The 71,414-nt window shown below is 42.3% G+C and overlaps 3 protein-coding genes across 9 annotated transcripts; 1 reads left to right on the top strand and 2 right to left on the bottom strand.

Annotated features, from left to right (window-relative positions):
* Positions 1 to 12,190: 12,190 nt before the first annotated feature.
* On the top strand, positions 12,191 to 16,721 carry LOC133969766 (LIM/homeobox protein Lhx1-like). The gene is made up of 5 exons (XM_062406456.1): positions 12,191 to 12,733; positions 13,495 to 13,715; positions 13,988 to 14,262; positions 14,990 to 15,146; positions 15,431 to 16,721. The coding sequence occupies exons 1-5, from the start codon at positions 12,564 to 12,566 to the stop codon at positions 15,829 to 15,831; spliced, it is 1,224 nt and encodes a 407-aa protein (XP_062262440.1). The 5' UTR covers positions 12,191 to 12,563; the 3' UTR covers positions 15,832 to 16,721.
* A 12,855-nt stretch (positions 16,722 to 29,576) lies between these two features.
* acaca (acetyl-CoA carboxylase alpha) lies at positions 29,577 to 62,815 on the bottom strand. 7 transcript variants are annotated; one of them, XM_062405750.1, is made up of 54 exons: positions 62,664 to 62,815; positions 61,068 to 61,332; positions 59,168 to 59,300; positions 58,638 to 58,776; positions 58,162 to 58,353; positions 57,960 to 58,058; positions 57,574 to 57,680; positions 57,358 to 57,468; positions 56,984 to 57,193; positions 56,715 to 56,885; positions 55,568 to 55,729; positions 55,202 to 55,365; positions 54,930 to 55,080; positions 54,591 to 54,694; positions 54,278 to 54,505; positions 54,032 to 54,182; positions 53,797 to 53,931; positions 52,930 to 53,076; positions 52,644 to 52,832; positions 51,806 to 51,906; positions 51,482 to 51,570; positions 50,807 to 50,931; positions 50,326 to 50,439; positions 49,549 to 49,662; positions 49,363 to 49,452; positions 49,127 to 49,245; positions 47,908 to 47,931; positions 47,449 to 47,598; positions 47,012 to 47,155; positions 46,814 to 46,916; positions 46,138 to 46,245; positions 45,982 to 46,038; positions 45,667 to 45,711; positions 44,486 to 44,527; positions 43,624 to 43,839; positions 43,028 to 43,183; positions 42,721 to 42,945; positions 41,866 to 42,021; positions 41,601 to 41,747; positions 40,828 to 41,097; positions 40,207 to 40,304; positions 39,893 to 40,013; positions 39,664 to 39,774; positions 37,396 to 37,539; positions 37,161 to 37,281; positions 36,164 to 36,260; positions 35,477 to 35,573; positions 35,256 to 35,391; positions 34,999 to 35,176; positions 34,800 to 34,912; positions 34,084 to 34,238; positions 33,321 to 33,491; positions 31,424 to 31,560; positions 29,577 to 31,310 (listed from the first exon to the last, which is right to left on the bottom strand). In XM_062405750.1, exons 2-54 carry the CDS (start codon positions 61,301 to 61,303, stop codon positions 31,181 to 31,183), a joined length of 7,233 nt encoding a protein of 2,410 aa, XP_062261734.1. In that variant the 5' UTR covers positions 61,304 to 61,332; positions 62,664 to 62,815; the 3' UTR covers positions 29,577 to 31,180. The 7 variants fall into 7 exon arrangements, with proteins under 7 accessions (XP_062261734.1, XP_062261736.1, XP_062261737.1 ...); XM_062405752.1 differs by lacking the exon at positions 45,667 to 45,711; XM_062405753.1 differs by lacking the exon at positions 47,449 to 47,598.
* Positions 62,816 to 66,398: 3,583 nt separating this feature from the next.
* On the bottom strand, positions 66,399 to 71,129 carry LOC133969763 (T-box transcription factor TBX2b-like). Its single transcript, XM_062406452.1, is given in 7 exon segments — positions 66,399 to 67,620; positions 68,147 to 68,688; positions 68,936 to 69,099; positions 69,173 to 69,249; positions 69,507 to 69,653; positions 69,820 to 70,087; positions 70,607 to 71,129. Coding segments are annotated over 7 exon segments (1,920 nt in total). The 5' UTR covers positions 70,936 to 71,129; the 3' UTR covers positions 66,399 to 67,227.
* Between the last annotated feature and the right edge of the window lie 285 nt (positions 71,130 to 71,414).

The following is a 71,414-nucleotide window of genomic DNA, read 5'->3' as shown; positions in this document are numbered from 1 at the left end:
ACCAGCAAACCCCCCTGCTGAGGCTACGTTGGTACCTACGGAGTAGCTTTGACGCAGATGTTTGGTAAGAGCTAACCAAACATACCTTTAAATAGCGGCCATTTTTGTTGTTGTTTTTGCTGCATGGTCATTGCAGAAAGCAACGATGGCCATGCGTGAAGTAAGCTGTGTTCGCCATTGTTTCCTAAATTATCATTATTATTATGTACACAGAGATTTTCCGTAAATGTTTTACTTTGGCATCCGTAAAACTATTCTATTTACTTAAATGCCCAAACGGAAAGGAAAAAGTTTGTTACAAAAATATCTGCATTAGTGTGGAAACGGGGTCGGGGAAATTTATTCCATTGCATAATCCTGCTGCCAAATAGAAGAACAGCAATGAAAACATGATCTCCCTGGTGGTGTTTCAGAGACAGAGGGTTGAGCAGCCATGAGGGGATGATTTGCCTCCTCTCTGTCAGAACGAGCCCACATTCTCTGAGACACGGAGCATAGAGAAGAAATCGATACAGACCACAACACCTGGGATCCGGCACGAGACCGACTCTTCTGTGACCATGAAATGACCATAGAGCGTTATTGTTCTCCCATCGCCAATGAGAGGTTGAGGCGCACACAGAATTGATTGTGCTTCCACAAACTGGAGATAGACATTGATTTTTCCCCCTCTTCTGAAAGAAGAAAAAAAAAACAGGAAAGCTTTGTTAAGCTGACAAATACGTCTTCCTTCTCTCCTAAGGTTGAGGTTGCCCACCAGCTTTCTGGGTAAGCAGAATGCAGTGATGTGTTTGATCGCCTGTCTTATGCATGGGCAGGGAACCCACAACATCTCCACTGCTACCGTGCTTGGGGAAGAACGCAGAATAACGGACATAGCTTTCTACCATGCCTGTATTTTTCCGAGACGGGTTTTATCTACAGAGACTTTTCTTTCTCATGAGAGTTGATGCTGATCTCTGACAACTCCTGACAAGGGAGGGAACTGTGCCGTGGTTCATCTGACCTCTCACTATCTCTACCGAGAGGAGCCGAGAGGTGCTGCAGCACACTGAAGGGCTGATCACAGGCCCTGTGGTGTTATCTCAGGTCACATGTGAAGAATCAGCGACTTCTCTCTTTCTCCAATGAAGAGGTTACAACAGATACATTACCTGCAAAAAGCTTTATTGACATGACAACTGCACTGCTACTGGTGAAGCTGTTTGGACAAAAAAATGGCATGGCAGTGATAATGAAGTAGATTTGATCTCGCTACTGTCTTATAAGAAACCTATATATGTCAAATTGTGGTGAATTTGATACTTTCGGATAAACCTAAGAATTACATTATCACAGTTGAGAGAACCCCAAATGCAGATTGGCAGGATTAGATCCAAATTCTGGATCTTTAATATGATATGGTGAGTAAACAAAAAGTCAGAAGCTCTTTTCAGACTTGAGCTAAGGAGGAGATCCGCTATGGTACTTTACAAATGTGATCATGTAATTGAAGATAACTAACAAGATCAGCAAGGACATTAAAAAGACCCAAAACATGGGACAATTATTAAATAAATAGTGCAATATGTTAATTATATAAATAGTTTTTTCTGAGAACTTTAATATATGGATTATCTGTATCTTTTTACTGTGTTCCAGGTCTCGATAGAGCCCTCTCCCATCTCTCAGTTATAGGTGTTTTAGTGGCAGGACAAAGTGTGTGGTGTGTTTATGGGTGTGAGCCTGGAGACTGTCACAAAGTGTTTTGTTGCGAGCATATATCTTAGAGTCAGGAAGCCTTGCGGCTTGATAGGTGCTCAGAGCTGTGATCATCTGGTCTGCTGTGTCAATCAATTAGCACCTTCCTGCTCCCCTAACTCCCCCAGCCATTGCCCCACTGTCCCCATCACTCTGCGAGCTCAGAGGGGTCACATGTCATATCAATAAAATACTATTATCATCCATATCATATATACAAGATACATCTGCCCGAGTTACAAGTTGTCACCTGATTGATTTCTGGGTTTGATATAACTGTATCCGCCAGTATAAAGCTTACATAAAGTTTAAAGGACTGCATCTTTTGGTTATTTAGCATTCCTGCTATGGCGTGACCAATTAATCAAAGAGATTTTGTGGATGTGTAAAGCCTCAGACCATGCTGGAAGAAAACAGATTAGCACATTGTATAGGGGCTAAATGAAGACCTCTGGCTCCGCCTCAGGCCCTGCTGGACTATTAAAGCAACTGCTGCTCATTGGCGTCACCAGGCAACGTCTCCTTTTACAGGAAAAAAATGTTTTTTTTGTCAGCAGGGTTGCGAAATAGCTGATTCCCACAAAACCAGTAAAAAGACGAGACCGGACCCAGTAAGGTAGATTCTGACAAAGGGAAGGATGCAGGGTTTTTCTCTTCCTTTAAAATAACAGTTTTACCAAATATCCAGGGAATAATTGATGGTTCTTGATTTAAAATCTGGAATTTTCAGAGGCGTGAAAGGACACCACTTTAGCGGACCAATATCGAATAAAACTATCCTTTCACACTACATGGTTTCACAGTATTCTCAACAACTTCATTCCAGAATTGTACGAATTAACAGAGAGCTCTGTCGCCCCCCCCCCATCTCTGCCCTCTGGGGCCTCTATGCAGCCACAAATGAAAACGCACAAACACACACCATTTCTTTAAAGCAGTCGTCTCTTTCTCTCCAGGGATATTGACCCTGCCGGTTAAGTTTCTGGTTGGCTGTGCACAGCAGAGATGTTGGGACTGTCAGAGGAAATATACGGCGCTTGTCAGGGGAACCCAGGTGTGCTGAGGCAAACTGTTAAATTTGGTCATTACTCTTGTAATAGTGCTTTTATGGTTTGTTCTCAAGGGTCGTGTGTGCGACCGCTGCAGCAGGTCTCCTGTTGAAAGGTCTGCAGACAGAGGCGCAGGCATCAGTTGTCAGCAGGATCACATTATAGCAGCTTCCTATATGTCAGTGTACAAGGGTATGGATGAATGTCAGGCATTGCAGAGCTAGAACATTTCAATGGTTTACATTTTAAAGCAAAAGATCATTGTCACCGGCAAATCATTGCTTAATCTATATCTTTTTTGCACATGTGTGTCTTCACTAGTACACAGCAACGCAAGCATGTATGTTTTGGTTTGATTGTGCCAACAGGGCCGGAAGCAGAGCCGGGGGGGGGGGGGGGGGGGGGAGACCACACCTCCTAATGGTTTCTTGATGTGGATAAATGGTTTACAGATGGTCCACTCAATATATTCAAATAAGACATAAAGAATAGGGGAGGGGCTATCAATACAGGGACGGTCCCAGCTGATCAGTCGACTGACCAGACATGATTTAAGATTTGAGAAGCCATTTGAATATCTAGAAACGATTTGGGAAACGTAGCTTGGAAGTGCTCCAGAACTTCAACAAATTAATTTTCCTACTTAAATAAAATCAAAAGTCAAATCAAGTTCATCAATATCAATTAATGACTTATGTCATGTCTGTGATTTCTGAATTATAAAATTGAAAAAGTGAATATTATATTTCAGTATAATATCTATTTGCAATACCGTGTTTATTAAAAAAAACAAGGCATATTATCAGGCTACATATATTAATTTATTTGATATGCATTTATTTATTGACTGAGCATGAACATCTTACAACAACGATAATCCTGACATCCTGGTTTGTAGATCTGCACTGCTTGGAATAGACACAAAACAAATAATAATAGTCTTTATTTGAGCTGTGAGTGGGTACTTTATGTTGACAATTACAGTGCAAGAGATCAATACAAAAACACAAATTTATAAGATATAAAACCAATACAATAACACAGGATAATGTGAGGATATCCACAACCAAAAACAGCCTCAGGTGCTGGTATTACAACTCTCGAAGTTTATGACTGAGGAGATAATCCGCCTCATTCAGCCGGCTCAGTCTGCAGACAAACTCCCGGAGGTGACACATTCCATACCATAATATTCCACCGGTATAAATTGTATTTACCCACATGCCACCTTTAACACTTGGCCAGAGACGGTGCCAGCACACGATTATGCACGTGAAGAATTAATCCGGGGATGAGCACGGGGTAATGTATGGTAATTATCCAACAGGATATTCTTACATAGTGATTAGCATATCTGGGAGGCCAGACAGGGACGGGAGGAAGGAAAGGACACAGCTGCTGATAAGGAGCCCGGTTTGTGGTTTTTCTCCTCTTCTTCTTCATGTTGAGGAAAAATGCAGTAAGTCCGGCTACAGGCATGTACTCACTCCCCTCTCTCTGGTCCACTCTACATCACGTGCACACACACACACACACACAGGAACACACAGGCTGGAGACCTCACTCGCACTATGTAGATATGTAAATGTATTTTATTATTATAATGATATAATGATATAAGAAAATTCCACAAAAAACTTCCAAAATAGTAGCACATTAAACTATTTAATGTGCTGTTTAAACTGGAAAAATATCATTAGACGTATAAGGACTTGAGTCGGAAAAGGCTCTGTAACATGTAATGAGGAATATAAATGGAATATTCTGCCTGTAAACAACATCATCTAAATAAAATCTTATTCTGACTAAGATCCAAAGTTAAAGTAGTGTCCATGTGAACATAGAAAATTAAATTAAAAATCGCTGTGGTATTATAACTTGTGACCACTAGGCATTGATTGAGTGACTAAAGAGTTTGTTGAGGACTCTGAACCAATCAAAACCAGTAGCTGATCCTGTATTTTCTTGGATTTAGATGTTATTAAAGGTCTTATGTCTGCAAGATGATTACAGGTTTAAGCTTTAAATTTGGTATTTGTTGTTTGATTTTAGGCAGCCAACTCTCCACCTGTCCGCGACGACAGATGAGAATTAGCCTCTTGGCTAACTTTAATATGCATCCAGATATATAGTTTGCATGTTCCATGTATCTGGATCATAGTGGGAGGAAGTGGAAACACATCATCCATCATAATTTATGGTCAATATGGGCAAAGTATGTCCCGGTTGAAAGACATGTAATTCCTGTGTAATCGACACAAAAAAAACAAAACAGAAATCCACAATTTTTTTAGTATTTTTAAGCAAATATCACATTATTGACACACAATTATCTTAAAGCAAATCAAATATTGCATTGTCTGTGTGTTGTACCTTTATTCACAAATCTGTGACTTATTGTGCGTCTTCCAGCAGCTCCTAAACCCCAACAAGTCTCTGAAGTGATTGTTGCCAGCAATACAAATAGGTGTCAGACTGCATTATCTTTTTTTGTTTGTGTTTTCTCTCCCCACTCTGCGACCCCGCTGCACAACGTGACCACGAGCCACTGTATCATTTCAGGGTTCGGTATTTAGGTGTAATCAGCCATGTAGGACACCAGCTTGCCAAGAAGCCAGGCCCTTTGTGAGACGCCCATCTGTTTAGTGCATTGGGACGTGCCCGGTCCCAAAGAGCTGCTGGAATGAAAGGGGCGAGCATGAGAAGGCCCAGCTGAAAGAACAAGGGTGGGCGGCAGCATCAGGACGCAGTCTGTCTGCGGCGCTCCCGCAGTCCACTCTTATTCTAATGCAGCGGCTCCGTCTCTCCCTGTCTGCATACGACTCAGAGATCAGAGAGCGACAGATGCACCAGGGGGAAGCAGACTGGGACACGTCCATCCTTTCATGCATATACGGCCTCTTGTTCGCCTCTCTTCTGCTAAGCTGTTTGGCTAATATTTTCATATTGACTCGCCAATGTACACATTAACCAGCCGCGGCGACCTCTTAGCGGGATGTGCAAATCTGTGTGAGCGCAAATCAATTCATATACAGTGGGCTACCCCATCCTTATTGTCAGTGTTGTGAGCCTGGCAGAGTGGGAGCAGGTGATAAGCTGCTGTAGGACCGGCGAACCATTCCAGGCAGAGTCGTGACCCTACTGCAGCAGGGCTGATTATATCCTCAGCCGGGGCTGCGGGGTCTGAGCGCCTCAAGCCTCCACGCTGCAGCCCGGAGCAGATCACCCCTGACTGAGATCACAGCAGCCACACAGGAGATGATAATAATCAGACAGCAAACAGTGGGAGCAAACATATCGAGCCTTTGTGTTTCTTTTTTTTCCGTCTGCATTAACATTTGCTTTGGAAATTTGTTTCATTTCGGTGTCTTAAAATGTATTTTTCCCTTCCCCCTATTTTACTAAACAGTAAATGTATTTAAACAAAAGATAAATACTCGTCTTCTGGGTTAGGGTTATATCACCTCCGCCGAGGAGGTTATATTTCACCCCTGTCCCACTGAGATACAGTCTAGATCTTATATTGTCCTTTAATACCATAAACTGGCAAATTTACAGAAATGTGAAATATGTAGTAGCTTTAGCGATGAGTATCAAAGCTGTAACATGAAAACAGTCCGAGCCTCCAACAAAGACTGACCGGATACAAGTGCTGTGACTGATGTTCAAACCTTAGAGAGGTTTCACTTTTCACGAAATGTACGGATTGTCCAATTCTTTCAGAGTTGGGAAAATGGATTGTGTATGTGTCCGAATTCAAGAGATGTTACTGATCTAACAGTATGTATTTCCATCAGTACATTGTGTGTGGGATAACATTAGGCAAACTATGTTTTTCACATGCACAGCAGCTGTTGAACACAATGCATGTTTTGAAGTTTTGTTCCTAATTGTGAAATAAGTCAAGTCCATCACGTTCGGAACACTTTCAAACGTCTGTTCTGAGCGGCCTCATGGTGTGAAACGCTGGCCAGGTGACCGGCTTGTGAGAAACTGGGCATGTGTTGCGTGGAGAAGGGCCCTTTTTCCTCGGGTAAGAGGACCATATGCCCCCAAGCTCCACCAACCGCCCCCCCCCCCCTCCGTCCCCTTACTCCTCCGCTTCCCCCAAATGTACACACAGGCACGTTCCTTTCTGTCAACGCCGCCTGCATGCGCCCCCCCACCCCCTTCCCCCGGCCACTCCTGATAACTGACAGCAGCTGCATTGATGAGCACAATGCGTGGGACAAGGCAGCTCAGCTGGGCCCACTCCCCACTTGACACTGGTTTGACCTCTGGCATGGGAGTCGTCCTCCCAGAAGGCTGCTCTGCTCTATAGCCTCGCACAGGGTGTCTCTCTATCTCCTCTTCACACACACACACACACACACACACACACACACACACACACACACACACACACACACACACACACACACACACACACACACACACACACACACACACACACACACACACTGCAATGGGTGCATCCCCGGGTCAGTCAGGTCAATCAAATTCAACTTGAGGATATTTTATTTGTAAATTCTGTACAGGAAAGGAAGGGATGCACACGATGTGGTTGGAAACAGTGGAGACTTTACTCATTCATTCAAACCGAGATCAATATTTGCTTGTTTTCTTTCTTCCACTGACTTATGGATCGCTTTACAGTCTCTCCATTGTGCGTGGATCTATATTTACCCTCCTTGCACACACACTTACGCTGTGTGCACAGGCAGCATCAGCGGCGTATTCCAGTAGGAGTGAGCGTGAAAGGCCTCGTAATAGCTCTCCTCCCTCGAGGGGCTGATGACACCAAGGAAACTAAACAGAAGTTGATGGTGTGACAGAGCGGTGGGGTGGAGGGGGCGAAGAGGAGGTGGAGGGGGCGGCTCATCGCTCCCGTCTGCCATTCAGCTCCTTTACAACTTTACAAAATAGCCTTTTAATTTGCTGCGGCGTCTGAGGTGTCTGAATTGTGCCTGCATCAATCACCATCATCACCCCAGGGCCGGAGGCCCACACCGTCCCCTGGGCCCTCTCACTGAACGGCCCCCTCAGGCAGATCACTCTCTCTCTCTCTGTCTCTCTCTCTAGGATTCCTTCTCTCTGTGCATCCTACTCATGCAGACACCGCAGCGCTGCTTGATTCCTCACCACACGCCGCTATCGTTTTGCAAATCTCGATAATCAAGTGCTGTGCATGAAATGACCATCTCAAAATGCTTCAGTACAGCTCAGACCATCTGAGGAACAGTTTTTGTTCAACCTCCCAAAAAAAGACCAATGATCAGCAGAACTGATTCCTCTCTATTCATCATAATAGCTGTTTGATTATACACATGGGAGACTTTACATGAGCTTAATTTAGACGACTCTCTCTGGGAGGAATGAGGATAGGATTTGACACTTATCTCCTCTCCCTCTGTGTCGCTGCGGTGGTGAAGATGAGGAGCAGTGTAAACCATCAGCAGTATATTCCTAGGTGTTTGACTGATGAAGCTGCATGTCTGCATGAGACCACAATCCCTGATATGAGCAGGCAGGTCAGCGTAGGTGGTCACTGTGGATTACTCCTCTCTCTGTGGCAGTCAGTCTGCACTGATGGGATTTACTGGTCCAGTAATGTGTGTTTGGCACGTGGAGGGGCCACCTGTCTGCCAGAGTGTACAGTTTGTCACCCTTTGTAAATGGCATCATCTTCAGCCTTTTGTTTGCCACTGTCAGATGGATAATAACGAGTCATTAAATATGACCATGAGGTGTTTTCTATCTGACAGGTATGCATTATGTTAATTCAGTCAAAGGAAGGCTGTCCAGAAACAGCACTGCAAACATTACACTTGTGTATGTTTTGAGGTCAGTGGCTGAGCAGAGGAGGTGCAGAGGAATTCTTCCTTTTCCACGACATTCATTTTAAACATTGCTTTATGTTAAAGGCTGGCTACTGGCTAGTTCAATTCTTGTCATGTATTGCGAAAACAAATAGGTATATTACAACAGAATGAACTTGAGGTCAGCTTTGAAGAAATTTTCCCTTTTCATTACATAATTTTATTTTGGATGTGGTCTTCCAGTTTATTCAGCTTAGGTATAATTAAGAAAATCTGTATATGTGAGTCACAACTAGAAGAGCACTCAGTAGAGCCCCACCAAGGCCCAAAGGTCCCCATGAATTCAATCAAGCTGCACCAAATTCCACAAACTAATAAATATCAGATTCCTAAATGTGTCAATTTAAGTGGAAAATAAAACTTCTAGATTGTCCTTTGAAACAGATCTGCACCAACACTTAATGGGTTCTTCCCTGATCCATACCACACCATTAACAAACATATACACAAACCAACCAACAAACAAACTGAGGTGAAAACATAATCTCCTTAGTGGAGGTAACAATTCTACAATGTTTATCTAATGCATGTCTTGGCAGAGGTCTCAGAGTTGATGAAATAATGCCTTTTAATATTGCTGTATCCTTTGCGCAAAAACAAAATTGGTACCACCCCTGGAGATCACAGTAGAGTCTCTCACTGTCAAGCTTAAATGTATTAAATGTATCCTGCATTTATATCAGCACAATGGCGGTTGATAAATGCATTAAACATGTAACTGGTACTTTTTTTTTACTTAATTATGGAAAAATACAGAACTGAATAAAGCTGGTTGCATATTGACAATGAGTTATAATAAGTGGATATATATATATATATATATGTATATCATTATTTAAAGAAAGATATCAGAAACTGGCCTCAACTTAGCATAACATTTTAACCTATGAAACTTAAGAAACAATCAAGTTCATTGATTAACATTCTCAAAAATGTAATCTTCAGCTGAGCTGTAGAGATGCTGAACTGAGGTCAGCAAAATGCCAGCAAAAAACCTGCCCCACTAAATGGTACAGATGCTCATTTAAAGCCAAAGCAAAGTGAAACTGGGAGCAAACTGTGTCTTTGACTTAATAATCAACCTTTTTAATTAAACATTTTGTAACTATAATCATCATCATAATCATTTAAACACTGGAAATGTCTATGAGCTGTAAGGCTTCTGTTTTTTGGCATCAGGGAGCTCCATGAGCTTAGGTGTTACCCTCCTCTCTGTAACTTGCACTGCTTCCTAATCTCTTTTAATTGACTTTAATTAGCATCTAGTAATTAATTTTGTTGTCTACATATTATTTGTATGAATATTCCCGGTGGGTGGTCTTGTTCATCTCGTCAGGGCCAATTAGCTGCAATTAACAAATACTAATGACATGCTTCCCTTTCTTTTTCCCAATCCAAAACAAACAGCGTGCACCCTGCCAGATTCCAGCGCTGCACTGAGACCCCTCGTGTGCTGGAGTGATGCTGGGGGCCAGCTCGCTGGGCCGGGCTCTAATCAACACCTCTCATGGTGAGACGCAAACCCAGAAGGAGACACTTATCCACACCATTCACCACTGAGATAATGGCTCTCACCCTGGTCCTTTCATTGTCACATCAGAGATCAGATTGAAGAGACAGAGTGGATGTACGAGAAACCTTTTGTATCATTATTGGTCATCTGAGGTCTGTCCTCGGGGCAACGTGGAGCTCTGTCTGTGTTTCTGTTTTTGTTTTTTTTGCTGATCGACACACATTTTCAAATGGTAAACAAGTATTGATAATTTCACTTTCCCTGTGCAGTTCAGCTTTCCCTTGTAATCTGTGCACCTCTATAGTTCAGTGGCAAATCAGAGAAAGACAACCAACACATACAACTGACAGAGCAAACTGAATACCAGAAAATACCAGGGCTCGGTTTTGTTTTGCATCTTCTATTTGTCTTTGCAAATACTGTCTTTCCTTGCTGTTAACATTATGAGGCATCATCCACTATTCAGAGTGACTGCTGATTCTCTTTGCAGGGTTTAGAAATGCTTTAAAAGCATATTAGCCTGCAAGCAGCAATATTATCAGCTTCTTTCCAGATCTATAGCTCAAAGGCTGACCAAAAAGATCTACTCAAATCATTCACCACGAGATGTCTGCTGATGTTGTTGTATTTCTTAAAACAAGGTGCGAGTTCATGAAGTGTGATTGTGTCCTGTCGAGCAAAAGTGTCACAAAGAAGATCATCTAGTACAAAGAAGACGCAACATATAATAAGCTGCACAGGAAATGATGAGCTCATTGAATAAGACTTGCATTGACAAAGGCATTGTTTGTTTGTTTTTAACAACACGCCAACATGATGACACACTAGCATATATTAGAAATTTGCTGGGGGGGTTGCATTATTATTTTTTATGTATTAAACGCCATTAATTTTCATAAAACACTTCTGTTAATGGCTCCATACTTTTTCTTGATTTTGTTCGATTATTTAATTGATTTTGAGTTATTGGCTTACAAATCAATGCAACCTGTTCATGTGTTAAGACGGATCTAAACAAAAACAAATAAGAAAACAAATGATCCAGTGTTCAAAAACGTTGTACTTGGGGAGCGGTAGAAAAGCATTAATGACTAATATCACCTCCTTCACTTATTTTGACTGTTTAATGTCGGGGTGTTTTTTCCCTGTGTTATATCAGGGACCAGCAGAGCCGGGAGCCAGTGTGGGAAACGCGCTATCTCTCCGCGCGCAGCAACACCAACGCGGTGCGATAAGATCTGCGAGAGGCCTCCTATCAGCCGCAGATTATAACCATTAGTGACCCTTGTCCCTTCACACCAAATGAAGAATAACGCCACATGGGCCACAACATTAATAATCATTGTGGTGGGAATAAAAAGGGAGCCTGTGTTCAGTGCACTGAGCAGAGCCTCGGTCTCCTGCGTCTTATTCTAACCAGGCCTGCTCCGGGAGAAATAATTTATTCATGTGATATCATCAGTGACTCCTTTTCTTCACACGGTGACTGACTGGAAATAAAACAGTAGTTATTGTTGAAATAAAGGACGTTAGTTGTTATCTGCGATAAACAGTTGGATGAGAATCTCATTGATTTCTTGAGGTTACACCACCCCCCCTCCCTCCCCCTTTCTATTAATCTGATATATTATTTTTACGAGACATCTTATCGGTCGAGTCATCAGTTTATTTTATTTGTCGATTATTATTTTTTTCTATCTTTTTTCTATATTATTCCAGGTTATTGTTTCGTTTTATTTAATTCTATCTTATTTCATCATTTCGATTTTCCTTTACTAATGCTGAAGTTCGTTGGTTTTTAAACAATTCCAACGTTTTATTATATTTTATTCTAATAGTGAAGTGCACATTGGTGTGAACTGAAACGTCCTCCTATAGGTGTTCCCTGGCTGTGACGTCACACTCCTCCCCATAGCCAATAGGCTGAGCTTTAAGAGGTGCGCTCATTTCCACGTTTCTCCCACACGGAGCTTCTCGCAGCGTAAAAGGACACAAACAAAGCTCAGCGCACCGATGGCGCATTACATCCCACTCCTCAGGATATATTGAGTTTTTCGCAATCGCCACCAATGGGTACATAGTCTCTTTTTTGTCTCCTCTTGATTGTACCCATACATTCGGATCATGATCCCCAGCCTGTGATCTCTGCTGCCCGGTGTTGTTTCCCCCGCTGCAGCTGGCCCCTCTTGTTATTTGGATCTGCCACAGCCACATGTGGATCGTTGTCGGAGCGGCTGCGTTTCACCTCGCGGATGCTGATGTGTTTCCTCTGAGATCAGCTCGGATGCATTTTGGATTCGCTGGATCGTACACACACAGCCAGGCGGACGCGTCGGGGGGACAGACGCAGCGTGTTTACCAGGGTGGGGATAACTCCGGAGGATGCTGCAGTGTGCCAGCTGCGAGAAGCCTATCGCCGATAGGTTCCTGCTCAAAGTCCTGGACAGACCGTGGCACATCCAGTGTGTCCAGTGCTGCGAGTGCAAATGCAGCCTGACCGAGAAGTGCTTCTCACGCGAGGGGAGGCTGTACTGTAAGAACGACTTCTTTAGGTGAGCAGCCGAGAAAAAGAAAAGGGGAAAATACTGAGAAAATGCTAATTTGCTGGAAATGCTAATTTCTGTTTAGATAATTAGAAACAAATAACACGTGGAATTTGATCCTGCTTGGTAAGCTGCAAAAGAAAATCGAAAGATGCATTAATTTAAGATATAGCTCTCCTGATTGTACATACACTATGAATGCTGATAGTCAACATGTTTGAGACTATATGAGTATTATCTTTATTTTTAGAATCACAAAAATAATTAAATGCAGGGGGAAGAATAATTTATTTGCACATGTATAATTGTTAACTATTATATTAATGTTCCATACAATTTTATATGACAAGTGGCATTGGTTCTATGTAGTATTAAAGCTTCAATTGGCCTCAACATTGGTCACCCAAGTAACAAGAAGAGTGGAAAAGGAATTAAATAAAAAATGTGGATTAAAAACGTTGAAAAGATGGAGGGTGGGTTTAGTATATGTCACCTGCACCCATTATCGGACCATTCAAATCCTAATAAAGTCATGGACGCAAATTATTCACTATGGCCTGCAGAAATAGCCGGTATAGTGGCTGATGGCTAATTTGGTGTATTTGACGATCAACTGACTTTACCAACAGCTCCTGCTGTCTTTTTGAGACATCTGGCCTGTAGTACGGGTTGTGCCAAACTGTAAAACCAGCATAGATCCCCCCATGTCAGAGTCATGATCACATCCCACCTACATGCACTGACCGCCCCTCTCCCTTTCGAACATCCAGGCGATTTGGGACCAAGTGTGGCGGCTGCGCTCAGGGGATTCTACCCAGCGATCTGGTGCGCAGGGCCAAGAGCAAAGTGTTCCACCTGAACTGCTTCACCTGCGTGATGTGCAACAAGCAGCTGTCCACGGGAGAGGAGCTCTACATCCTGGACGAGTTCAAGTTCGTTTGCAAAGAGGACTATCAGAACAACAACGGCAAGGACACCATCCTCCTCTCAGGTATGGGCCTATATGTAAAAAAAAACAAACATAATAATAAAGAAATATTGTATTTTGTGTTTTAATTCATTATTATTCTTTCAATCAAATATTTCAAAAATACTATTATTAGTAGTAGTATTTACTAAATCAAATTATATTTCTAAATATTTACTTTTATAATGATTTCATATTTATTTTCTTCTGTATTGATGATCTGCTTTAAACGTGTGATGTATTTCTATGGGGTTTTGCGGGTTGATGATTTAATCCGTCTTTTTTTCTCATGACAGTCACGACGTCCAGCGACCCGAGCCTGTCTCCGGACCCCCAGGACCCGCAGGACGACGGGAAGGACTCGGAGACGGGACACCTGTCCGACAAGGACGGGGGCGGCAACGAGAACGACGAGCAGGGCGCCGTCGGGAAGCGACGCGGGCCGCGCACCACGATAAAAGCCAAGCAGCTGGAGACGCTGAAGGCGGCTTTCACGGCCACGCCGAAGCCCACCAGGCACATCCGGGAGCAGCTGTCGCAGGAGACGGGCCTGACCATGAGAGTCATCCAAGTAAGAAGACGAGTAGAAATAAATAATCATAATAATAATAATAATGGGGACAAACTGAGATAAAAACGTTAAAAACAAAGAGTGTTTATTGTATTGTATGCACGCATTATCGGACAGCCATCCAGATCTAGCCAAACAGGTCCCTCATGGCAGAGAAATGTCAAGGACCAAATTATTCACAACCAATTCCCATTAAAGACCTTTCAATGGACACTAATCAACAATGTAGTGGTTGATGCCTCTCAGCATTTGCATCTTGCAGACACCCTGAGAGAATCCGTCCTCGTTCTCTGCCTGATTTTCTCATTTTCTTCCTTCCATTAAAAAAAAACAACAAATTCAGTATTTTTAACCCCTAATCCTTGCTCCTCCCATGACGCACATATATCAGACCTATTAAACACAGGAGTCAATGAGCTCTAAGGTCCATGTAAAAAGCTCCCAGTAATAAATTGGAAATGCCTTACAGTGGTGTTTCAGTGCGCAGAGCATCAGTCCGTGCCTAAATCTACTTTTTACGCACAGGATATTTCCGCACCAGAATCCAGGCCATTAATTTGAATTACAAAAAAATATATTATAAGCCTATTTACATCTGAGATTTTAAGATAATGTCATCAAACAGGGCTTTTACAGCTCTGAGAAGTTGCTGTTTGCTTTCCCTGCTTGTCTCCCTCCTTGCTGCTCGTGGTCTCTGACCCTGGCTTGTTCTCTGTGCGCCCTGAAGGTCTGGTTCCAGAACCGGAGGTCTAAAGAGAGACGCATGAAGCAGCTGAGCGCACTGGGCACACGGAGGCACGTGTTTTACCGCGGCACGAGGAGGATGAGGGCGCTTGGAGAGCGACTGGAGCCCGGAGAGCTCGGACACTTCTCTTATTATGGAGGTGAGCCACAGTATTTGTTTAGGGTGGTGGAGGGATGGTGAGTCCCCTGATTGGAAGTTGATGGTCTTTTGATGAACAGGCTCATTAGAATATGAATGAATGAAATCTCCTTTTTTTAATGTAATTCACTGTAAGTCATTTATTGAAAGGGGATTTCTGTTTAAAAAAAAAAATGTAAATACAGATTAAAAATTAATTTAAAAAGAGTTCATTTTGGTTTTGTGTTTTCTCTTTAAATGCAGACTTGGGCACTAATCCACACATTTGTATTTTTATGACCACAGATTATGGGGAGTATTATGGCTCAGGAGGGAATTACGAGTACTACCAGGGCCCACCTTCGTCCCAGGCTCAGACTCCAGCAGACCTGGGCTTTGTGCCCTCCTCTGTCCCCGCCGGCACCCCGCTAGGAGCCATGGACCACCACCACCACCACCACCACCAGCACCACCATCATCCGGGCCACCACTGTCCGGGAGAGATGCAGTGCTTCTCCGACCCGGCTTCCCATCACCCTGTGGACTCACCCAGTCCGGAGCCCAGCGGGCCGGGCTCCATGCAAAGCATCTCCAGTGAGATGTGTGGGCCCAGCACGCCCTACACCACTGTGTCCCTCAGTGACAATGGATACACCAACCAGCTGTCACAGCCCTCCTCAGAGATGAGTGAAGGCACTGTCTGGTGATGCAGCTGAAACTATAACTACAAGGCCCACTTGGATTTTGAAGGCAAATCAATTCTTTTTCTTTTTTGTTTCTTAAAATGCACTTTTTAATTTATCTATTTATTGATCTATTTATTGAGTTATTTACTTTATATATAACATATTTATTTGCTTTCATATCTGCTAAGCTCTCTGTATTTATAAATCTCTATATTTGTATGTCAGTATGATTGTTTATTGACCAGCCGATTAACAGTTTGAATTTGACTCATTGCATTCGTAATGCTGGGCTACACAGATCAAGCAATAAACAAACACATTTATAGTTTGCAGAAAAAAGTGTTTTTTTGTTCAGTGATCGCAGGAGAACTTCTGCATCGTATTTGATTTGAAATGTTGATGTGAAGGTGCATGGCAGCGGTTTGACCACGTTTCAGTGTTTTACTGACGAGCAGCACCCTCTCTCTCTCTACATGAGTTCACACGTAATAAAAGATTTCATCATTTAATAACAGATTATGATTGTGATGTTTAATAGGTTGGACCGAAAAACCTCTCTCAGGACCGTGGAAGCTTTTGTTTTGGTCTTTTTATTTATTTATTTATTTGCCAGGCATGTTCCTTTTTAATTATTTGATTGTCGACACACGTTTGCCTTCAAAAGGATTATCTTTATAAATCTGCAGATTTTATATGGAATAGAAAAATGATTTGACTTTCACGTGACACAAGTCCAATCTTATATATGGAACAATGGACAATTGTACAGAACAGGTGGTTGTTTACGTAAAGCTCCAGTATGCAGGGGTTTGAATTTCAGCTGTATATAAAAAAACAACCTCTTGATCCAGACTCAAAAACCAAATTTTTGTAGCTGTTCTATTTCTGTGGTCGCTCACTGTGGTAGTTTGTATTCTGGCCTCATTGAAAATAAAAAAAACAAACAGAAAATACTAATAAACTTTTGCCAAGTGACAGCTCTCTTCTAATTCTCTGAGGATGTTTGAATAGAACATGGTTTTTCCAATTTAGCCGAAAACATCCGAGACGCAAGATAGTTTCTTTGAGTGATAAAAATGTCAAATTATTTATATTGAAGTCTCGTGTGCCGCCAACAGCAGCATCACTGTTTTTCAGGAGATGATAACGTGATTGTACAAATTCATTTCAAGGGACTGGTGTGTGAGGCGATTCGCTGTATAATAAAACATATCATTATTGTTGGATTAATGATTTGGGAGGTGAATGACAGTACTTGTTCATTCAAGTGTGAGATTGATATAGTTTCCTGATTTATTGGAATGTGGATGGACAGGAGTTGATGGAAGCATCTCGTCACAGATCAAAATGTGAGGGTTTCGCCGCAGGACACAGATTTTATAATTTCACAGTGCATGTTGGAGACACCCTTATCTGAAAGCTGCTGAAACACAGTTGCAGTAACCTTAATCAGCTGCACTCAGTTATTGGAGATGCCACTAACATACAATTTAACACTCATCTCACAGTAATTCATCAATTTATACAATGATTTGTAATAATCCTGGTTGTTGCTATTGATTATTAGAGCCCCAGTAAATCTTTTTATGCATTTCCTTTGGTGTCTGACGACATGATTTACAGTAGGTTGTTAGAGGCTTAAGTGTTTTTCCCCCCAACAAAAAAGGACCAGCATCATATTTCACAACAAGCCTTCTATTTGTGTCAAACACACAACACACACACACACACCAAATCTTAACCTAACGTTAACCTAATTCTAAGCTGAATCTTAAAAACCACTTAATGTTAACCCTAAACAGCTCAGGGGGACAACCCAAATGTCCTCAGGACAGTGTTGTTTACACTGAGGGACACACACACACAAACCTCATTAATCAACAGGAATTCATGATCAGCTCCTTTGCCTACGAACTGATCATTTAGATGTTTTTATCAACTAAAGAGCAGACGTTGTCTGGTTGTATTTCAGTTGTGAGGTTCGATTTTTTTTGTCATCTTGGGTTTAAGGCTCAAAAGAGTGATAAAGACATTACACTGGTCTCCAGGATACAGTGAAAGGCAGTTCTTTCTTGATAAATACAGAAACACTATAACTCTTGGACTTTACATTCAAGGCTCCGCTGGCCGTATAAAGTGCAACACAAGTGACAAAGTCAGAGCTATATGCTGCAACCCTAAGTTGTTCCTGTTGGTACAGACAGATGAACATCTTGAAAAAAGAATGTGTTCACTGCAGAGGTTTGTAAGTTCTCTTTCTGCTGCTGCCGCAACAAAGCTGCAGCTTCTCCCTGTGATGTTAGTGACGGTGCTGGCTGATCTACATGAGACATTCAATGCACATAACATGCTGTGTGGTTTTGTGGGTGCATGCTTACACAAAGGGACTTCATCTTGTCAATCTTTCTGGGTATTTTTCCAGATAATTTAGGAAAGCAGCCCTGCAGGTACGTGTGGATCTGGAAATACTAAAGCTGGTCTGAAAATACCACTCAAGTCATGGGTCGAGACCTCTCTGTTAGCAGAGGAGAAATGGGTGGTGACAGAGTGAATATTTTAGAGTCAGGGAGAGGTGAGGAGCATGAAGGAGGACGGGACCAACATCGAATATCGAGCCGCCGTGCAGTGACGGAGCGAACCAGTGGAGCTGTTCGGGGGGGGAGGGGCAGGAGAGACAGGGAGGGTCGACTGTAGAAGGCACACATGGGTGGGTGTGTTAGTAACTCATCATTTATGTTTCGTTTTTTAGAATCTTATCAGTTGGTTGAAAAATACAAATACAGTGAAATGGTGGTGATGAAGTCGGAAAAGCTCGCGGAACTATTATGGCTGAAAATACGAGATACTTGTACTTGCCCTTGTTGAACCCCAAACAAACAACAGAAGTGAAATTAAAGAGGTTTAAGCTGGTGATTCTCTATTTAAAAGACAACATAAGAAAAAACAGGCCCAACAGCAAGTAGTTTCATTTTAAACACCATCTGCCCCTAAAGCAGCTGAACATTGTATTTTAAAGCAAACATTCAAAGTGAAGTATAATATTCTAATTGTTGGGCACTCTTTACATTTGGTGTGTTAATGAGTATTTATGGCAGAGGGACAGTGTAGGTGGGAGAGCGTAAAATAAAGCATGTTGATGGTAATTAAGGAAGACGTGACTCAGTGCAACAATGTACCTCAGTGATGTGTTTTTAATTAGTTAAGATGAAATGGAGACATCTAGCACACAGGAACTGAGGTAAATACTAGAAAGTTGATTTATTCTTGGTTTTGGTCTTTTCAGAGGATATTTGGACCAAACCAATGTGCCCGGCTTGCATGTTAACGTTTATTTTGTAGTCAAGCCTCCTCTTTAGATGCCATTATTTGAACAATATGATCGCAAATTATTAGTTAAACCCATAAAAAGCTGTGGATCATATCTCTGATCTTATTGGTTGCAAAAGCTTCTTCATAACTTCACCATATGACAGCTTAATGACTTCCTAGTTATGTCATTTCTATTTATGAGATCATACATTTTACTGTATTTTCAACCTATACAAGCTTTAGACCATGTCTGTACATGCGATGCATTTATAATGCTTGGTGTCTCTTTTTGATTTCTTCATGAAATCACATGATAGGAAATGATTTCCTGTTTAGTAGAAGCTCAAGATTGTCACTATTATTTGCAGCAATATCTGTGAAAATTTGATTTTTCGAAGCACATTTTTTTAACCTCGATCAATCAGCTCAAGTTTAGTAAAAATCCATCCATCCGTGCTATTTTCAAAAAAAACTAAGGACAGAAAGATGTCAAATGAATCATATACTTGAAACCAGATGTTTTAATTGTTAACAAATGTAAAAGATGGCCTGGTATCAGAAAGAAACAACACAGGTGAAAAGAATTAATGACTGAATATCCATTATTGGCTCTAATACCAGGTAACAAAAAAAAAGTCTAACCATCAGAATCAGGTTTATTGACCAAGTAAGTTTGCACAAACAGGGAATTTGACTCAGTTTGCAAAACAAGCATCTTGAATAACCACAAAGGAAATTACACAGTCTTTGATATACATAGTAAAGTAGTTTTTTTTAACAATTTCTTTAACTCAGTCATCAGAACTGTAGAATACCTTTTAATTTCTGATAGTAATTTCAGTTCAGGTTCCCCATTCTGTTTTTTTTTTGGTCTCTATAAAACCTATTAACCACTGAGGTGTGTTAATGACTCTCAGGCTGCGTCTTGAGCCTTGTTCAGCTGCACATGAAGCATCTTCTCTGGGACCCGGAGCTCATCAACAACCGTCTCATTGTCCTCACTGGGGCAGGCTGCACAAGTGTGCAAGAAAAGCACTTTAGCATTTTGAGCCACTCCTATTCCCATCAATTAAAAATGTCAAAGTCATAAAAATACATATACTATTGTCCCTCTATCTGCTACTGGTAATATAAGACCTTAAACTCATTGTCAGGGGAATATTACAGTGTTGATTAAACATGTTCCACACAACATAGATTTTGTGAATTTAAATAATGTTGAGAGAAGCAGAATTTAAAGTACAGCTTCAATAGAGAATATGTATAGAAATACAAACATGTATTCATTGTTTTGTCCCATTCCGTGAATTGAAGCCTGTGAAGCCTCATGCTTGAACGTTCTCTTCTCTGTTAAGCAGCTTAATCCTTGTTTATCTGAACAAAACGCCTTGATTAAGAGAGAGATCTGCAAGTCAAACAGGAGGCCACACGGCTAATCAATTTGAATCTATACCTGCTAGCGATCATGGCGACTGTTAGATAAACCACCTACAATAAATGGCATTTGTCTTCAGAGGAACGATTTGCGTCACATTCACCACAAAATGTATTGAACTGCTTCCAAAAGTCAAATGTTGACAGTTTAAATCTTTACCGTTTGAGCATTATGCCGTTTGGTGACTTGTGTTCAGGGAATGCACATTTTTTGTTTGTTTTATGAATGCTCATTTTTAACACACACACACCACACTTCCGTAATATACAGCTGAATAAATATTTGTCTTATTACTTAACATTTTATAATAATACGTCTTTTTGTTAGATATGGAAATTCTCTTTAACTTCTCATCCAATGCCTCACCCTAATAATCTAGATCTTGTTTGGACTGAGACTTGGCGTTTGGACATTTGCCGGCTGCCGTCTGCTTCTTGTCCTCGTGCACAGTCTGGCCCCATTCGCTAATTTCGCCCCTTTCTTCACTTTTTCGCTGGAGGCTCGCCATAGTCCACTTTTTGCATGAAAATCATTCACACATACAATTTTATAATCAATGCCCACAGTAATAGGATTCCTCTGGCCATGGGCAATTAATACACCCCCCCCCCCCCCCTCCGCCTCGTTTTTTTTCTCTCTCTCTCTCCCCTCGCGCTGATCTCAAAGCTACGAGACATTGGTTTCTCCTCATTTACATATTTATTGCATTGGACTCAAATCTGGCGAGTGATTGATGTGGAGCCTGCCTCCTGAATTTTTAGCGGCCCATTATTATGAAAGAGGAGGAGGAGGGGGCTGCGGCATGTCAGTGTACTTTTGATTAAAGTTGAAGAGGACGGAATCATACGAGTTCCCCATCTCCTCTCTTCTCCTGCACTGCTTCTTCTGTAAAAAGGCCAAGTGCAGAGACCATTTCAGCTTGTTATAGATATTGACAAGTCACTCCCTCATGGAGAAGATGTGCACGTCAAGTATATAATGATCATACTAACCTATTTTGTGTTATTTGGTATCTGAACGTACTGTAACTCGGCAACTCTTGATGTTTTGATAATATGCAATTGTCGGACAGTCACAGTCCACAGAGGACATGAAAACATCCAAACTAATACGTTTTTGTTTTAACACTAAAATGATGTCTGTGCACATGAGGGTTGTAGGTCCGCGTCAGTAATAATCCCCAAATCGTGTCAAAGCCCTCCTGAAAACATGTATCACGTGACCATTCACTGGGCATGTGCGTGCCTGTGTAAACAGGAAGCGTCTGTTAAGTCACTCTGCAGTCGTCTGTTTACTCACAGAAATGACTACAAATGAGAAACAATAAAGGCGAAAGGAAGAGCAGGGATTTCTTTTCTTGGACATGAATCTCATCGGACACTACATATTTTCAAGGTTTTGCTTCCACCGCTGACGGTAGGGTGCAACTTTTAAGAAGCAATCAGGAAACGAATGCAGACATCGTTATCAAATGTCACATATCCATACTACTATGCAGCACCTGGAGATTTCAAGGTTAAACGGGGCCAACAGCATTTCCAAGACTTATCCATGTTAGGCACTGGTAATTGTGGGATTAGCTTGGATGGCAGGTGTAAACATCGCAGTTGGAATGCATTTTTAAAACTGACATGTAGAGGTGTAGATGAAGACATACTATTGATGAGATGCCAGAACCAAAAAGGTGTGTTTTGCATGTTCAGGGGTGGAACAAGGGGCGGAGCAGGGGGCACTGGCCCCAGCTGAAATCTGATCGGCCCCCGAGGTCCCCCTGTACTGTCGGTGGTCTTGACTATCGATCCTGACAATACCACAATTTGTAAAGAATATTTATTTTCTGAACTTTTTTATAGGTACTCAATGTGCATGAACGAGGAAGGATTTTGAAATTGTATCCAATGATGTGTGGCTTTGCTCTCTATTGCCCCCAATAGAGAAAAGTCATAGATCTGCCACTGTGCATGTTGGTTTTGGGGTTTATTTCTGTTTGCCATGTAAAGCACTCTGATGTATTGTCAGGAAGTGATTTGTCCCAAATATAAATTGTTGATCTCAGACTGAATACATTTGTTCAGATTTGAGTGACTACCTAATTTAGATTTTTCTTTCAGGCTCCAGCTCCTCAGCCAAGCCTCATTCTGGATGACGGATGTGTCTTCTAATAATCCAAAACATTTTCCACAATGAATTCCCTCAAATCACATCATATGTGATCATTTTAGTTGTCACATCCCAGAGTTTAGTGTCTTACTTCTGATCCTCTTGCGTTTCCTGCGCCCTCATCGTCTCCCTTCTTTTATTAGTCTTAGTGTTTCCCTCATTATTTTGCCATTTCATCCTTGTACGTTTGTGTACAGTGTGCCAGCATTAATCAGTCTTAACCCTACATGTGTAACGTTCGTAGAGTTTTCCTTATTTTTTTTTGCAGACTTTGTCCCTGTGCACCGAACCTCTGCAGTAAAGGGTGTTTTTTTGAGCACGATCCAGCATCTGCCTTTGGGTTCTGCCTCTAGCCAGTGTGATACTGAAACACATGACACACTGAAGGTAGATGCTTCCTGCAACTAAATTATCCGTCTTAAATATTGGACGGCAACGCCGGTTCGATGCCACGATGCCTTGTTGTGGAGAGCGGTGATTTCCCCGGTCGGTTGCCTTCGTCCTTCAGAGCCAGAGGACACTGCTGGTCACAGATCCAGCCATTCCACAGGCCCCATGAGAAGCAGTAAACCAACAGTTCCACTGGGACCTGGCTTTAAACGCTCCACTGCTATGCAATGTAATGTGTGAATTTTAATGTGGCGCACCTCTCAAAACGGGGCCCTGCTGGACTGATGTTTGCATTCAGCTCAACTCTTTTGGTCAGCAACTCCGTGCAAACTACAACCGAGAATTAGAATGTGGCACTGCAGGCATACGCAGCAGACTGCAGGCTCTTCAGCGCAGCCACCAATCAATCAATCATTATGCCCACCACTCACTTGATATGCATGTACTTTATAATTTGACACCGAATGGGTTGCAATATTCAAAAATATGAATATAGCTCAACTAGCTGCAGAGCGCGACACCCTTAATCTCAAAAGAGGAGGCGCTGACCACAAAGGAAGACACATGATTCAAAAGGAGTCCCACATATGACATTAAAACCAAGTTTAGCCTTGTGTCTTCTAGTCCTCAGGTTTATACCCAGGCCAAAACATTTTCCATTCACCACACACAGTGTTAACAGTAAGACTAGTTTAATATGAGACAAACATTTCCCACAACACAAACAGGGACTTTTTTTAAGGTGTTTAAGGTCCGGATGACATTTTGGCTGTAGTCTTTATTAAGAGCTATCTGACCATTAATGCTGATAAAATAAAAAAGCAGATAGTCGATGCATTTCTCAAACTAGAAACAGACACTGGAACGGAATGGTCAGTCTGTGAATCCTGTCCCCCGCCTACAGACACTGCATCACATACAGAATCTGTTTATAAGGTTTAATATTTAGAAGGCATGCTTATATTAGTTCATCATTGTAGTGAGCAATCATTTGCTGATTAGCACCAAATGGAGCTCAGGCAGGACTGTAAAAGATTTTGCAGGCATTTGGTCATCAGACCCTAATCGTGGTGACAGATAGAAGGTGTGGGGAGCAAAGCTGTGCGGCTTTCATTTGCTGGAGACCATGATCGTCTCTCAAGTTTCACAATTACACTCATCCAATGTTTTTGAGATGGTTAAAAACAAAAGAAATCTCAATCTTGCACTAAAGGAAGAAATCAAGGGATCGGTAACATCTGATCTGACTGCAGCTGACAGGACGGGGATGGATCCAACAGTCGTTAATAGGAATTAAAGGTTTGAGGAGCCGCTCAGGGGTCTGAGAAGCAGCGTTCAAAACACAAAGGGAAAAAGCGAGGTGGAAAATAACTTAAACACCATCAATATGAGAAAAGAACAGCAAAATGCAATAACAGATTAACTGATAGAGAAAATGAGCCCTGTCCACACGTATACCAATGCCCGTTCATTCAAAATGTCTGCAGTCATGTGGACATGGCCTTTATACCCAAGCTACCAACACGCTGCAGATGAAACCAATAAAGGCGGGACGATCAATCAACAGACAGAGACCAAGGCAGGAAGTAAAGCAGGGGAGACACAAAAGTAAAAAAAAGTTTCAAAATAAAACAGGAAATGTGCAATTAGAGGTAGATCTACCAGGACATCATTTGTCCATAACATAAATCGCCAAAGTCAGAGAGATTATCCTTCTGGGGAGCATGAATGAAGGCTCGAAATAGCATCGAAATCAATGTCAATAGTTGCTGGCACATATTTCAGTCTGGACCAAAGAGCTGGATCAACAGATTCACTTCTCCATCCTTCGAGCCATCATCATCGCAATACATTTAGAAAACAGAATCAGCTTTATTTGCCATGTACGAGTACACATTCTAGGAATCTGACTCCGGTGAAGTTGCGCTCAGTGTATTTACACATATAGACATACAATTAATACAGACTAACATAAACTAGCAAAATAGGTGTGACCACTAGGTGCAATGGATTTAAACTGTTCAAGACAGTAGACCAACAGGAAGCCATATGTGCAACTTGGGTGGACAAGACACATTTAACTCCTGATATTATATAACAACTATTATATAATGAGGATCCATACCATTCATGTTAATTATAAAGCATATGAATCTGAAATCTGAATTTACTGACATTCATTGAGAGATACAGCAGCTTCCTGCCGGCTCGTCCTCATCCCCTCTTCCAGCTTTACTTATGGACCTCCTCTCATAATTTCCATACCAATGACCTACAGTAATAATTGTGATGTATGACTCGTGCATGTGACACCTTTGGTTGCTGACCTTTCCCCACAATCCCAACAATGAGCAACCTTCACCACCATAGGCCCCACCCCTCCCATTCCTCCGTCCTCCCTCTCTCTCCCCTCTCGTTCCTCGCGTCTTGGCGGCGGCGGGCTCCACGTACGTGGCTCGCCACACTCCAGTGGCTCCATGAATGTTAATGTCGGACCGGGTGGGGGGGGGGAGGGAATGTGAGGAGAGGCTGCTTGGTACGTGGAGCAGATTCACCTGCTCTGCAATGCTCATGATTACAAGGAGCTTTGCATTCTGGCTAAGCTACTTTTCTACTGTCTGAGACAAATTTAGAGTCAAGTGCATGAGCAGCAGCGGCATCAGGGACAAATAGAAATTGTGCACTGAGGCTTCGGCATGATCTTGATTTATTCTTGAAGATGCGTCGACCGTGTTTCCTGAAGTCGTGATTCAAATGTTTTGTAGGCGAGGAGCTCGTAACTTCTGGTGCCTCCCTCGTCTTCTGCCAGCAGACGCTCCTTGTGCTTGTGAATCAGACTTACCCGCTTTCATCTCATGCTCAGTTAGCCCTCAGCCTGTGTTTACCAATCGGGAACGCGCTATGTGGCGATGATGATGGGATGCTGTAATCTCTGACCCTCCTGTGGCACGTTCAAGATGCAGATCGGAGAGGGAGCCTCCAGCGCGGCCGGCTGACAAGCCGCCTCCGTGCCCCTGGAGAGATTCACTGCCTGGCTATAACTCTGCAGGGATGGCCTCCTTGGATTGAAGATACAATACATCATTTACTCTCATTCTTTTGATCTATTGATGGAAATTGCCTTTCAGAAGTTGGGTTTGAGCTTGATAATTTAGGGCTATCAAGCATTATAAATCATGAAAGCCTGACCCGCATAAGGAAATCTCACTGGAAAGAACTGCCACTATAAAACTATATGCAAACAAAGCCAATGGTATGAATGCAGTGTTTTAATTCAGCTTAAATCCACCTAGTGGGACCCGATGGAATCGAAGATAAACTATGTGGCAGCTTTGTTCTGGACTTTAAATGAAATGTTTAAACAGCTTTCACAAGCATCTAAACAAGGAAATGAAGCCTTTATTTGTTACTGGAACCAACTCCTTTTGGTTCCTAAAAGCAATGGATGGTTGTAGGAATAGCCCAACCATTGCAGCTTTTAAATCCAGATTGAAAACATTCTTATTCACAACAAGTGCTGCAAACTAAAGTATTTTACAAAATCTAAGGTCATATCATGACTGCATTTGATCTTTTTTATACACATTTCTATATGTTTTATTTGTATTACTCACTCCTGCAACTCCTTAAAAAGTATAGAAAATCAAATAATCGATTACATGGAGCTCCATCAATGTTATCTGCCTTCTTACACGAAGCAAAAGTGGCATCCGATATGTAGGAGAAACAAGTAGACACCTTAGAGTTAGGATCAAAGAACATAAAAGTGCAATCTGCCTGATCCTCAATCAGCTGTTATGGGACACTTTGGATATCTAAATCAGATTCATCATTCTGTGGCACTGACCAACTGTTGTAGAGGTAATATAGACCAAAACTATGTATATTACAATTAAGTAGCACTTCACTGTACAACCTATGGAAAAAACACTTAAGTTTACCTAATATATTCAAGAATATACTTTACACTATTCAAACTAATGTGCAACTTTATTATATTGCACCCATTTAATAGTAGAAGACTACTAACATATAATCTACATCAGAATGATAACTATTAAAATGTGTCAGACATTGAAACAGCCGTTAATAGGCTGATAATCTAAGTATGGACATGTATACTACTTTTCCCAAATCATAGATCTGTTTTCTGTGGATTGAAAATATTTTGGAGGCAGCTCTCAGACCAGAAAGTTGTGTAATGAAGTTGTCTTGAGTTAATACAGGAGATGCAGGTTCATGGCCCAGAGGTGATCGGTTTTCTTCACAGACAGGGCGCCACAGCCCACCAACATTTTCAGAACTAATAACGACACTGTTTGAAAAGTGTCAGACTGCGACTGCGCAGCCAAACACACTCTACAATACGGGTGAAACGTGAAGAGGGAAGGCAGACGGCGCGGGGACGAGATGAGCTCTTCAGAATCTTCAGCCTGGAGAGGAGGAGGAGGAGGAGGAGGAGGAGGACAGCTGGGGCCTGGCACTCCCTCTGTGCCGCTCCGCTCTTTGTCACGGCCAAAAGACTCTTGTTTTCAGGCAGTAATCAGACCGCCCTGGGGCTCTGTAAAGACCCTGTTCGCTTTTCATCTCAACTGTTGCACACAGCCCGCTAATTGGAATCCTGCAACTGGGTCACGGGCATTGTCTCTCAAGTGCTGTCAAGTCACCGAGATGCATGAATGTGGAATTACGGCCTCCTCCGGATGCATGATTGAGCCCCCCCCCCCCCCCCCATCCCGCGCCATCTTAATGCCTCTATTTCAATCTCATCACAGAACCGATGTTGTCCTTTTTCTTTCAGTTCTGACTGAGGCCGGCCATCACTGGGATTTGGCCGTAGTATGTAAAAAAAGGTATATATACGCAGCATCAGCTTGATTAAAGCCAACAATATTATTTGTGTTTTTGTAAATCCACATCGTAAGCTGGAGAAATGACAGGGAGCAGTTTCTTGCACACCTCCATTATGGCTGCCACCATCACCCGCAGGCAGTGGTCACCCACTTTGAGGGAGAGTCTCAAAGGTCAGAAACTAGAAAGGAATATACATATCTGTGTGTGTAGACAGTACAACAATCCATTACTGACATATCGAGCATCTTTCGTTTTTTATGTCCCCATGCAGGTAGCCAGAGGAATTCTGTTTTCGGGTTGTTCGTACCTCTGTATGTCCAACCTCCCCACATGTCCATCCATCCCATCCTTTTGAATGCTATATTTCAAATAGACCTTGGGGATAATTCTGGAAAATATTTGGTACAAATATCCACTCAGAGTCAAGAATTAACTGATTGGATTTCAGTGGTCAAAGGTCACACAGACCTCGTGAGTCTGGAGACTGAAACTGCACTGGGTGGTGGAGGTATACAACCTCACTGTGGTAATTCTAAATGTGCTACTCATCTTTTTACCCCAAATGTCCAAAATAAAACCAATGAATGAATTAAATGTTCACTACATGTAACTTTCCTGAACTACTTTAACAGTTGATCATTGAACATTATATATCTCAATGTCACTTTTCAAAATCTGCTCATGGTTCTTCTATTAATGACTTGTTAAGGAAAGGGAAGTTTTACCTTTAGTACTGCATCATACAGTGTCATCCAATTTAATATTTCAAGGGAACTCAAGCTGAACCAAATTACTCTAAATGTGCCTAAAAAACACCCTATCCATCAATTTTCCTGGATCCATCACCTCCATCCAGATCCACAATACAATGCAAAGGGTTCTTTCCTGACCCACACCAACGTGCGTCCATCAAGTGCCACTAAACCAAACCTCCCTCTCCACTTCGGTGGTTGAGAACCGACCTGACTTCTGCAGTTCGCCACTGATTAAAAGAATTAGCCGGCCTAGCATGCCACCAGAAATGAGCAAAAGCCTCTGGGAGACCGCAGAGACCAAGCAAGGCACATTTCCAATTATAGCACCAAATGACTCATTTTCTTATTGGGCCTCGTATAATTGTGGTGGGTATTGGGTGCTTGCAACTCAATTTGTCTTACATATTTGTTGGTAGGGCGGTAATAGAGTTGACAGAGCCGAGGGGATGATATGAATGAACGAGACAAAATAAAAAAATAAAAAAGGATGAGATAGATCCCTCAATATTTGTTTGATCCTCTTCATCCTCCTTAAGACGGTTGAAGTTTAAAAGCCAGGAAAGAAAACGGCACTTTAATCGTCTGAGGATTGAGGAAATCGGAAGTCTATCGTTTTGGAGTAATCAGGAAACGTCTCCCCAGAGTAATAGACTTTGCTCCGACTGCTTAAATTAATGAGGTTTCCCAGTGACGTCATTATCAGTCCTGAGGATCATCAATACATGAACAAAATAAATGACAAATTAAATTACTGCAAATTCTTGGAAACTTGAATTTTGTTAAATCAGATTGTTTTTCTTTTTTCAAGGAATAAAAAAAATGAATTTCAAAGTTACAAGTTTCAAACACAAATACAATTCAGACTAGTTGGATAAGCTTTATTAAAGTTTTAGACACATATAGAGCTTATCACTGTAAATTCTTCTCCATTCTTGTATAGGAACAACCAGTTACTTATAAAGCTACTGGATTATATGTCAACATCGAGGCACATTAGAGGGACAGCATCGACCATGAAGCATTTCACATTGCCAGCACCGCTTTCTCTCATCATCACATCTGACACAGTGGATTGAATTAAACATGACGGTACCGTTCTGCTTGTTACGTATACTCTATTTTTAAAGAAGAAATAAAAGAAAAAAAGAGAAAACACTTATTATTCACTTTCCACGATTTAGACCCGTCTTCCAGCTCAAGTGGAGAATATGAGATTCAAGTTTTGTTTTCCAAAAGAAAAAGATATTAAGAAAATATGTCATATAACAAAAGGTACAAACATTAAATAGAAGAGTTATTGTGGATTAAAGTAAAATTAGACAACATTTCAGACTTACAGTTGAGGTCCGCTTATTTTTTAGTTGAAACAGAAAATTAGGAATGGTATTAGGAATGACAAAATAAGTTGCAGAAAAAAGAAATAACCTAAAGGTGAAAAAGACTATTTAAACAAGCATGCTATTATCCACACTGTGTAGTACCATTAACAAATCCCATTTAAACCATATTCCACTCAGTGTATCACATTTTGCATCACTTGTCATGTAAGTATGTGTGTGTGTGTGCGTGTGTGCGTGTGTGTGTGTGTGTGCACCCGTAGTCTACGCTAGAACTTTATTTCTGGCTTTCAGTGTAAGGGAACAGTCCTCAGTAAAGTGCACGTACAGCAGCATGTGTGTACTGTGTGAGGGAGAACAGAAGGGACAGCTGTGTGTTTTGTTGCGAGGCGAGCGGCCCATCGCTCACTGCGGGGTAACTGTGAAACAGTCAGGGTCTAAAAAGGGACCCTGCCCCAGCTCCCTGCGGGGCTCTCCTGTCCAAATCTGCTGCAGTGTTCCCTGTCTTTGTTCATTAACTAAGTGCTCCCTACGGTGGAGTTTCAAACCCCCTTTTTTCTCTCCCTGCCAATGCCCCCTGGGTAATGTGTTGTCATTGTTGAGCTGGTCATCAAAACACTTGCAAATCTTAACAAGCATATGTCACAAACCAAGATGCGTTTATAATATGACAACGTTCTCTATATATTGTTGTGCCCCCTCCTGTTCAAAAGGAGGGAGGCCACTGATTATCATGGAAGCATAGACATCCATTAGAGCTGACTTTGTAAACTTGTGTTATATTAGTCTCTAGATATTTTTTTTCCTTTTTTATCTTTTAATTGCACTTAAAATAGAAAATACAGGGATTCATCTACACACCACCATACGCGTAAGACAATCTAAAAAATGTTACCGATGATGTCAGTCGTCTTTTGTTTAGTGAGAACAATCTCCAACGCTTCATTAGTGACCTGGCAGCAGCGAAGGCCATCCCGTCGGCTCCTCCAGCCACAGGGTTGAGTGCAGGCCTCAGTCAGGGGCAGCAGCGGCCGAGCCAGGCTCTTTTCTTTTTTTCTGTTTGGCCGTGGTCGTGGCCCCGAGCCGTGAATCGGACAGGCGAGAGAAGGGAGGAGAGGCCAGGCTCTCGACTAGGAGGAGGGAGGTGATGTCTCCATGGTGGACAGGATCCGCACCACCTCTGCTCTCTGCGTGGGCGAGATGTGCTGGGTCATGTGCACGATGGAATCCATGGCGACCTCTGGGTTGGCTTGAACAAGGCTGAAAGTAAAGAGGAGGAACAACCTTAAAATCCTGCGACGTCTCGCACCTGTGAAGAAGGGTGCAAACAGATGCACAGTTAAACTCGTAACCAGGTTGTTTAGAATCCTCACCTGCGAATCTGTTTGAGGATGTGGTCGCGGCGGATGTACTTGATGTTCCCGTCGATGACAGACCTGGCCCCCTCCTCTTCGGCTAAATGCCTCTCCAGCCATCCCACCACCTCTTGGTTGTCATCCCAGAGATACGCCTAAACAATGCAGGGAGAAATTTCATAGGAGGGAAGATGAATCAACAAAGCAGAGAAATCAAACATTTCTATACTTTCAATGTCACAAAATTAGAAACCTGCATAAATACAGGACGAACAGTATAGAAAGACAAACATATAACGAATCCATGAATAAATAACAACAACAAAAGAGCTGGACAGGCACAAATAGATGGGGACCCTGATGTTTGGTTGACTGGACCTGGCGGTAAAAAATTTGCATTCATGAGAGCCGGCATCTCTGATTCCAAACAAAGCCAGGCTGGAGGGCTTAGCAAAGATTTGGGGGTGGAGGGGTTTAATGGGCTCTTGCCTTTTTTATGAGCAGTCCTGCTTGAGGTCCACGAGAACATCTAATGCCGTTATTAATCATTTTTAATCTGTTTGCTTTTAATTAAGAAACAGTGTGTTGCTCTCCTATCTGCACGTGCCAGGGCTGTGATTAATTGTGGCTTAAGACAGCCACTCTTGATTGGGGATATTATATCAGCTAACAAGAAGGCCACGTCTTAGGAGATCTCCGAGGCCGGGGCCGGCTCGTGTCCCCCCCCCCCAGGCTCGTCCTCTGAGCCCGAGACTGGGCCTGAGGGAACCGCAGTATTTATGGATCTCTGAGGGATGTTTACTTTCATTAACGACGATCATTTAAAAGGAATGATGACTACTTTTTTTTTTTAACTGGCACACCTTGTGGGAAAACGGTTTGGAGTTCAGGGATAAAAAAAAAACAAAAACACCTCTGTAATTATTCCTCCGATCAAACAAAATGTTTACTTGAAAGAAGCGACACACATTCCTGAAAACAAGCCTCCGATTTGAGTGAGGAATGAGCCGTTTAACCCGAGACTAAGAGAAAACGCACTTATTAAAGCGTCACAGTTACTCATTAAAAAAGACTTGATATAATGATGACTATGGATATGAGGTGGTTGAGAGGAAACCTGATAAAAAAGGTTTAATACGCAACCGACACTGGACTTTCAGGTCTCTGATTTTTATAATGTAAGAAGTTTGGTGTAATTTTAAGGTTGATTTGAATTTAAATTTTTGAACTGTGCTCGCTGAAAATAAATTGAAATAACTGACTTCTGTTTGTCGTTGAGTTTAACAAAGCTCCTCTAAGAGGCAGAGCGTCAAATTCAAGGAGGTGATGTTTGTGCGTAAACAAGATTATATCAAAACTGCTGTAGGAATTACCCTTAGTTTCGGTGGCATGATGTGGAAAGGGTGAGGAAAGTAGCCAATGCATTTTGGTGTGGATCTAAATGAGTATCTGGGAATATTTTTATTTTCCAATTTCTTTAACATTGTGAGATTTGGCATTTTCAAGATTTTTGTTGGTTTCTCAGAGAATAATTCATGGATCTTGATTTATATTTAAAATGTTTGTGGTAAAACAGAAGGGAACCGATTCATCAGTGTGTGTGAAATGAGGTACAGATCAAAATAAAACCTGGATCTAGTAAATTCAAATGTGGTTTTAACAAGGGAACAGTTGGGACTTGGCGGAGGTATGCATTCTAATGAGTGCCATTATAGTTTTTATACACATAATGGATGTGTAAATTTGAGAAAAGATGAATCAATTAAATAACCTTGAATCATACAGTGACTACACAACATTACAGGTTAATGTCAAAATCATAAGCTTCCAATTCAATGAGGTATTAATTATGGTTTTCTACAGCTTCCTCTTATGAGTCTATAGAACAAGCATGATGGTGTGTCGGGGGTTTTACCTTGACGGCCCCCTCGGCCTCCACAAACCAGCGGCGCAGCATGGCCTGGATCTGGCCGTCTGTCAGGTCGCCGTTGGCTGCCTGGATCTTCCTCTTCGCCGTGTCCTCTAGCAGCAGACGCCGCAGACGCCAGTAGAAGAACTGACGGGACGTTTGCCACTCTAGGATATCCTGAGAAATGCAGAAGAAGAGCGGGTCATGATATTGAGAGCATCTATTAACCCACGCTTTAAACATTATTCGATGTTTACACATACGAATGAGTGCTTCATTATTTTGAACACAGATTTCTCTGCTGATAAAAGGAAGGTGAACAGATCAGCTCAGTTAGCGAGTCTTTAACAAGTCCACATAAAAAAAAAAAGATCTCCCTGACTGCCATCCATCCGTGAAACACCCTTCTGGTCATGTGAGCAAAGCGAGAGTGTGTGTGGGTGTGTGTGTGTGTGTGTGTGTGTGAGAGTGTGTGTATGTGTGTGTATGTGTGTGTTTGTATGTGAAGGATGGGACTGGGAAGGCACAGAATGAGGTGGGACCTGCCTGGGGGCTGCTCTGCGGTTGCTAAGGTGATGGACCAGGGTCATCAGAAGATAATTATGAGGACGAGTCTCAGCAGCTCGGGGAGACCAAACATTATTCACTGGGCAGGTGCGGCAGCAGCTAGACTGATACCTCCCCTGTGGGCTTTTCCGTTTATACACATACCGCACATTTATACTGGAGAAATACATGCACTAAAGATAGCATTTAAAGGAGTTCTCACCGTGATGACGCCCTTCTCTTGCATGCGACCTGGGGTGTCATGGAGGTCTGCAAACTGCACAGCCACCTGGTGGTAGATGGGCAGCAGGAACTCTTCACGCTCCTTCAGCTGGCTCTCCAGCTCTTTACGATCAGGGGGGCTCAGCTCTGGGGTTCCTGTTGGGAGTTTCAAAATAAAACCACGATTTAAATCAACAAATTCAAACATTTGCCTGACTATGTAGACGAGGAACCTTGTGGAACATCGAGTCCTCGGCTTGACCAGTTTCTACACGCAGCTGGGAATTAACTCCTGCTAACAGAAAACCCCTGGTTGCTGTCACTGAGGACTGATTTCTGTCAATTTCTATCTGGAAGCTCTCAAACTCCCCCATCTTCATTCCAACAGTTTGCCCAAAGCATCAAGCCCGACCCCCCCTCCCACACACACACACAACGCAGCATTGGACCAAAGTTCCTCTGCGCGCCCCTCCAGTGGAATCAATAGCCTGCTCAGGAGTGACAGGAGGGCCGGTGATTGATCCGAGTGAGCAGTGATTGACACATCTCCCGAGGGAACTGCATCGAAGATGATACAATCAACAGCAAATAAAGGACACGAGTGAAAGCACACATGCTCCCACCTGATATATGGTCCCTTTCCAAAACAGAATGGCAGCGAGAGGGACTACAAATGAGTACATGGCCGAGTGAGGGGGAGATCTCAACAGGACTCACCCAGTCGTTCTGCCAAACTCAGGTAGACCGGATCGACTCTTCTCATGGTCTTCACCAAGTCCTTCCTCCTGAACTTGATCTCCACTGTTCCTTCAGGCTCCAACACTCCACCGCTGAACCATGAAGAAGGATTTCATTGAGCCATAGGTGCCGTGATAAAGATGTTTCTTATTCGTAACTTTTTTTTCACCCAACTCACCGGCTGTCCTTGTCGGCGTACATCTCCATGTGTCGGGGGTTGATGGTGGGATCTATCACCACCCAGGAGCCTCCCCTCAGCTCAGCCTGCGGTGGAATATAAACCAGTACCGGCTGCCTGTATTCCCTCAGCCCGTCCACAATGTAGGCGCCGAACTTCAACACCTGGTCGTACATATCTAAGGAGGAACATTGTCTAATGAAACACAGCAAAGAGTCAAACCCAAGAATTACTCATTATTAAGGAAGGGGAGGTACCTTTCATTCCTCCAGAAAAGCCCCTCCAGTTGGCAAACACCATGAGAGGTAGGCCTTCTCGGTTCAGGTCCTTGATGGCCTGAGCAGTTTTGAAAGCAGAATCGGGGAACCACACCTGTCCTGCTTGTTGGATGATCTGAATACACAAGTCAGAAACATCATCATTATCAACCCTCGGGTACCGGTTCAGTCTTGAGTATATGTATCGAGGGAGCCCTCACCTTCGCCTCTGAGTCCAGATTGGCTGGATCAGCTGGGATCGTAAGCTCCACTGACCTGGTTTCCACCGCAACCACTCCAGTGGGTATCCCACCAAGTCTGAGGAGACAGGACTATCAGCACTCACGTCTATAAAGTACCTTCACTACATGTTTTAATATCAGGAGAACTACCTCTGCCAAGAAGGTAACCTTGTCATCTTGGTTGATCCAGGAATTATTTTCAATTTTCTATTACATTGCGAAATAATGTGTTTTTTCAATATTTTCCCTGTTTTACCAAGAAATAATTATACTCTGGCCATTCTAGTTTCTCTTTGCATATTTCAGATTTCCACAAAAGTTTGTAAAGGATGGGCCGTAGAGAAATGGACAGGCCAAGAGAAAAAAACTTACATTTTTTACACAGATTAGGAAAAAGGGGCAAATTATTTATCACTTTAGTCATCATTGCAATGTGGAATTTATTTAACTTTTTCATTGACTTTCCACGCTAAAGTGGATGGATTTTGTATTTACACGGCTTAAATCTTTTAGTTTGTTCAATTTGGTGCAGATCCAAACAATTACTGGATCGAGCAGATTTAAATGGAGTTTCATTAGGGGATTATTGGCAGAGGTATGCACTCTATTGTTTTATTCTAGTTATCAATGGTAAAGAGATGTAATCTAGGTTTAGAGTTTTGTTACCTGGCTCTGCCGACCACAACACTCTGAGCCCACGGCTGCATAATCTCCATGAAGGAGCCATGGTCAAAGAAGCCACTCTGCCATGAACCCTTTGGAGCTTTGTACACAGAGATGAATGAAACAGGGAAGAAAGTCAAATTAGTTACTGCCAGCTGGAATGAATCAACCTGCAGAAGATGTTATCACTTTCCCTATTTAAAAAAAAATCCCTGTTTCTATTCCTCATGCAGTCGGCGGCTGTGTATTTCTGAATCTGTAATCTTGGCAGCTACCATGATGGATGACTGTATAAAGAAGCTTGCTCAGCTCTTTTACTGCCTCAACACCCTGAGAAACATGCCCAGCCTGGGAGGTTACCATTCAATTAAACCTCGCCACTCATCACTACAGGAGACGTCGACTGGCCTCCCACAAGGTCTACCGGTCTCTTTCCTGTCGTTAGCTGTAATTACACTGGAACCTGCCCAGTCCTGACCTGCAGTGTAAAACACACTGCATCCATTTCGGTTCTACCTTCAGCAGCATGATGATTGGCTTCACTGTTTCTCTGTTAGTTTCTCAACTGCTTCCCTGTATTTACAAACTTTTTCAGTTAAGTGAACCCTGACATTTTTTGTTGAAATGGTAAATGTTTGTATTTATTTTAAATAGCACACCAAACAAATATCAGGACTCTACAACTGCTGACAAACCTTTTTGGTAGAGCAAATTACAATGTATGAACCATTGTCATAGTTGCATCCATGATGCTATACAACTTATTTTTACTCAATTTCTAATTCATCTTTTTGAGTAAAATACAGTTTGAATGTTTTATAAACAGACTTATTTTAATTATGAATATTAAAATGTCTAAAAAGTTAGGGAAGATGTATTGTGGATGTCAAATGACGTATTGTTTCAACCAACAGTCTTAAGTGCAAAGAGATTCTATTTATATTAATATGAATCCAGCAAAAAAAACTTCAGTGACTGATGAACAGATAAGACGACTTACACTGGCTGGGACGTCCTGCCAACATCCAGCGAGGGTCATACGGAGTTTTGGTGGGAACAAACTCTACTGGCCGATCTATGGGATCCTTGGCACTGAGGATGGGCACTGGACTGGATGAACACTGAAGAAAGATTTGTAATTTTAATTCTTGCAAAAAACGAATAACTGTACACATTGTGAGACTCGCATGAATTCAGGGTTGAGCATCTTATTCAAAACAACTGCTAAAAATTACCTTGGGCATGTAGGTCAGCCATTCCAGAATATTGAAGACTCCTTCAAAGTCATCACAAACAGTAGAGTGGGTCACACCATTGTTGTGCATGATCTGAATTCCGCCGAGCTGGTTGTTCGACGTGTACACTTCTCTTCCCAGAACCTGGAGGAAGAAGAAGAAGGTAATTGATCTGTTTTAATATTGGGCTTTTCTAGTCTTGATGACCACTCGCAGCACTTTACAGTTTTGCCATTCACTCTTCATACAATGAATGTATGTGCAGCACTTTCTCTATCACACATCACTCACACACTGCCGGCCCACCAGTCTGGGGCAATTTAGAGTTCATTTGGCCTTTTAAAGCTTCCTCTCTCATGCCTCCGATGGCGGCAACAGTCGATCTACCGTATGTGTTGCGCAGCCTTGGCAGACAACAGGAGGAGTCTTCACTAAGTTTCTCATTTGTGGAACTGCTGATCAACTAGCTTGCGCACAGTAGCAGACATGTCACGGAACAGCGGGGGCCCTGAGTTACAAGGCATGGCCCCACTCCATTGTCAATGCAGGTGATCAGCTGTCAGAAAACTCTCCGTCACAGCAGAGCCTAGAGAAGGTGCAGAGCAGTGCCAACCCAAAGCCATAAAAATCTCTCTCTGCCCGGCCTATTTTCATAAGCAGCTTAGAACAGGTGGCACAGTCCTGACTTGCTTCCATAAAAATCAGGGAAAAGCTCAAACCCTACCCTCGACACTCACCTTTTCAGCCATCATTTACTTTCTTTATTACCGTTAATGGTTATGTATCTGGCTACAAATCTAGGGCGCTCTCCTAAAGCTGTCAGTAAAGCCTGCGGGCCTGAGAAACATTGCAATCACCTTGACATACACAAAACCCCGGCGCCTCTGGCCGTCGCCGGCTTCATTAAGATTCTACAGCAGGGAGGAGACGATGGGATATAGGAGGAGGGATGGAGGGAGACGACTGGGAGGAAAGCAGAGGCCAACTGGATGTAACAGCTCACTGGGGTATTTACGCTAGTAGTTACTATCCAGTCCCCATGAAAATATGATATCTTTTCAGCTGATAATGAAATGATGATCTCACTGTGGCAGCCTCTTACTTGCTTTCCATTAAGTTTAAGTTAATAGCCAAGAAACCACATGATCAAGGTGCAGGAAAAACGACCCTTCTTGCCTTCGTCGCTTGTGTACCATCTGTACCATTTTCAAACAAACACATGATGCACTGTACCGCAATGCATTGCCTACACAATGTAGACACTTTTTGGTAATCATGACTACGAGTCGAATTGCACAAATACAGCTCCACAGTGGGTGCCATATGAAAATAATTGCTATACCAGCAAATAGATATGTCATTATTGGGCCATTTACATTTGTCATGTTGCAAACCGTTATCTAATTTAAAATGGAGTCATCCTAATGCACTGACAAGGACAGAGAACGAAAATGCAAGATGAAAGCAGGGAGTGAACACACACACACACACACACACACACACACACACACACACACACACACACACACACACACACACACACACACACACACACACACACACACACACACACACACACACACACACACACACACACACACACACACACACACACACACACACACACACACACACACACACACACACACACACACACACACACACACACACACACACACACACACACACACACACACACACAAAAAAATCAGCTGCATTCAGAAAACAATTTGCCTCAGCGAAACTTCATTTTGATTAAAAACAAATGATATCGGTGTCCTGCATTGTAGCCTCTGGCATGTCACTCCATTTCTATGCAAATACAACTTCATGGTTCGCTTTCAATTATTCCACTATATGAGTGGCAGGCGGCCCTGTCACTGGGATCGGGAACGAGAACTTGCAGAGCAAGGCAGGAGGAGGCCTGGTCGCAGAGTTGAAAAAAGCTACAAAACATAACACCATTTTCAGTTTTATTTATGTCTTTAATATAAAAGTAATTTATGAAAATACAGTATAATTCTACCCTGTTTTTGATCGTTAAAAAAACTAATAATTATGAGCAACCAAAGAGCTCTTTTCCAGATATATTATCCCTTCGTCTCATATCAGCTGAAAAATGTAAAAGCTAGCTGATTAATATAAAATGTATAGTAAATTCCTCATTAAAATGCAGATGCATCAACTTGTGTATTCAACCTTATAACACTATTTGTATTGAAACGAAAAAATACATTTTTATTAGAAAATCTTTGTGGATGATTTTACCTTGTTGAGAGCTCCGGCTCCAGTAAGAATAATATGAGAGTTGTCCACTTGGATGGTTCGCTGTCCAAGCCTGACCAGATAGGCCCCAATTCCAATGGCTCGACATGTGACCTATAGGACGATAATATATGTCTCCAAGTCATCTCATGGAAGCAGGGATCAGGGATGACGAGTAGACTTCATGTGTGCGTGTGTTTTCTGTACACAACTGAGTCCACTTCAGACTTACCAGGTTCATGGTAATGATCTCATCATAAGCCAGAGAGGATTCTCCAGCTATCATCCCAGACCCTCTCAGGTTCTCCACACCCAGTCCTTCATCCTTTCCAATGATGTCAGTGATCTTGTACCTGTTGGACAACACTTGAGCTGCAATCACTCTGAGCCAGACGTGACCTTCCACCAGCTTTCCGCCTGCAGTTACCTCTATCACATCCTCATGCACTTAAATCTGTGGAGTCCGCTCACTTGACGGATATTACAGCAGCTGGAAGATTAATTCCCTCACGTACAAAGTTTTAATATGTTATTATTATGACCTACCTGGATTCTCCCTCATCCTCCACATGTTCACAGTGCACAGAGTTCAGGGCTGAGACCTTCTTGTAATCCTGAGGTGTGAGGTAGAGATACTTGAAACCCTGGCGGGGGAAAAAAGAATGACTGCTTATTTATGACAGACAAAGATACATGGGCAGAAAACAATAAGTCTTATAAGGAAGAAAAGAGGGAAAAAGGACAGAAAAGGACAAATAAGAGCGGAGAAAAGAGGGAAAGTAAAAGAGAAGCATAAAGAAATAAAGACACAAACTATTTAAAAAAATGAGCAACCAGGTGGATGTATGAAGTTAAACATTCAAAAAAGTAAAACTATTAATTTGTAAATAGGTTGTAAGGACATTTCAGATACAAGAACCTTAATTTCATTGCGCAAAAAAAACGAAATGACCAAAAGTGTCATCCTAAAATCAAAATTGTACCCGCTAACAAGATTTACAGAGGGAATATAAAAAAATATATACATATAATATTAATAGCAAAAACAAACCAAAAAAGAATATCAGGCAAACATACAAGCAGAAGTCTAAAATGCTTTGACATTTTGAAATCTTCTATAGAAGCCTTCAACTACAGTGTTCTGTGATTGAGACAAAGGTGGCTGACCTTATACAGGTCTTCTGGATCTTGCCACGCCACATGGAACATGTGTCTTATTTCCTCTGCCAGCCCGATGCGGGCGCCGCTGTTGGCCGCGATGTAGATTCGAGGGATTCCGCTCTCTCTGGCCATTTCGGAGGCTCGCAGGAACAGAATGTCCTCCTGGGGCCCGAATGAGCCGATCTTGTGCGTGATGTCATTGCTAATAACGATGATCTCACGTCCCGCTGGATACTCTGGAGTTCGCAGGGTCATCCGCCAAGCCACCATACCAATCTAGATAGACAGAGCAGAGGCCCAAAATAATTACTAAATATCGTTTATATATATATATATATATATATTAAAAAAACACAGTAAATACATTGGTATTGTTTATGAATATGAGGATTAACATGTTTACTAAAGAGTTTTAGCTGAGAATAAGAGCCAGTGTGAGAAGTTCCACATGTTATGCTCTATGACTGAGACTACAGTATTTTATCATTTGGTATAAAAAAAAAAATTGACAAGACATAAGTATTGTCTCTCAGTAATTGATGCATTAAGTTAATCCACTCAACAAGACACTAAAGAAACTCAAGCACACAGTCAAAGAGACATTACATGTCATATTTTTTTACATTACATGTAACAGAGACACATAGGGAGTAAAAAGGAAATTACACATTTTGAAAGGGGAGATGGAGAACTAAAGAAAAAGGTCATGTCAAAGTACATGTGTATTATGTATTTTTTTTTTTAAATCTGTATTCATGTGTCAAATAAAAAATACAGACCTCGTTGCCTCCTGGCAGTCGGTTCATCTGCACCATTTGACCTTGGGCGTCTAGAACCAGCTCAGTGAAGGTGAGCAGCTCAGAGGGAAGAGGGCACTTGGGTAAGTAGGCAAAGGCCGCACTTGAATGCCACAGCTTTTTCAAAGCCTGGAGAAAGAAATGATATAGTCCAAATGAAAGGATTTAGTATTCATTAGCAGGATTTAGTATTCATTAGCAGAATCTTTGCATGATGGTCAAGAAGTAAGTTCTCTTTGAACTGTACCTGTCTGAACATTTCTGGGAAGTCGTAGACATAGGTGGTGCCCAAAGATTGTGCTTGGAAGCGCTTGGACTGCAGCAGGTCCTTGGTGACGTAGGGTGTGTTGATGAGCATGCCGTGCAGTGGACCCTGCTTGTCTCCATAGGCTCTGAACATGATCTGAACAGAGAAGAAACAACAGTCACTTCACAGATATTCTGACATTTTTAACCACCTTGGGCGTAAGGTAAAGACAATCCTGATTTTGTGCCTCGTGATGATGCTGATGATGATGGTGATGGTGATGATGACTATGACCCCAAACCAACCCAAAGCCTAACACACATTCAAAGAAGCACAACTGGTGAAGAAGAATGTACACAGGAACTGGTTAAAATCAAATAGTTCTTCCTCAATCATATCTCAGCAAATCTGACACCCTGCTCTTAATATTCACTTTAATGGAACTAATAAAGGAACCACTCAACAAAAAAAAGAATACATGAAATGATTACCAATGTTCTGAAGGGTTTCACCCCCATTCTTTCATGTTCTGTTTAGATTTAACATTCACTTTGGATGGATGGATGGATGGGATGCAACTTACCTGATTCGCCGTGAGACTTAACATTTCCTAAACTGATTGTCCACTAGGCGAAGCACAAGGCACAACACTGGATTTCTACTTCACATCAATGCATTTTAAAGCCAGAACATTTATAGTTCACTATATTCTAAATTACAAACTCAATCTTTTACTTAAAAAGGGATGTAGGCAAACTGAATTTTGTGATTTAAGGTTTCCAGGATGGAGCTGAAGCCCCTTTGCCTGTGACCGGACAATATGCAGATGAGATGGAAGATGTATGAGTGCCCCACCTGTCGGTCTTTGGGCCCCACCTGTCCCGTTCGGGAATCAGTGACCTCCTTGTAAAGGCTGATGTCCAGGTAGTAGCCCGATTCGTTGGTGAGAAAGAGGCGGATGGGGATTTGCTTTCCTGTCGGTGTTAGGCGGATGTTAATTTTCAGCTCGGCCTGCAGGACACGCAGCTTCCACAGGCGGCTGCCGTAACGCATGACCATGGAGCGGACAGACTCTTCAATCTGTAGATTGCAGAAGAGGAATAGATCAATAGAACTGAGAGATGTATGAGAGTGTATGTGATTGCTTCCCCCCGTCACAAACCTTTGATGGGTCCATGATGACTGTGGGGACAAAGTTGAGGAAGATATGATTACAGTCAGTTCGCACTGTTGTGTTGTTGAAAGCCACTTCCAGCTCATCCATGGCTTCCAGCAGCAGACGCTCTGCCTCATTGTGGAGATACTCAAACGAGGCCTCCTAATGACGGAACAGAGAGAGAGAAGAATGGGTAGGTATAATTACCTTTTATCAGGATAATGCAAAAACTACAGGAAGGATTACTATAAGACTTGCCAGAAAGATGAGGTATGGGTGAGAAGAACCCATTTGAAATTGATGTGGATCAGGGGGTAGATCCAGGATTATTTTTATCACTTTCCTCAACATTTTTCTACACATTTGTTGATATCTCAGCGTATTATGTGAATATTGATTGAAAAATTCAGACATATTTAGAGGCTTTGTATCAATGAATGCGCACAACTTTGAACGGATACATATTGATATCTGGAACTAGTGGAATTAAATAAAAGGCATGTAATGTTACTTTAGTTATGAGGCTTGTTATAATTTTAGGGGACTGCTGGGTCTATGTGCAAATATGGAATAAAGAATATAATGCACTTTTGTATTCTTACCTTTGTAACCAGATCAGAGTGGCGGATAATGGCTCGGACAAAGAAACGGTAGTCCGTAACCTCGATGCCCGCCTCCACACGGGCTGCACCTAGGTACAGGTGCATCTTGTGGTTGGCACACGGGATGGCAGTCAAGGCAAAATTGCGCATGCGGTTGAGCTCCAGCTGGAAAGCCAGTGCAGGCTCCAAATGACGATAGATCCTGTCCTCTGCAAACTATCAGGAGAAAAAAAAGGACATGATCACAAACTGCAATACAACACTCAAGTATGTTAATCGAGCTTGTTTTCTGAAGATTGTTGTTTTTTTCCCCCTTTAAAGTTTGGCTTCTCTGCTATCATCTTTTCCATTAACACGGTAATGCAGTAAAGTAGTTCAAATTGGCAATTTCAGGAGCACTCGCTTGATATAAGAGTAGAGAGAGATGCCTGTGAGCCACACACTGTATTAAGTAAATGAAATCACGGGCAATCTCGTTCTCAGAAAGCTGCTAATGGGCGTAATTTCTCTTAAATGGAAGAAATAGTTAAAAAGGTTCATTACTTTAATGAGTTTTGGTGGTATCGCTGAAGTGAAACTATCGGGGGGGAACGGAGGGGTATGCTGATTGTGATAGAGTGAAATTCAGAATCGCCAAGGGGGTGAAAAGTTGTTGTCTAATGACCACAAATGGTTTTGAACAGTTTCCCAGCAAAAGGAATTTGATTTATCTGTTGTTTGATGAAAGAATCCCAGTAATTTGATATATGAACACAAAGTTTGTTCCCTCATCCTTTTAACAGAAAGTGGTCATTCCAACATTCAGAAAGTCTTGAGTGAAAGGGACAATTTGACACAAAGCTGGTGAAATGTGGACACTCACCTTGTCTCTGGCACGGAATGTGAAGAATTTGGGGAATTCTCTCTGTGTGGAAGATACAAATAACAATAATAAAAAACATAAAATATGTCTTTAACAAAAAAACCGTGGTTGTAAATACGGCAGTTAATTTTTAAGGATACCAAATCAGTTAGAGCATGCATCAACATTAAACCTAATCACAGCGAGTGAAATTAAGCTGGTCTGAGCTCTGCTTGAATTGCAACACGATTAAGTGTGGAGTATTAAGCAGTGATGGTCAAAAGCTTGTTCTACATGCAGCGGACCCTCCTCTCCTGTTACTACTGGAATCACTGCGTATTCACCCGGACATCTTGCTCACATAATAATGGTGATAGGCTACACATATACAGCACCACTCACTATGCTAATGAATAAAACATTTCCTTCTTTTCAAAGACATTTGATCCTCTGAATAATGCCCGGCAGCCCTGTTTGACGTTATCAGATGAAGTGTCACACTTGCCGAAACAATGCCCGACCGATTGGAGATGCTCTCGTCACCTCGCGGGCTACATGATAACGGGAGGACGGCTACAGTGCACACACTGAAGGCCTCTGCAGCAGTGATTTGACACTGATTACACATCAAATTCACTATGTAGTGAACTGAGGGGGGAACAAATTTGGGGCGAAGATACAGAATGGCGCATACTACAGAAAAAAAAAAACCTTTATGTAACAAGGGCCACATAATGACGGTGACACCAGTTAGCATGATTTGCTCTTATCATTGATTGTGGTACCATCCAAGAAAAAAATCAAAGCCTTTTGTCCAAATGAAAGCGGAGACGAAAGAACGGAGCATTTCCCAGACTCTGTCCCTGTACTCGATACCCGTCATTATCGTTTTCACAATCAACAGAGTACAAACATACAACTGCCAAGATTGGAGGTTCGATTCCTTCACGTCTCTCTATTCTAAAAATGAGTGTGTGTTTCTCGGGCTTTAATGACCCGTCGATCTAAAAGTATTGATTCTGGACAATGATGGGTTAGGTTACTATCTTTATCTATGTTGGCACAATAGATAAAATAAGCTAAAGCTTGGGCTGTATATTGACAGGGCTTTTCCTTGGTAGTGCCAGAACAGTTTTTTTACAAGAGTAAATGCATCGATAATTGGCTGTCCGTCCTTATCTTATTTTTTAGCCTCTACTTACATGAAACCTTTGGTCCACCTCACAGTTGACTTGCTTCCTGAAATCCTGTCATCATAAATGCAGCAAAAGCAAGGCATGCAGGAAGAGATACAAAGACAAACAGGAAAATAAGCCAAATTTCAAATGCAAATCATAACAATTACAACAGTTATGTCATCCCACAGTATTCTTCTAAGTATTAGTAATTGCAAAAAGAAAGATGCCAGACAGTTCAATTGTATCGTTTTTGATGCATGCTATTCATAAATACTGAAAAGGTGACATGCATGGTGAAGACGGGTAGTTGATTTGCTAAACATTAACTAGGACACTAACCTTCTGAGCAACAAGGAAAGTCAGCCGTCTGATGCCATGTTCAAACAGCAGGGATTTCTGAAATTCAGAATAAGACCTTTCGGGAAACATCTCAAAACATTTAGACTCTCTACTGAAATCTAAAGAAAAACAGCAATGCTGTAGACAGCTCCCAACCTTTGAGTGAGTGAAGTCCCGGAAGACGGCTGCCAGGCCATCATCATCTATGTCACTGTCTGTCTTTATCGCCACATTCAGGATATGGATTGGTTCATCCTGGATATTCTGGGTGAAAAGCAAAAGACATTTCATTCTAAAAGATGCACAATCATCAGACCAGTTATACGGTCCTGTTCACAACTGGCTTACATTCGTCTTGGGTGATCTGATCACAAGTGGACAGCTCGAAGTACTTCAGTTCAGTCCTGGCATTAGAAATTGTCACGAGCAACAACTTGTGATCCTATCTCACTTCCCTGGTCTATACACTAAAATAAGGAATACATTTTTTCTGAATTGCCTGAGATGCAGGAGTATCTTTATGGGATTTTCGAAAAAATCTAAAAATGTTGGGACGAGCCACCTTCTGCCATTTAAAAAATGCATATGAGTAAATACTTCCTGTAATGGAGAGGACGTAGATTGAGTAGGCGGCCCTTCAATGCGTATATGTAAATTGCTAAAGAAAGTGGCTACAAGTTGCAGAGACACTCTTTGAACATCTGGTCAATCAGACATCAAGGAGTCCTTAATCCATCTTGCATGCATGTTCACACCTGTACTTGGAGCTTCTCCAAAAGCACATTTTAATGCCAGGTATGAGCAGGGCCTATCAGAAGTCTGTTCTCATCACCTTGATATCCTCTTCGCCATACAGGACAGGATTACCTCCCTCCGGGAAAGTCGGACTTGAGGGAGGAGAGTCAGAGAAGCAGCTAAGCACGTCTGTTATGTTCCTATAAAAGGAGGGAAATCACACATGCCATTAATAACACATAATGTCATCTTCACCCATGAACAAAATGTACTTAAGTTTTACACAAGGACTGACCTGGTGAACTCCTGGAAGGAGCGGAAAGCGACCATGGCTCCCATGCGCTGACAAGGTGGTGTAAAGGAGTTGTCAAGCAGAACATCACTCACGCTGGCTAAATGCACCATTCCGTAGTGGTTCAGGTTGGATGAGAATGACATCCTAGGGGTCGACAGAGAGCAGTTATTAAGGAAATCTGACAAAGCACTGGACTGGCTTTGTAAAGATGATCCCCTGCCACCGGATTGTTTAACTGAGACCACAGGTTAGTCAAATTAAACCCAAAAAAATATTCCTTTTACAGAAACAAGGAAACATAGATCCACCAGGAAATCCCTTTTGAAAGATTCACCCATTTCACTTTGTTGGGTGTTAGTCTTTTTGATTGGAGGAGGCCTTCCCTGAAGGTATACCCACTGAAAGTACTAAAAAAAAAGAGGTTTTGTGTGTCAAACCTTTCCACAGGTTCCGATTCTGAGGTATTTGTCCCCTCAGCATCATCATCCTTAGATTTACTATCCTGTGCTTTAAGGTCCTGGGGTTTAGTTTCCTCTAATTTAGTTTCCATGGCTTTTACAATGTCCAGGATAGGAGCAGAAAATTTCCTGCCAGGACAGTTACAGGTTTCAGTTATGGAAATTTGCACTGGTGTAAAACACGTATTTTTTGTCACAAGTTATTCCATTTCTTTACAATACTGAAGCACACATCCACACAAAAAAATAATTAGGAATGTGACACACTTTCACAAAGACAAACAGACAATTGTTTGACACAGAGGTTAAATGCTAAATGAGAAGCTGACTTTATTACCAGATGAATCATTCTTTATGTCAGAATTTTTTCTTTGACCATGCACCTAGCTAATCTCAATTAACTAGTAGTCAATGCAATAGAAAGAATGTTTACAATACCTGTTTAGAGTGGGGATGTTCCCTCTGCAATTAAACAACATTGATTACTAAGTGGTTAGTGGCAGGCATCAGGGGAGGGAGACAGCCAATGTGTGTGTGTGTGTGTGTGTGTGTGTGTGTGTGTGTGTGTGTGTTGCAGTCATCAGTACCTACATCAGTACCTACATTAGTACCTACATTAGTACCTACATGGATGAAATTAATGAATGGAAAAAAACACACACTGACTGCTCACTTTACAACATGCATCATCAGATGTTAAAGCTTCCTTGTTCTGAGATTCACTCGGAACAAAGACAGTCAGAGGATCATTCTCATTGTGAAGGTTAATTAAGATTCATTAAATCACAAGCATGCTATAAAATGAGCGCGTGATGGCATCCAAATGACATCTGCCACAAACTCAACAAAAAAAAAATGCAAGCACTGAAAAGCTACACAGTGCACATACACATGAACACAGAAACACTCACGCAAAGACACAATCACACTGGTAGGACGCAGGATGTGAGTGCAACATGCGAAGCATGTACAACAGTTTGTCTTAGGTTTCTCTCCGATTCCCAAGTTAATGAGAGGGTATACGATTTTTTTCCAGGACTTACAAAGGAAGCGCAACTGACATGAGATTCTTGATGCTGGGAGCTTTGTTGCTCATGTCACTCGCACTTTCAGTCTAGCAAAAATACCTTCTTTTGCACATGAGGAGCATCTAATGGAGAACAACGATGAACAATGACAGAGCTGGGAGAGGGGGCAGAGGAAGCTTGGCACCATGGAGGACATTAAGAATGTGGACTGAATTATTTCTAGGTGTTGGAGTGATACAAACAATCATCTAAGCACAGTTGCCGACAAAAAGCCCCTGTTCGGTGCCCGGTTAGCAGTCATTGAGAACTCTTCAAAGACACGATAAGAGAGGCTACCCGCAAACTCCTACCTGACCACTGTGGGCGAGTACTCCAGCCAATCAGAGAGCAGGACAGGGTGAAAGTTAATGTAGTATAGTTTGTTGTGTCTTTCTGTGAGCAGGATGATGAAACAGAGGATGGCTGCAAGTATATACTCAGTTAATTAAAAAAACAAATTACTGTGCTGCCAAATTCTATATATATCCCTGTCGTAGCATTGATTCCTGTCCACAGTGCCATTTGGGGAGCAGGGCAGGAGAGGTGAGACACAGCACATGAGCTTTGCAGGCATTTTGTGATTGTGATACCTGTTAGGATGCGATGTAGGCAGCATGAACTGGAACTCTACGATACATGTGTTGTCCCTCAACTGTCGATGCTGGACGCTGTTGAGCTCGTAGGCGATGTACGCTCTGCGCACGTAAACCTGAATTTATCAGAGAGGAAACCACAGAAAATATTAGTTAGCTATTAGCTAATGGATTAGTTCTTAAATTACATAAAAGCTAATTGATTTGTAGAGTGAAATCCTCATGGATCTCACCTCCAGGGCAGCCATCCTGACCACCTGATTACTGTGGTAGAAGAAGTTGGGCAGAACATCAAAGATGGATGTCTCTGAGAGGATCAGTTTCTAGAGAGAAAATTGATGTACAGGTATCTTCAACACTGTCTATTATCAAAACATGAAATCAAGCCACAAATGCTCGTCGAGTCACTTATTACCAACCTGCAGGTTCTCAATGCAGAATTGGTGTCCGTACATATCAATAGCAGAGAGGAAGATAGACTCCACCTGGTTGTGTCGTAGCTCATAAGAGGGAAGGTGGGAGGCTATTAGTACCTGCAGAGGGGGGAGATGCAGATAACCTTCCACATTAGGTATACAAGCGTAGGTTACACATGTCATTGATATATTCATCACTTTTGAGTCTCTTTCTGTACAGCTTCAGCTCCACCTTTAAAATGTTTAATGTCCAAAGATCTCATTTAGTTTTTTCCTAACAAATAACGGGCATAGGGGAGTAAACAGTGACATCTAGTGGTGAAATTCTCACTATGACTTGTGCAGAAAAACCTAACCCTAACCCTTGTTGAAAAGTTATATAACATGTTCAGTTTACATTCAGCAGAGGCTCTTAGTTCTTATATTTAAGATATTTCAATTCCATATTTCCCTTACACTGGACTCCAATACCAATACCTGGACTTGGCATGTCGGCAGTTCTTATATGTATAAGAAGTGATATTTCAATTCCATATTTCCCTTACACTGGACTCCAATACCAATACCTGGACTTGGCATGTCGGCCGATACCAAGTACATTTATTAAAGGATTCACAACTAATATGTTTTAACAGCTGTATGCTACTAATTGCTGTTAAAGAAAAGAAAATTGTAGTTTCATCTGGATAAAACTAAAATATATGCATTGTACTGTTTAGTTGTTTCTGAATGTTGAGGACTGAGCCTTTTTTGTTTAAATAAATTGATCAACCGTCTGACCTGCCGAGCACGAAGCGCAACCTTGGCATTGGTTGTCTTGCTGAGCTGGGTGAGTTCGGTCAAGATGGCCATCAGTTCATCTGTCAGTGTGGGATCACGGCCACACAGCTGGTCCTGCACATAGGAGAATATAACTAGTTTGATATTCCAAACAATCTACTTAAGAAAAAGAAGAATAAGAAGGAACTTCTATACATTTATATCAAATTCATATCATCACCGTTTCCTATAAGGACAGTTCAACAGTTTACATGATTGTTTTTCAGAAAATTGCTTTCATCAATTACTTGCTTGATTGAACAGCAATTAATGGAATTGCATCATAACAGGTGTACTATAAGTCTATAACATTGTTGCTAATGCATAAACATATACAAACATATATATATCAGCATGGTTAATCTACCTGACCATCATCGTAACCATCATCAAAATTATAAAAGTTATAGAAGGAAAGTTAAAATCCTTCACCGTCACTCACAATCAGCATTGTAACCAGCAGGTTCTTCTTGGTGACTTGGGCATGGGAGAAGATGTAGTTAAGCACATTGGCCATGTCGCCTTTGTTTTCCTCACGCAGAGCAAACACACATTTGTCATAGTGTCCTGTAAACAAGCAAATAAACAACACGCAACAGCTTTAGTTAATACTGTATAGTTGAAGTGCAGAGTCACAGATTGCTACCCTCTGAAAAATGCTACAGGTCCTTCCAGAGTCTTAACGACTTAAAGATTGTATCCATTCGCCATTAGAAGACTTTACCAAGTGAAACAATATCCTCAATGTGCAATACTTTCATGTGCACTGTTACAATGTGCAACAAAACTAAACACATGCTCTCTACTTTTTCATATATGTTAGACTTTATTGTATCTACTTGTCTGTATGAAACCTTCTGTACCACTGGGACACTTAATTTAATTGTACACTATTCAATGTCAATAAAGGCATTGAATTGAATTCAACTGAACCGAAGATGCTGAAGGAGTTTATTGTGAAAGAGCGCCACCAAAAGGAGAGAACAAGTAAATGCATTTCTTCTGATGAATTTGTGTTGCACAACAAATTACACCCTGTTACCCCTGCATGTTCAAACATGTCCCAAATATAAAGCCTTGAAACCAATACAGTCAGTGGGTGGCTCCTGTTCCTTACCATTCTGAAACTGGATCTCTACTTTCAGGTATTGTCTGAGCAGGTCCATCACCACTGCCTTCATGTGTCCTCTGATACCACTGCGATACCTGTTGGAGAGAGAAAATAAGTCAAACAAAGAAAAATGCACCATGGAACTCAGTAGGCATGTGAAAAAAACATAGATCCGCCCATCAGGAGACACAATGACTACAAAAACAAACAAAACCAAATGCAAAAAAATTCAGAACATCTCAGTGTTAAAGTGTCACTGAGGGTCATCAGATTACAATGATCAATGTGTGAAACCTTTCATCACTTTGACGTGTTGACTACGATACTCACTTCTGTACCAGCTGAACAATGCTTTGAGTGTTCATGAAGAAAACCTCTCTCTCCGACTTCTTGTTAAGAGTAGCAGCGTGGCTGTCTAGGATGTTTGCAATCTGGAAACAAAGGAGATAAACCATATTAGCATTTTATCCCAACAACAGTGGAGATTCATAAGCAGGTAATCCACAGAGCACAGATGACCCCTCTGCGATCGTCAGGGACCCCAGAGAGAATATGAAACTCTGACAAGGTGTGAAATAAGGATAAAATATGCATATATATCTATCAGAGTTTTCCAATCAATAGCGAATCAAATCCAGTGTAATCAAAGGATAGACATATTTCTTATTGCAGATTTAAATTGAATAATAGTAAACACTTTCTCTGAATGTGTGAGCAAGTGGGAGAGACAGAGAAAGCACTTAAATCCTTCTTACCCTTTTAATGCGATTTATGTTTTGAAATCTATCGTTTACACAAGAATCTGCGCAAAGAGAGAAGCAGGTTGATACTAATCTTCTAACGGATCGGAAAAATCCAAGTGAATCAGGACAATACAGGAGAGAATTCATGATATTAAACTAAATAAGACTAAGAAAGGAAGCAATTGCTGGAAAACTGTACCACCTTTTTTAAAACAAACCTCTAGTTTTCGCTATTGTTTTGTAAATCTTACGTGGCAATGTGCAATATATGTATACATTTCTGAACTGGGGTTATAATGGAAACTAGTAGTACTACTCATTGCACGCATAAAAAAAAAGGTGAGTTTCTCGACAGGTGTTTTTACTATAGAAAACAAGGTATTTGACATATGTTGTGAATGGTGTGTGCTTGCGTTTTGCGTCACCTGCTGGCTGGGGAACTGGCAGAGCACAGACGTGATGTTGCTGGCATACTGAGCCATCTCCTTCTTGATGGCCTTCTCCACAGCAGGCGGGATGCGACCCGACACACTGGTCATGATGTCTTGAAGCTCCAGCAGCGGCAGAGAGGGATCACGCATGGTTTTCATCAGCCTTTCCACCCATTCTTTCAACTAGGAAAGACACAGGAGGTACATAGTATATTTAGGAATCAGCTTGAAGTTGGGAGTCTTGATGCTGGTGTGTTCTCGGGTGTGTATGAATTCTCACCTTAATGCTGAAGAACGGCTCAGGAAGACAGTAGCCATTCATGATGTGGACAAGGTGATCAAGTGTGTTGTGGAAGACTCTGTGCAGCTTCTCCCCTCTCAGAGCTACTGCCTGGATAGCAGGCAGGGCCCCTGTGTGCAGCTCTGCCTGCAAGACAAATACAACACAAATGTATACAGTACTTTGCAAAACTGTTACACATACAGGCAGTGCAAGTTGAATAGTATAGTATTGGTGGTAGACATACTGTTAAAGAGAAAAGCTATCACCTCTCAATGATATTAGTTATAAAATTAGATAAGATGTGATTTGTGAATCTCTACATGGTTTTCGCAAGTTACAAGTCTTTTTAAGAACATTAACAATTTTAGACTTATGTCAAGTACAACAGATATGAAGGAATATCTGAGTCCAATAGTTATCTACACTCCCCCATAACTGAAGATAAGTTTAAGAAGCTTTGTAGAGAATAACCCTCAGCAGGAGTTTTCCATAGTCCTTCCCAGGGCCAAGCCGAGTGTACTCAGATAAATCTCAAACGGGGTGTTGTAAACTAAGTTATCAGGTCCATGTTGGTCTTGATTTCAGTCATAATACTTTTAAACTTTAGACTTTAAACAAAAATGCTCACCCAAATAACAAAAATTCAAGGCTCATAGAGTAAGAGAAGTGCAGTTCTTTAGAATGAAAATGCAAACCTCTGTCATTTAGACAGAGGTTTTACTATTCAGAGAGATCAGAAAGCTACACAGTGTCATAACTTGAAATGGAAACTGTACTTCTGAACTAAACAAGACATAATGCACAACACGGTTGACTTGGCAGCTGGTTTATGGAGAATCCCAGTTGTTGTACTACGTTAAGTACCTGTTGCACTCTGCTCGGGTCATCCAGCTGCAGCTTAGCAATGACACAGCCGAGCTCCAGTGCTGCTCCGCCTCTCTTCACGTAGTGGATACACCCAGACTCTGCAGCTGTGAGGGTCATCACCATCTTCATCACCTGGAATTTAAAAGCATCAGCGTTTACATCTAAACCATCTATTAAACCATCTATTTCTTCTGGTCAACAGACACATGAGTGGGAACATGCTGTCCTGTACCTCTATCTCAGCATAGCACTGGCCAGAGAAGACGTGTCCGCCGTCCTCAACTGTGTACTGAATGATTTTTCCTGCTGATGGAGAACGCAGCAGCGAAGGATCGTTCTCCTTTTCAAAAACGCAAGTCTTATTCCCAATTGTGATGCGATACCTACCGATAAAAAAAGGATTTTGCCAATAATTAATTTTTCATTCTACACTTAATTAGTAATAGAAATGTCATTGTGACAATTTTCTTTTTCTTACCTGTCAACCTCCTCCTTCATGTAGGTAGTGTAGCTGCTGCCATCATACGACAGCAAAAGACCTCCATCGCTGAGCCGATGGACGTCCACCTCAGCTGAGGTGCTGTTCATGATGACCACGTAGGAGTTGGGAGACTGGCGTGTCACTGTCAGGACATACTTCAGGCCTTCATATATCAGCTCCACATCCACAGTATTGAGTAGTGTGTGTGCTGGCAGCACCTGGCCCCTGATCAGATTAGTGTCACATATTTTATATTCACACTTCAAGCCGCTGCTCCACACTGATGACTGTGACATGCCATGGGCATTACCTTTCCAGAGAATGCAGGAAATTGGACACACTGTTCCTCAGATTTACATCTGCCACATGAAGAGCTCCACTCACGATTCCCAGCATGGTATCAGGGCGCTCCGCCTGCACAAAACTTTCACTTTACTTCTCGGCCAGGAAAATATTAAACATTTAATCTTAAATTCCAATGTCATGGTCACAGAAAGATAATAAACAAGGTCTTAGAAATTATCCCTGCACTTGAATGTAGTGCTGCGTCAACACTGACATAATAATATGGAAGAGTGTTTCAAACATGAGCTTTTGTTTTTATAGTTTTCTCACATCCAGTGGCCACAGCTGGAACATGTCATCATACCTGCATCTTCTCTGAGATGAGCCTATCCAGCCAGCCAGTGTCTATGGTGTTTTGCTGGAAGCTTTCTGTCTCCAGAAGCTTAATGAGGTATTCCACTGTGGTCCTGAAGTCGCCTCTGATGGACAACTCCTTCAGAGCCACCACCATATTGCTTGAAAATAATTAAGATATAACAAAATTAGACAAAATATAAAAACATCTATTTGAAAACTGCAAAGAAAAAGAATCCCATTATAAATAAAAGGTTTGCTCTCTGAGACACGTGTACTCACGAGATGGCTTCTTCACGATTCTCCCCCCAGGAGAAGCAGTGTCCAAACTGGGAGTCAGCAAACTCGTGCAGACCCCCGGCTGCCGCGACACTGAAGTAGCCCCACACGTTCTTATTGCTGCGGAAGTTCAGCTCTTGCACCGTTCCGGAGCTCGGCTTGAAACCCTGCGATCAGACACGGATACCACACTTCATCTTCTTCATAAGCTAAACCAAAAACAGCTAACTTGATATTTAGACAAGAGTAGCATTCTGATGTAATAACAATGGACTTTCATAATAGGTAAAACATAACTGTTAAGTGTAAAAGTGTCAAAATAAAAAGGAAAGAAACCATGGCGTTTAGCTACAAGTATTATATTCATACCTCGTCAGGGTTTTCACTAGTGATACGTGCTGCAATGACATGGCCCCGTGGGGAGGGGGCATTGGATAGACCCTCAAAGTCAATGAGACTATCTCCCCAGGGCTGGACCCCATAAAGCATCCTGATGTCTTTGATCCGGTGAAGAGGAATACCCATGGCAATCTGACAGGAGAAGGTGGGATCAAAACAAGTTTAAACTCATACAGAGCACACACTCACAGGCCCTGACCTAACAGAGATTCTGTCTGGCATGCTTATCAAATTGTTGTCAGTATGTTTTTATGTTTTCTAGACAACTGATAAGAAGCATCTTGCAGACAGAACAAGTCCCATTGTTTCCTGTTCAAAGACAGCAGTGTGTGAGTGGGTGACACTCCCACTGTAACATCCAATCAGCTTGACTACACTGCATTTCTCAGCAACACTGCCCTTCAGCCTCTCTGCCACTGACCTATTTACACACAATCCTAAACACTGCAGACCAGGCCACATGACATGCTGCGGCTACCACTACTGGATCCCACTACACGAGTTCAGCACGTTGCCTCTCTCTTTAGCAGTCGGTTGCCTGGCGACATGGGACCGGTCAAATGCAGAGCAGTGAGGGTGGTGAAGCATGCTAACTCTGTCTGCCACAGACTCAAAAGCACGATGTGTAGCGTAACCCACTAGTCTGGACCCTTTCCTGAAATTTCCCAGAGGGACTGTATGAGAGAGGGCAAATGTCAGTAGGTTTTTTCGGAAATTCTCCTGCAAGCTCCCTCGTACAATTCCGAGCTTCAGCTACGTTGATGATGTTTCTATCACATAACGGGTGCAGAACTGGAGTAATACATGAAAAAGAGATGCCATACATGTGGAAGATGGACATAAGTATGTCATTTTGGATGAACAATAGAGTTTGAGAGCTTTTGGAAACGTACTGTTAGAAAGAACACATGATTTCCACCACATGATTTCCACAGCAGAATTCATACATAACATCCTGCCTTCTGCATGCTCTAGCCAAGCTCCACACTTCGCGTCAATGTTCCCGACATTTTCCTGTTAATGTGAATGCATCTGACCTGGACACACTCCTGGTTCTTTCCTCATATGTGAATGTACTAGTCATGCAGTTCATGTCTGAATTTGGCTTGAGACTGACCTGCAGTTGAGCGGAAGGCAAGTTAACATCAGCCACCATCTCAGTACAGGGGTGTTCCACCTGCAGACGAGGGTTGAGCTCCAGGAAGTAGAAGCTGCCGTCCTGGCTGTAGAGGTACTCCACTGTACCGGCACTGACGTAACCCACCATCTTAGCCAGCTTCACAGCACACTGAGGGGAGAGGACAGGTCTGTTCATATCAAAGTTGAAATGTTTTGGTGTTAGAGCTCCATCATTAGCATACATTGATTATGTTAAAGGATTTATACATTTTCCATATCCTCAAACACATCAGCAGGGGCGATGGTAGCAGGAGCTTCCTCTATGATTTTCTGGTGTCTTCGCTGCACAGAACAGTCTCTACCAAACAGTGAAATGGCGTTGCCATACTGATCAGCCAAGATCTGGACCTCCAAGTGGCGGGCATGCCTGGCTAGCTGCATGACGAATATGGGTGAGCCTGGGACTTCTGCCTGGACCTGGAGACCCAAAGAGACAGTGAATCCATGATGTTAAGAAATGCAAAAGGTATCTATACAAAATATTCTTACCCCCCCCCCCCCCCCCTCTCCCCTGAATCCCAGCCTATACAATATGTCAATTCTTGCATGATGTCTTGAATCAAATGCTGGTTTTCACTTACCTGTCTGAAGAGGTTCGAGAAATCATCAGCACTATTGACTTTACGGATTCCTTTTCCTCCCCCGCCTTCTGAGGCCTTAATCATCAGAGGGTAGCCGACCTTCTCAGCAGCCTGGCAATTAAAAAAAAAATGTTCAACATACATGCCGGACTGTACTGTACAATAAAGCACAAGCTACATTCATTTGGTAAAATAAACGTCCGTTAGGTGACTTACTATCAGGCCATCCTCTACATCCTCGATGCAGCCAAGCTCATACACGTCGTGAGGAACGTTGATGGTCTTCTTCTTTTGGTCCGATTCTGTCCATTCTACTGTCAGGCCTGAGAATAACAAAGAGGGAACACAATCAGCATACACGTTCTTACATTTCCATGACATTGTGCGATGTTAGTAACTATCTTTTATGAGCTCTTAATCTCAATTGAAACACCACACAGTTAAAAAAATAGCTAAAACTGTGCACCCACTACACATATTTGGGGTCTTGAGAAATGCAATTTTTTAGGACAATATAAAAACCTATTTTCTTCATCCTATCACGTTATAAATAGTGTCAATAGAAGACTTTTTTTTTAGACACCACTCAAACTTTGACCTACCTGTACCGCTCCAGGGCAGGGTTGGAATGCCAGCCGTCTGAGCGACGATAGAGGAGGCAATCTTGTCTCCTAAAGCCCACATAGCCTGACTGGGGGGACCTGAGGAAGGAGCGAAAAATGAATCCACATAAAGCATTTAAATAAAGAAAATGACTTAAAGCTTAGGGGTCATGAAAAAAAAAGTGTAGAAGTGTTCTCTAACCCATGAAAGCGATGCCATTCTTTTGCAGCAGCTCTGGGAGTTTGGGGTTCTCTGATGCATGACCCCAACCAGCCCACACAGCCTGTACCGGTATGCGTTTTGCAATGTCCAGAATGAGCTCCACATTGGCGTAGTTGTTGTTGTTAGTCCCTCCGGGCACCGGTACGTAATGATCTGCCATTTTGATGTACTCTACGGAAGACAGAAACACAAAAAACGATTTTATAAAAAGACTTTTCATTAGAACGATCAGTTTCCTGCCAGGTAGATTACACATTTCTCGAAGTATAAACCGATTCCTAATAAAGGGGCATTAATGAAAATAAATGATTGATACAGAGAACCTGTATTTCTCAGAAGTGCTAGCATGTACTGCCTATGAGTTGAGAGCTGAGACCTCGGCTGATTCTGGTACCACAGCTGTAACGCCTACTCAGATGTTTTAGATGTTTGAATACAATCCTGTTAAAGCTCACCTGCATTGGCCTTCAGGTCCTCTGGGGTCACCATGACAACAAAGCGGATCGCCCTCTCATTACGAAACATCTCGTAGGCCCAGCGGCGGATGGAGCGCATGCATTTGACTGCTGCGATACCATTGTTGGCGATAAGCACCTAGAGAAGGGAACTCAAAATAGTCCATCAATCTGTCTAATTGTGTCACAGCATAAAAGTTATAGAGACTTAAAAGTTCATTAAAATGCTTCTGGTCATTTTATGGAAATTAAACCACCGTGTCTTTTGAATGTGGTGGCAGAAAAAGCGGAGGGTACGTTTGAAATGATTTTCAGTACAATGAGACCTGGACTAGTAAATTAGTAGGACTTTTGCTTTTAGGTGCTCACGGCAACTGCGAGATATCACTGTGTCTATATATAATGATTGTACAGTGTAAAAGTTGTAACATTTCATGGGTTTTGTTTTTGACTACTTGTCTTCTTGAATGTGGCACAACTGGCTTAGCACTTTTGGCACGTCTTCCAGACTGGAATGTACAAATTATTACCTTCTCGATGACCTTGTTGCCACCGAATCGGGTGACAAATTCAGCGGGGGAAGCCACGGTGAAGTCCCTCTGCAGATCAATACGCCGGCGGTCTCTGCCTTGCTTCACCAGGTGCAACCCTGACATGCTTGGTCTGTGTATTTAAATACAGAAGAAAAACACCTCCAGGTTTAGCAAGAACAGGGTGGAGGTAACTATGCTAATGAAAAGTAAATAACGTGTGCTTTTTAACAGTGAAAAACCGTTTTCACAAGAAGGAACCCGTCTCGAGTGTTTGAACAGCAGCTTTGTTATTATGCATTTTACAACCCATAGATAAAGGACACTGATATCACTTAAAATTTATTTCAGACTATAAACTGGTTTTAAGAGCAGAAAATGTGACTACTGTCTCTTATCTTGAACTTCATAGCTCATTGGCGATTACAGCAGCAATAGAAAAAAAGCCTGAAAATGAATTATGAAGGAATGATAATGTGTTAAACCATCAAAAATGTGATTTATTTCAGGATAAAACAGTTTGTCACCGTGCTCCAAAAAGAACAACTGAAAGAACAAATCTGTCCCCAACTCCTCAAACGTGCTTTCAGGCTGGAGCATGTGCTTCCAACGACTCTTTAAATCAAGCTCCACCCCAGAGAGACCCATGGGGGAGTGGGTAACACAGGGGGAGGACTATGACTTTTGACTGGAGGGTGTGGCAGCGCCTGGGCTCGTTTGGCTGGCTGGATTCTATGGCCTGATTCTGCATTATTGCGTCACTGTTCGGGGTTACCGGCACGAGACAAATGAGCTCCTAGTGAATGGAGGGCTCCGATTTCAATCCAGCTGTGGAAGTGGAGACAGTTTGTTCTGGCCTATGCCTGAGGAGATGATGGGGGTGTTGGAGCACTTCCCATCCAGTATTTCCAGTTTTAAGTCTGCAATACAAATATCTTTGTGTTGAAACCCCCTCCTTGGCTCTCATCCTCTCTGTCCATGTAAAACGTACCACTCAAAACCAGACTGGACATAGAAACTGTCTGGACTCTATAGGGGATCCAGATGTTTATAAAGTGCTAAGAAAATGCCATCAAAATTATGCTTTTGAGAAAATCACATAAAGTGAGGTAATGGGCAAAAACACAACTGTGCACATTACTTGTTGCATAATATAATTTACACTAGAATGTAAAAAGACAGTTGTTTTACATTTTCTCTACATCAGCATGGCTTTATTTTAATCTCAAAGGTTAAAGTTACTTTATAGTAAAAGGAGAGGTCCAATAACCAGTGAAAGACCTGGGGGCTGTCCGTGCTGAATAGCTCCTTTCGACTAATAATTTCTGTGTGTGAAGACTTTCCAACTTTCCCTTACACTTCTGCCTGGACTGCGAGCTGACCGCACAGATTCAGGGCACAGAGAAGCCCTTTAGCAGTGTGCTGCTGGTGAAACCACATTTTTCACACATGCAGTAAAAAGGAGGTGTGCTCCTCCTTCACTGGGTGAAGGAGGAGCACACCTCCTTTTTACTCCTTTTTACAGAAATCCAGTTTTACTCGAGGTCTAACAAGATAATATTTGAAAATGTCCATACTTGATAACCATAGAATAAGAATAAAGAAATCATGGGCTGCCAAAGGTTATGTCTTCATGATATGCAAAAGTAATCAATAATTTTGTAAAACAGTTTAATAATGATAACATTTTTTAAATAATTCAAACATAATTGAATAGCAACAGAGACTAATGAAAAATAAAAACCGTGCAGTTCCTGTGATATTTCCCAAATTAATGAGATGTTTGAGCAGCTTCCTTAACATGATACAGTATTCAGTAGAAATTTTTTTGGCAGTAGTGTGTGGAAAGATAAACACAGAGACCAGAGGCGCTGCGGACTGACCAGGGGTGGATTCTCACCTCAGATTGTTAATGGGGCCATCAATGTGGTCGAAGCCCATATCACAAGTGCTGTCCGAGCTCCCGCTGGACGGCGACGGCGACACCGAGCGCGACTCCTTCTCCTCCGGCTGCATGTCCAGCTTCCCTTGGACTTCGTCCTCCGAGTTCTCCTCCGACACGGACCCCACGATGAAGTGTGAGTTCAGCGCCGCTACAGCCGGGTTCTTCTTGGCAGCACTGTTCTGCTGTGCCATGGCAGGGCGACAGGAACAGGCTGCAATCACTGACAAGAAGAAGAGCAGCGGGGGGGGGGGGGGGGGGGGGGGGGGGGGGGGGGGGTTATAAAGGAGATTCAGAGTTCGAGCAGTGAGGCAAAGTGTGACACGCGCAACTCCCTCTGGGCTGCATGTGATGATGTTTGCCATATTGCAAAAGTGGGTTCATAAACTCAGGTGTCTTGACAATGCCACCTACGTTGCAACACTTGCACCCGCACTGGGTGCAACAGTGCATTGTGTGCAGAGTCCTTGATATTGAAGATACCCAAACATGTTTAAGACAGATAGACACTTTTTATCCTGAAGGAAATTGGAACATCAGGTTTCTTGAAACACACTTACAAGGCAAGAAAATCCGTTTTTAAATCACAGAGGTGAAAGTAAGTCAAAAAGTGAAAAAAAAAGCTATGCAAATAGTCAACAAATGTGTAAGAAATCACTAAACTTTGTTGAATAAAAAACATAACTAAGACCAAAGCCAAACATGTATCGAGTACAGATGCATGTGTGTGGGGGTCTTCTTATTCTAATGCATCAGAAGAAGATGAAGGTGTTTCTGTACATTCGATATATAACACGCATATTTATCAGAATTGCAGAAGACTGAAACTTGTCATCTGGTTCTGATGCTGGTTATACTGCTCTTAGATGCGTACAACCCCTGACGCAGCAAAACCCATTTGAGAATGAAAACCCAAATATTTGTTCTCTATTTAAAACAAGCAATGTCAATAAAAACGTGTTTACCTAACCCGACAGTTGGAGTGAATGGAACCTAACAACACAGAGAGACACTGCGAGCTGCAGGAATCGAGCACGGTGCGTATGTTACAGAGGAAACACGAACATCACCTGCTCTCGTGTTGGACCTCTCCAGGTTCCCCGTTGAATAACACGGGATGTCCCACGCATGGTTAAATACCAGCGAGCCGCAGCCTCCCACCTGTCAGTCCCAGTGAAGGCACACCTTACCTGTAGGCAGCCGCTTGCGGGACCAGAAAAACCAGCCGAGCACCGCGGCCACGGCAAACACGAGCCAGGGCAACATCACAAGTATGTACAGTAGAGCGACAGGTACAGCGAGCTGACGCTACCTGTCAAATCCGGGCTAGCTTAGCCGAGGCGCGGAGGCTAATAACGCCGGTGTAAGCTAGCTTTACGGCCAGTTGCTAATACAATTATGAAGCACCGGTACCGGCGCTGGTAGAGTCCCGCTGTCGGACAGCACCGCTGCCGGTGCCGGTGTGTACTGTCCCGGCAGCGGGCTCCACACCCCCCCCCGCACGCCACAGAACCGCAAACACACAGGTGGCACTAGCCGGGACGAGCAACTCACCGGTGGAGATCAACCGACACGTAATCCTGACACAGTGGAGTCCAAGGGGTCTGAAGAATTAACTGGGTCCGTCAGACATCTCCGATCCCAGGGACGAGGAGGAGACAAGTCACATCACGATGAGGTCACAGCTCCATCAGACGCTAACAGCAGAGAGTGGGGTGATGTGACGCTGCGGCGGGTTACTCCTGGACAACGAACTCTGACCCCCGGCTTCCGCTATAGATCCACACCCGCTAGAAGAGACTGCACACCAACACATTATATTATATTATATTATATTATATTATATTATATTATATTATATTATATTATAAAAATTATATTGGACTTTTATGTAATGTATACAAATCATGTATGTATTGTGCCTTTTGTAATGTAAAGTTCACATTGATGGCCGCTTTTTACTGTATATCCGAGATATCACTGTTGTTATTATTATTTTTCTGTATTATTATTGTTATCATTATTATTATTATGCTGTTTTTGCCTGGCAGTAAATGCAAACGAGCTGCTAGCTAACTCTGGTTGCCTTATATTCTAACAGTTTCCTGTCAAGTAAACAATATAAAAGATCACATTTTAATCAATTGTGCATAACTTTATGTCATATTTAAATAAAATTACAGATTTTATCAAATTACTCAAATGCTCTGCAGATGGTCAAATATTTATGGTTAGTTTAAATTATAATTATTTGTACAGTTTTATGGTTATTATTATTTCTCTAGCTCTACCTCTAAAGTGGGCCACACAGTTTATCGCAATTTTAACGGCAGAGAAGATCTCTTTCTCTCGATCTAGTTTATCATAGGTCTAGGACGGTTTCCTTCGAGAGAGCCAATGAGGTTCCTAGAATATCTGTGGGCGGGTTTGATACGCGTTGTCAGGGGTGTGTTTTCATGGAGTACTGTTTGCAGTTTTGAAAGCTCGTATTTGCTCTTTCGATGTATAAACTATTCGACCGCAGTGAGATTTACTGAACCGTGTATATATGTAGAGTGGTTATGGCAAGAATCGAACAGCAGGGGGGCCGCGCTCAGTTTGTCCAGTACATCCAATGGGTTCGTCAAAAAGAGAAACAGGGGAGGGTGATCAGCACTTGTTGACGTAAGACTTGAAGAGTGCCATCTATTGCAAACATAAAAGTTCATACAAATAGAACATTTCGATCTGTATGTTTTTATTTCTCAACTATTTCGCAGGTACGGGTAAACCAAACATTGCACCAAAATCGGTTGATCGCAAGTTCAAAGCAGCAGATGTAATCCTGCTGGTTGAGGCTGAGGTACAGGTCATGTAGATAAATAACTAAGAGACGAAGAACCATGATTTTGTGCAGCATCGTCTGCAGGGGCGTCTTTCTCAAATCACCAACAATTTAGATAACCATGTAGAATAAGAGAAAACCTGCAGCTGTAAAAGTTGGAAAGCTGGGATTTGCATTTCTCAGAAAGTTGAAATCTTTTTCTGAGACTTCTCGATATTATTGGCTGTCAGAGTCAGTGCTGAAACCTGATCCTCGATTTACACAATACCTCTTTGAGATATTTAGTGAGCCCTACTAAAAAATGCATCGTAGTTATATTTCTGATCCACTAGATGGCCTCAGTGGCCTCTAGTTGGCATTTCTGAATGCAATGGTAGAATGGCAGAGTGAGTTAATCTACTTTTCCCCCCAGAACTGATAATTTAAGGTTTTCTATGGGTTGATATTGCATTATTTACTTATACAAGTAAAACATATATATTTAACTTCCAGGCACTTTCTCCTTTGTGTGTCTTAGCAGTGATCACATGACAGTATTTAAATATTTCACATGAATATTGTTTGTGCTAACAACCTGTGAACTCTCCTTACACACTGGACATCATCAAAATATGAGCTACATAACTTCACATTATTAATTAAGTGGTATTCAAGCCCGGACATGGTGTTTTACCATCAGTGGTGCTGTGCCCCGTTCAATAATTAACCTTTGAATATACATCATCTGACATAATCTTTCTTTTTTTATTCACTTGGCCTGTGAGCTTATAAGAAATAGCTTGCTGAAAGTCAGTGGAAAGAGATCATTTGCAATGGTTTATGGGATGTGTAGATAACCTTGTCATCAGTTAGTTTTTATATTTATTTGAACTGTTTGCCGATGATAAAAGTAAAAATCACGACATTAGGCAAGCATCTGTTTTGAAAACCTTGATGATTCAACAGTATATTTTCTGTAACGATGTAAATTGTAAGTTGTTTGCTTGTTTACAAATTATACAAAGATTTGTTGGGACTATTTTGAAACAAATGGATAAGTGGAGCTACAATCACTAGATGGATGACCAGGGGTAATAGAAACTGCTCATCTTTCTGAGTGGACTTCAATCTGACGAACAACTGGAAACCAGTGGCGGCTCCTGCCAAATTTCTCAGGGGGGGCAATTGTTTTGATGATGGCTAAGGTTACCTGTTTAATGGGTAAATAAACTCAAATCAGCTAGACACTGTCTCATTGTAATACGCACATTTGCATGCTTCTTACCTCTCCCACTCATCCCTTCCCCATGCCTAACATTCATTCACATCCCAGTCCCAACTCTCTCTCTCATATACATACTGTATATATATATATATACACTGCATATATATTGTAAGGCATGTTAAAAGTGTAAGCAATGTAAATTAGATAAACCATATAATCATAGCATTCAGTAAATATTATTGTGCATCATACCTGTGTGTGTGTCTCTCTGAATATAGTTACAGGATTCTTTAATTACTGCTGTATTAAGTATCAAAATGATTACATCAGAACAATGATCATTAGCTTCATATTTGTCTTTTCTTTACATTTGACTGCCAGTGCCTGTGAAGAGAAACGATGAAGGAGGAGAAGAAGTCAGAAGAAATGATGCTAGGAGGCACTAATGTGTTCAGAGGGGCAAAGCACTGCACGTCTATAAGCAAAATCAACATAGAAAATAAAGGACCGAATATATAGATTTAAATTGTCTGTTAAATAAAACATTTAGGAGCAACCGTTGATAAGTAACAGTTTTATTTCTGTGTTCAGTGTCATTAAAGATTTACCTTTATTTTGCACCAGGCTCTTATAGCAGGTGATTACAATCTGCAGTCTCAGAACAGTTTTGAATACAGTCCACTTTTACAGTGCACATACTTCTTCTCTTTTCAGTTGCATCCATGACAATGCAATGTGGGCTGAGTTCGCTTGTGTGGAGAATCAATCAAAAGTGTTTTGGGAGCCAAATTATGCAGCAATATTATTATGTTTGTGGTCATGAGGCAGCAGAAAGAAAGATTTCTTACAACAGACACCCGCATTTTTAACTTAAACAACACTATAAACTTATGTGTGTGAAAACATTGACATTACATGTGAAGAATGTCTTCTAAAATTGTGACACACAGACGCTTTAGCCAGATAACTTGACACCCTGCAAGATGACCTTTATTGAAGACATTTTTCTGTTAGTGCTCGTAAAAAAACAAACTTGCGTTGAAATTGGCAGGTGGGACTGTGATCATTTTCATTGTTCGGTCACAAATGGCTTGGATCAGCCATATTTCAAACAGAAATCTGAAAACCGTATCGTAGAAAACAATTTGAATAATTCCCTAAAGCACATTATTGTTCCTTTTATAGTTTGGGTTGCCCAAATTGTTTCTGATATGCATCTTTAATTTTTTACCAGATTATTTAACTTCCCATAGGTGATTCAATTTATCACGTTACTCCAAAAATTCAAGACCCTAAAGCACAACAGAGTCAATGATGGCAGACAAAGTCTTTACTGTTCAAATAAGGCATACAAAGCAGGCAACAGTCCCAAGAGGGCGGCAAACAGTCAGAAGCAGGAACACTTGGGAGCTTGGCAATGAGCACGAAGACAATCGGACAACTGGTGAGTGGAAACACGGAGATGCAGTCTGTATAGGTGGCTAGGTGGATGGGAACAGGTGTGTGCAGGGGCGGAATTTCCAGCAAGGGGTTATCTTGCAGAGGGGCGGGGCTGTGTCTGATATTTACTTGAACAAGTGACATCTAGGTTAAAAATAAGCATTGTTCAAAAGCAAGGGAAACTATGTCCTCTCTTTCACATGTGTATTATCATGGAAACTGACCCACCTCAATATCCATCCACCCTTCCGCCATTGGCATACTGTACGCGATATGATTGCTACAGCTATAAGAGTAATTCATGTATATTGTACAGGTTGAAACTGGAAACCAACTCCGAAGATCAAGAATACGCATGAAATACTCATGTATGGTGTTGAATGCTCAATATGCTCATAAAATGTGTTATATATTCTATACAAAAAAAAAACTTGGGATGTGTTGACAAGGTAAAAATCGTGGTTTTCATTCTAGCGTTCACTGAACCTCAAGTAAGTTTTGTCTATTATATAATAAGATGTTATAAAGCGGCAACACATACAGGTCATTATTATGTGCAACTTCATAAACTATTCTCTGTGTTTTTGTCAGTGACATCCTTATTTAAGTCCATCACGTGTAAAATGAAAAACAAGTGATAAAATACTTTTTTAAGGAGTATGTAGTTTATCAATAACCAGATTATATACGTTCTGCAGTTCATCCATTGAACCATTAACAGTGGTTTTATGTGCAGGAGTCCTCTGCTTAGCCGTGGGTTTGTAGGTGTGATTGTTGCCCAGTTGACCTGACTGTCTGCTGTTGGACTTGGACAGCTCCGATAATGAGTTCGAGGCCCCAGATGATCTGTCTGTAAACAGGCTTTGGCTTGAAGTGGCAGAGGTCGGGATGTGATAGGGGCTGAAACGCAACCAAGGCGACCGGGAGCTGCGGTAACAGTGGTTTCTGGTAGAAGTGGGCAGAGCCGGGTTGATCCCTGCCGGGGCTGCCATGTAGTGGTACGGGTACGACAGCAATCCTCCAAACGGTGACAGTGAGAGTCCCTGTATGAAAGAATAAAATTAGACCTTTGGTGACTTGCAACGCAATAACATACCAGGAATCCAGCTGATCTCCCTACGTGAGCCTTTCTGCCCAAACTAAATTAGCTACAGTAGTTGGCCAAAGTACCTGTAGTATAAGATACAGCCGCTGCACGTTCACGCTACCAGGCACTCGCGGCTTTGCTCATTATATGTTGGTCAAAGCAACTTCTTCAACAACTCTTGGATCATTTATTTCTCTACTGAATGAGAGCAAATACGTTTGAATGTTGTTTTCCAAGCTTTTGTGAGGTTATTCCAGTTGACAATTTTTTTTCGATTCCAGAAATCTTTTCTGATTGCAATATTCTCTCTAAAAATTATTGTAACTCAAAAGTCTAAATAAAAATAATATGATCTGCAAATGATCCTGGCTGATGACGACATGGTTTCTGCCGTTCAGTACAATGTAAGAGGAGAAAGTGCTTCTCATAAAAACGTACGGAGTCTATTTCTCTATGTGAATTGTTAGAGTGCAGAATCGTACCTGAGATGCCAGCATGTGCTGCGACAGGTGGTACATGAAGGGAGATGGAGAGGTGATGCTCTGAGGAGGCAGGCCTCCGTTGTCTAGTTCATTCAGTCCAGACAAAGAGGAAAATAGATGTCCCACACCCGCAGTGGGGAAACTCTCCGGTTTCCCTGACAACTGCCCCGGATGAAACAGCAAGGGTGCCCCAAGCTTTAGAAACTGTTGGCCGTGTGCACCTGCAAAATCGAAAGCCTGAAGGTGACCGTCGCTGAGAGATGATGACGGACTCACAGGCACGACCCCGTCTTAGGAATCACTCAGGTGCTTTTTTGAAGAGTCCATCTCCACGCAGTACATCTCATCGGAGGTTGTAAACGCTGCTCTTTCTTTTGTTGCGTCCCGATTGCCGTTACCCTTGCTGAGGGCCGACCTGTTCCGCAGTAGCTCCTCGCCTCTCCGACTCAGAGTAGGAGTGCGCTCATCCCGGGAGCAGCTGGCTTCTGCTGTGTCCTCTTGCTGGAGCTCAATATCTGAATCACCTCCAGTGTTGTTCTCGTCTGCAGGGAAATAAAATGCTTCATTTTAAATATGTATATATTTTCAATTAAAAAGCAGCAATGTCCTGCTCAAGTTCGTATAACATTGGGTCACAGCTGTGACAGAGGTGATGGACGCAAGAGCCATGTCAGTTGTTTGTGAAGCATAATATTACTGTGTCATTTCAAATATATCATATCATTTGGGATCACAGACGTGCTGTTATTCAGGCTTAATAGTGGCATTAAATACTGTAGGTTCACCCACCAAAGCAGGTTGGGGTGGACATCAGGGGGCTGCTCACCAGCTCCAGAGGGGAACAGAAGGGGTCACTGGTACAGGGCGGCTCACACGAGTCCTCGGACTCCGCACTGTCCCGGTCCACTTTGCTTCGGCTCTCGTGCAGCAAGGACACGTTCAGCTGATTATTCCTGCGGAGCACACATCTATTTTAAATATGGCCTCTTGGTGCCGTGTGTGCTTTGGTGGTGAAAAGGCAATCACCTCTTTTCTCGCTTCCCATTCCCAGTGGCCCGGAACCCTTTGGCAAAGGGGTTATGGTCGATTTTCAGCTGCGTAATCTCATGGAGAAAAAAAGACGATGCTGAAAGTTAGTCATTGCAAAAACAAGCTGACAGATTGAGTGACGCATTAGCATCCACATATGTGAAGCCAGGGAAGGCCCATTTTCCCAATGTGCTCCAAAGGACGTTTGACTCGTATGTTCCAACTGCGGATAATAGATCAGGTCGGCTGTGACCGTGTGCGGCTGTGCATGTGAAAGGGCAGGTGAGGAGAGATGATGGTGGGGAGGACATGGGGGAGGGCGGGGGTTTACCTTTTCATTCTGATAGGCAGTGACAGCGATGAACTCTGTCTCAGGGAATGCATAAGTCCGGAAGGTGCTGTAGGGAAGCTTCATTATGTCGTTGGCCCTGACGATGTGAAACCTGAGCTGGTATTTATGCATCGAGTTCAAAATTGTCTGGAAAGACAAAGACACGAGACACATGATTAAATGATTATAGGTTTGTGATATAATGTTGGAAAAAAATAGGGGAACAAGCTAATCCACATTGAGAGTTTTACAACAATAAAAGTGCCATAAGCCACAGCAGTCGAAATGTCAATTAGTAGGCCATGCAACTTACAAATCCGTGCTTATCCGAAATATTATTGGTGAGTTTGAGTTTATGGAAAGCGACGGGCTTGCTCATCCACTGCTCCCCTTTGGACGGGCTGTCCGGGTGGATGTACATGCGCTTTGGCATCTCCGGGTCGGCCTTCCCGGCCACCGTCCAGCGGGAGTTGTGGAACTTATAGCGGCAGTCGTCGACAGCGATGAGGTCCATCAGCAGGATGTACTTGGCTGCTTCATCGAGCCCCTGCACCCTCACTTTGAAAGGCGGGAACATCCTCCTGTGGCAGAGAATCAACCATGAAACTGACGGGTTGAGTTGGAAATAATTCTGACTTTGTGTAATTTGGGATTTATCTCGAATCCTATTGTAGAAAGTGGAAGATTTAAGAGGCTGGATCAAAGGACAATTTTATAATTGTAATATAACTTTTCTATTCCTCTATATTTTTAGGAATTTTAGCCCCTGTAAAAAAAATTTTACAAGGCACATTTTATGTACATGCACTGTATTTTTTATTGAAATGTCTATTTGTTATTGGTATGATTTACATGTTGAATTTGAGTGTGCATGTCAATTAATGTGAATTGTCTCTTTTAAATAAATATGCATTAGTATAATGAAACCTTTGCTGTATTGCTATTAATGAAAACTATATTGGGATAACTATTGGTTTATCATTTATCGAGCAACTCCAGTGGTGATGACACGTTTGAAGGCAGAAATAAAATGATCTAACTTCAAGTTCCCTTTGTGGCGCTTTCTCTGGATTGAGTGAACTGGGGTTTGCTGAGCCTACCTTCCAGACTTCGTAATGACCATCTCAGTTCCCATTTCGTGAAATTCATTCCATAGGCACTTCGAATCCAGAGTGACGCTCGGGTCGTCATCCAGCGCCGCCGCCTCTGGCTGCAGGCTCGTCTTGGACCGCGGGTGGAGGCTCGGATGCTGGCGGCGCAGAGCCGCGCGCAGCCCCGCCTCAGAGGCAGCCTGCTCCGGGACGGGCTCGGTGAGAGAGGAAACGTCTGGGAAAGCCAGCGCGGTGAAGGAGGGGGGCTGCGCGGCGGTCAGGAAGGCTGACAGGGGCAAGGCACCGGGTCGACGAGCTGGGAAAGGATGGTACGCCATTACAGCCGCTGGTCGTCAACTGGATCTCTCATCGGGGCATCCGATCAGACAGGTGGGCATGGTCAGGTCTCAGCACGCGTCTAAATCCAAAGTGCTTTATGAGTTTCTGGGTCTGGTAAGGAGGTCATGAGAGGAGAGAAACTGGAGCAAAAGCAAGAATAATCCACATCATGGTACAACATAGGAGAGGAATGCGCACTTTGGAAAAATGTGCCAAACTGCAGGGAGGGCGCACAGAGAGGAAACGGGACGGGGTCTACTCTGTCACTCTTCGGTCCATCCCGGCACATGCACGGACACGCACTGAAGCGACAAAGTTCTCCCTCATCAGCTCTCTCCTCTCTTTTTCAATTGCAGAGGCGCTGGGCGTGGTTTGCCGCGCTCAGGCTAGAGGGCGACAGAGGGATTTGAGGATTAGATGGGGACAGGGCGCGCAAATAGTCTAATAGCACAGCATGAATGGGTGAACTGGTGACCAC

Source organism: Platichthys flesus, chromosome 15 (assembly GCF_949316205.1).
Source record: "Platichthys flesus chromosome 15, fPlaFle2.1, whole genome shotgun sequence".
Taxonomy (NCBI): domain Eukaryota; kingdom Metazoa; phylum Chordata; class Actinopteri; order Pleuronectiformes; family Pleuronectidae; genus Platichthys; species Platichthys flesus.
Note: the sequence above shows the minus strand (reverse complement) of the source record. Positions and strands in the feature narration are given on the sequence as shown.

Excerpts from the sequence above, each read along its gene's own strand:
- LOC133969766 (XM_062406456.1), top strand. The coding sequence starts at position 12,564 with ATGCTGCAGTGTGCCAGCTGCGAGAAGCCTATCGCCGATAGGTTCCTG. Across the intron at positions 12,734-13,494 it reads TGTAAGAACGACTTCTTTAG|GCGATTTGGGACCAAGTGTG; the intron begins GTGAGCAGCCGA and ends TCGAACATCCAG. Across the intron at positions 15,147-15,430 it reads ACACTTCTCTTATTATGGAG|ATTATGGGGAGTATTATGGC; the intron begins GTGAGCCACAGT and ends TTATGACCACAG.
- acaca (XM_062405750.1), bottom strand. The coding sequence starts at position 61,303 with ATGGCACAGCAGAACAGTGCTGCCAAGAAGAACCCGGCTGTAGCGGCG. Across the intron at positions 55,730-56,714 it reads TGCCTTCCGCTCAACTGCAG|ATTGCCATGGGTATTCCTCT; the intron begins GTCAGTCTCAAG and ends TTCTCCTGTCAG. Across the intron at positions 42,946-43,027 it reads TCATCATGGACCCATCAAAG|ATTGAAGAGTCTGTCCGCTC; the intron begins GTTTGTGACGGG and ends TGCAATCTACAG.